A 71,005-nucleotide genomic window follows, 5' to 3' on the forward strand; every position below is an offset into this window, starting at 1 on the left:
AATAATCATAACAGCACTCAAGTATTAGCTCATTCACTCTTCTTGACTAACTAAAGGAGGTGGGTCCTGTTATTGTGCCCATTTTACAGGAATGAAATTGAGGCCTGGGAGCAGGCAGATCATAAGTAGTGGAGCCTGGATTCGAGCCCAGACAGTCTGAGTCCTTTAACCCGTTTCCCACCACCCGATCCAGCCTCCCAGAGCCCGAGACCCGTCCTTCCTGGAAGCGTGGCTTCTAGCCAGTTTTGTGACCTCAAGCACGTGAACCTCTCTCTGGGCCTCAGTTTCCTCACCTCCAAGAGAGGATCGTAGGAGCCAGTGTTGGGAGGCACTTCCAGGTGATCTAAGAGTCCAGGCCCTGGCTGGTATCTGGCCAGGGACCTGCTGGCCAGCTGGCGCCAGGTGGGCCAACACTTTCCAGGGGCTGGACCGTCAAGGCTAAGTCCCTATATATTGACAGCTGCACTATCCCCCCCGCCGCTGGGGGGAGTCTGGCCTCTAGCTATTCCCAGCGGCCCCCCCCCCCCAGAGCCCCTGAAGGAAGCTGAGGCGGCCACCCCCAGATGTCTATTCCTGTCCTTGGCCTCGTGCCGTGCTGGGGAAGCAACAGCTATTTTGGGCCCCTTTTCCCTCCTAGCATGAGCGGTGGGAAGGCGCTGGGAACATCCCAAACTGGAGGCCGCCCATCGCAGCCTCCCTCTGGATCTGGGCCACACCAGCCCTGCGGCTCTGCCGTGTTTCCAGCTCTGGTGATGTGATCGGTTCTGATCACAACCAGCACCCAGCGATAACCCAGGAGCACCGACCCGGAAGGGCTTCTGCTGGGGGCTGGCCCCGAGGGGAGCTGGGCGTTGCCCTTCGGGGAGGAACCGAGCAGCCACAGCTGGACCCCCTGCTGGGAGAAGGACACTCGGAGCTGGAAATGGGAGGAGATCACGTTAGGGCGATGCTATAACAATACCTACCACTTAGCCCTGGCCAGTGTGGGTCGGTTACTTGGGTATTGGCTGCCGATTCAATTCTGGGTCAGGCCACACTCCTGGGTGCGTGCAGGAGGCAGTTGGTCAATGTTTTCCTCTCACATCCATGTTTCTCTCTCCCTCTCCCTTCTTCTCTCTCAAAATCAATAAAAATGTATATTTTAAAAATACCTAACATTTATTGAGCACTCAGGATGAGACAGGCCCTGTTCTAAGCACTTGACACGGAGATTAGTCATTTGGGCCTCAGAGAGAGGAGACTGAGGCTCAGAGAGGGGAAGTGACTTACCCCAGGTCACACAGCTGGTGAGTGGCTGAATCAAAACTTGATCCCAGGCCGAAACCGGTTTGGCAGACTCAAGGGTCCCAGGTTCGATTCCGGTCAAGGGCATGTATGTACCTTGGTTGCGGGCACATCCCCAGTAGGGGGTGTGCAAGAGGCAGCTGATCGATGTTTCTCTCTCATCGATGTTTCTAACTCTCTATCCCTCTCTCTTCCTCTCTGTAAAAAAAAATATATTTTTTTAAAAACTTGACCCCAGGCAAGCTGGCTCCAGAGCCCATGCTTTAACCACTTTTCTCCCTCCTGACTCTCCCAGCCCAGGAGGCTAATATAAATTAGGGGCACGAACACGGGCTTGAGAGTCAGTTCCCCTTTGCCAGTCCTAGTCCTGTGGCCTGGCCGCACCACCTGGGTGAGCTCAGCTCCCTCCCCTGTAAAATGGAGATAGCAACAGTGCCCACTTCCAGGATAAAGGCAAGGATCACTAATGACATCCGTGGGGTCCGGGGCTCATAGAAAATTAACATATGCACATGGTACAATAAAACAACCCAAAGCGGGCACAGTAAGAAGAGAGTCCCGCTCCTATTTCACACCTTTAGGTCGGCTCACCCGAGGTAACCATCACCAGCACGCTTGGTATCACCTTGTGGGGGTTCCACACCCATGAAGACAGAGACGCTGCTGGACAAGGACATGGGCTGCCTGGTCCAAACCCTGGCTCTGCAGCTTCCTAGCTTGTGAAGCTGCCTTTGCTCACAAACAAATGCTGCGAGACACCCCGTTCACCTGTCATTTGGCACAAGTGCCAGAATCTCTGTGGGAGGTTCCTGGCGGAGGAATCGCTGGGTCAGACAGTAGTGCCCTTGTAATTTCAATTAATTTTTGGATGAGCACACCCTCGCGGCAGGTGAGGGGAGGGAAAAGAGGTCCCCAGAACAGTGAGGACGAGGGCGAGCTGAGATGCGATGCTCTGACTCTGAGGTCCAAGGAGGGCCATGTCTGCCCCAGCAGCTTGGAGGAGGTGGCCGCTCCCCAGGCCCGTGGCCAGGCAGACGGAGGGTTTAATTTTATCCAGATTGTCCCCATAAAGGCTTTACAGGGAATTGGTTGATGGGATTAGAGGAGCAGGAGCCCCTAATGAGCAGCGGCTGCTTAACCACATGCTGAAGCAGACACAACTTTCCTTCGCCACCACCCGCCTGGCAGCACTGCCCGGTCTGACAGGGAACCCCTGGGTGCCAAAGGCATCTCTGAATCGCACCCCAACTGGATTTGCCTTCTTTGCATATCCTTCTAGGTCCCAGACATCCCAGAGGGGTAGAGAGCAAGGGGTGAAGAGCCGGGTTTGGCGGTGAGACCAAGGTCTCTCGCAGACTGGAATTACTGTGTGACTCTGGGCACCTCATTTCCCTCTCTGAGCCTCAGAGAAGCCTGGGGCCTGCCCGCACGGAGGTGCCGTGAGGATTACATGAAGTCCAACACAGAAAGGGCTTGGTTCGGTGCCTGGCCCAGAGTCAGAGCCTAACCAACGGCAGCCCGTGGGCTGAAGGTGAAGATCAGAGGCGGCCGGTCCCGGTCCGCCCAGAAGGCTCCCCAGGCCCACCTTACGGAGCCTTTCAGCGCTGGCCCCGACCCCCTCGTAGGGTGGCTCCGGATTTCCCGTCTGAGAGGCGGCTGTGTGACTTGTGTGTCCAAGTAAGCTCTAAAGGCTTTGCCAGGACTCCTGTTCGGTTCTGTGTCCGATCCAAAAGCACACATGGAGCGTGGGAACCTCGGATGGGAAGGAGGGGAAGCGCTCAGAGGAAGCTTCCTGAGCCGCCGCCTCCCCCACTGTCCGATCTGCGCCTCCCCCCGAGAGCCCCGATGGCCGGGCTCGGGGTCACTGCGGCCTCTTCCCGCCGAGTTTTGCGCCCGCGGAGCCTCGTCCCTCCCGCACCGGTGAGATGGGGGAATGGTGGCTCGCGGCCCGGCTGGGAGAGAAGGGGGGACGGCGCACCCGCCCCGCCCGCCCCGCGTCCCGGGACCCGCCCGGACACACCCCGGTCCCCGCCCCGCGAACCTCGCCGCCGCCCTCCGGCCTCCGCGGGCGGGTCCGCGCGCCGGGCCGGTCAGTGCGCACAGCCGCGGCCTCGTCAGCAGGCGCGTGGTCGGCCCGGCCCGGTCCGAGGCGCGGGGTCCGGGACCGGAGAGCCCGCCTGCGGGGAGGAGGGACCTTCACTCCCAACAGCCTCTCCGCGCCCTCCCCGCAGGGGGCGCTTCACCCGCGATGACGCCTGAAATCTGACGTCCAGCCCCGAGGGCGGAGCATTGCTCACCGCACGGTGAGGACCCGGAGATCCACGGGCAGGAACTGACTCCCCGACCGGACGGGGCCGGGAAAGGACGGAGAGGCTTCGGACCTGCGTGGTCTCCATTGTCCGCAAAGTGGACGAGCGAACCCACGCCCAGGACCGCAGCCTGCAGATGGGAGCGAGGACCCAGGAGTCGAATTCTAACCCTGCTGCTTCCTGTGCGCGTCTGACTGAGCCCCACGTGCATCCCGTGAAGTGTGGGATTCGCTGAGTGAAGGCTGGAAGTGCCAGGGGAGCTGTCCCACCCGAGTCCGTCCTTCTCCGCGCACTGCGGGCCTCTGCCGCCCCCTGCTGGCGAGAGGCGCTTTAGCCGGTGAGGTTGTTCTTGGGCGAGGAGAGCGGAGACACCTCGGCAGGGCCACTGCTCTGCTGTCTTCTTTACTCCCCACCCCTTCCTCCCTCCGCATCCCTCCTTTAAGGTGGTGAAAAGTGAGAGATGGGGCAATGGAGGACTCATTCCACATCTTGCAAATAATCAGTTGTGAAACCTACCTCCCTTTATGGAGCTCACAGGGCCAGCCAAGTCCTGGACAGTTCTAATAGTCAGGAGTAGGGATAAAGAATAAAGACCTAACCACAAGGCTGTGCATCAAAGTGCTGGGTATAACAAGAATATCTAGAACTAATTTAAACATCCATCATGGGAATATTGACAAATTTAACAGGTACATGCAAAAAATACAATACTGTGTAGCTGAAAATATAATGTCGCCGAACATTTGACATGAAAATATAATCAAACAAGGAAAATGAGTCTTACAGGCATTATATTGAGTGAAAGGAGCCAGACACACACACACACAAACATGCTGTCAGGTATTTATCTGAAGTTCAAGAACAGGCAAAACTAAGCTATATATATAAAAGGCTAATATGGTAAGTGTCCCTCCAACCATCTGACCAGTTGCTATGATGCACACTTACCACCATGGGGCAGACACTCAACACAGGAGCTGTCGTGACCCACACTGGCCATTTACAGAGAAACGGCACCAAGGACCTGGCGCCCACAAAGCAACCCTCGGCTCCCCCCAAGTGGGACACAGGCCCTGCCGCCAGCCCAGAGCGACAGCCCACCAAATCTCAGTCAACACTGCCAAGACCCCATGGCGCAAATGCGGCCCACAGCCCAGCCCAGCCCGGAAACGGTCACTGTGGGCACTGGGTAATGATGTCACATAGCAACACCCGGCTTCCTCTCCCTAGCGACTAGCCTTCTTGGAATTTCTTCAGCCTAGGAACATGACTTTGCTTTATAGCCAGGGGCAAACATTTTACACTGTAACCTAATGTCTGTGAAGCATTTTCCCGTGCCTCATCTCATTTGATCCTCACAGAAGTCCTGGAGTAGGTAAATAGGAGACTTGGTAGAATTCTATTTTCTTTTCATTAGCCAGAAAACAGAGATTTAGGAAACTTAGAAACTTGACCCGATTGAAAAGAACTATGAAATTGTGGACCTTGAAAATGACTTCAGGTTTTCTCACTGCGCAGAATATAGTCAAACACTGCTGCAGTTAAATATTTTACCCTTTGTCCTCCCTGCATGATCTACAATAATAATCTGCTTCGTGTTGTGATTTACTGCTGTGTTGCTGACAATTACCTGAAAGAGAAGTTGGTGTGCTTCACTGGGCTGGAAAAAGTTTAGCTACATCAGAAAGCAGGTCTAATTAAGCAAGTTTATTCTATATCTATAAAAGGCTAAGCTGACTTGTGCATGCGACATACATATAAAGCTCTTGCTGGCGCCAGTCGCACGTGTGTGTTTTGATCTGTCATTGTCGATTGTGAATTTGGTTGACACTTCTATTATAGAAAAAGGGCAAATAGCGATATTAAAACATTTCTTCTAATTAATTTCCTTTCAATGTGCACAAATCCATGCACTGGGCCTCTAGTCTTTTATAATAGAAGTAAGAATAGAGGCTACTTCTGGGAAGGATTTTGACTGGGAAGGGGGCATGGGAACCTTCTTGGGCACTAGGAATGCTCCCTTAATCTGGGCGGTGGCTTCACAAGTCTACGCATGTGTAAAAATACATTGAGTTGTATATGCATTTTATGTATGTTATACCTCAATAAGACATTTTTGAGAAGATATTCAAGCAGGAAAAAAGAGTACTAAACAGTATGATCCTACTCTTAAAAAGAAAAGAAAAATGTAACAACATGGGCCAGCAGTTCTCATCTCAAACTTTTTTCATTGTCTCAGGACCCCTTTACACTCACATTATTTAGGATCCCAAAGAGCTTTTGTTTTTGTGGGCTATATCGATACTTATCATGGGTATTAAAATAGAAATATTTAACACTCAATTGCATTAGCCATCAGAGTGATAACGTCAGCATATGTCATGTAACCTCTGGAAAACTTTACTGTCCATTGTGAGAGTAAAAAAGGCAAATAACATCTTACTGTTATTATGAAAGTAATTTTGAGCTTTGAGTCTTGGAAAACCCAGGGGTCCCTAAATCTCACTTTAAGGACCGCTGGCGGGGCGGGGGGCCCGTGGGACGGGGGTGAGAGCGGGGGGGGGGGGGGGGGGAGGAGACACACCACATGATAAATTATTCTCTCTCTGTAATGGATTATAATTTATTTTTATTTGCTTCTTCGTGCTTTTCAATGGAAAATATGCCCTCAGTGGATAGAGCGTCAGCCTGGGGACTGAAGGGTCCTAAGTTTGATTCCAGTCGGGGCTGCAGGCTCAATCCTCAGTGTGGGGCGCGCAGGAGGCAACCAATCCACGATTCTCTCTCATCATTGATGTTTCTATATCTCTCTCCCTCTCCCTTCCTCTCTGAAGTCAATAAAAAAAAATTTTTAAGGAAAATATAACGACCACTGATTGGTTTTGCAAACAAAAAAACGAGACTCATTTCCGCAAGACTGTTGAAAAGCCCCAACAGTAATAACATTTGGCGGTGTGGAAAAAGCAAACCGAGCCCTAAGCTGAAAGTAAGGGTCCGATTTCCGGTGTCAGTCCCGGCCTGTACATTCAGAGCTCCACTGTCCAGCTTTGAAGAGGGAATGTGTCAGTGCACACACGACTGGGTGATAAAGGACCAGAAAGCAGACGTCCTGAGGGCCCACAGGCAGCAGCTGCATCCTGTGTGGCACTGCGCCCTGCGGCGTGGAACGTAAACACCCACCCCGGCCGCCAACCGCCCCAACGCTGCGCCCAGCACCCAGAACGTGTGAAACTCTCAGGAGTGCGCCGGCGCTCCGCAAACGCAGACGCAAACGCAGACGGAGGCGGGGCTTGAAGGAGACTGACACTGGGCTCGGCCTCTCAACATTATAGCCCCGCCTTTCTGTCCTACATCCCTCTCTGAGTGGTTGCAAGACTGCGGAGGTTAATTCCCATTGGCCAGCAACAGACACCAGCTTTGCGCGTCAGGCCGCCGGGAGCGGAAGTCGCCATGGTGCGGTTCAAACACAGGTGAGCAGCTCGGGGCTTGCCCCTCAAGGCTCTTTCCTGCCCGGTGCCCGCAGCCCTGGCCTCTGCTCACCTCCCTCTCGTCCGCCCCAGGTACCTGCTCTGCGAAGTGGTGTCCGACGACCCCCGCTGCCGCCTGAGTCTGGATGACCGAGTGCTGGGCGGCCTCGTGCGGGACACGATCGCCCGTCTGCACGGGACCTTCGGCGGGGCCGCCTGCTCCATCGGCTTCGCGGGTACGAAGGTGCTGGGGAACGGGCCGACGGCGGAACCTGGAGGGATTGGGGGCCGGAGGAGGGAGGAAGGGCACAGGCAGCCCACGGAGCTGCCAAGCCCGGTGCACCATCCACGAAGTGTTTGTTTGTTTGTAATATATTTGTTATTCATTCAGAGAGGGAGAGGGAGAAACATCCGTGTTGAGAACCGGCTGCCTGCGTCGTGCACGCCCCCTACTGGGGACTGACGTGACCTCCCGGTTCAGAGGAGGAGGCTCAACCAGGAGCCATGTGGCTGGGCCACGAAGTGGTCCTTTTTAGGCGTCTGGGACTCCCAGCTCCAGGTGTGCACAAGTCCAGAGTTAGGCGGAGAGCTAAGACAGAAGGCAGTGGAACTTTGGGCAAGAACCCCCTGTACCTGTTTACATACAGTAAATAGCGATTGCTACTGAATTTAACAGGATGACTAGAATTAAATGGAGATGTGTATAGTTCCTATTAAGTTAGGTGACTAGTTACATTAATATTACATGGGGAAAAGTCAGAATTAACCCTGCAAAGCCCTTAACAGGGCCTGTACAGAACACACAGTTGTGTGCATGTAAATGAGGAAGAAGAGGTGCCCTCCCAGCAGCCACACAAATCTAAATTCATTCCTTTACTATTTGCTCAAAATGGGATCCTGGGAAATTATATGCACACTAGGGCCCAGTGCATGAATTCATGCCCCTTGAAAGGAACTGTGGACTGTGAGGCTGCAGTGGGCACAGGGGCGGCCCTGGTTCCGTCTGCCAGCAGCTGCGCTCCCACTGCCGCCACCGCTCCCATGTGCTGACAGCGCCTGCCCCACTCACACCCACTGACAGCGTGGAGCAATTGGGGCCGCACCAGCAGCAGATGCAAGCAGGGCCAGCACCATCAGTGAGTGCCGGCGGCAGCTGCTGCCCCGATCTACCCTCAGGAGCAGGGGGAGGTGAAAAAGCCCTCAGGGGTGATCGTGTCTGGCAGCCACTGCTCGCACCTGCACCTGCTTGATGGCGCCGGCAGTTGGTGCGAGCGCTGGGCAGGACGATGGCATGCGGGAGCAAAGAATTTTCAGTAACCACCAGAGGCTCGCCCTGATGACAGCGACCAGCACCCCACCTTGGTCTGGCACCCCCGCTCACCTGCTCCACCAAACTGCCACAGACAGCACCCACCATGTTCCACATGCACCCCCTGGTGGTCAGCGCACATCAGAGGCCGGTTATTTGGTTGTTCTGTCGTTCAGTCTATATGCATATTAGGGTTTTATATATATAGATAGAAGATAGGCATAATGCTACATCAGGTGAGACTGAGCTGGCTAGAGTCTAGCCTCAGAGCCTTTCTTGAGCCAAGGGTTTGGATCTCCCACCCCCAACGTATTAACACATCAATGAATGAGAAGAACATATAAAATTCTAAATTCATCAGTTCTGAGTGGTGTACAAGGCACTGGCTATTGTCTAATCCCTCTCCCCCTTCCATAAATGACAATCTCTTTCCTTCAGGAATCGTTTTTACTCATTGATGTGTCACAAGTGCCACTGCCTTGAACAGTTGTTGGCACTTAGGAGGCTTAGTTACCCTAAGACCTTTGACCTGCTGCTGAGAATCGTTTCCCAAAATTTGTCTGCCTGCTGTAGTGCGATACCTCAATGCCTATACTGGAATAGTGCTACTTCGATGCCGAAAGGAGTTCTACCAGCTTGTGTGGTCAGCGCTTCCCTTCATCACACACTTGGAGAACAAAGGACACCGTTACCCGTGTTTTCTCAACACCTTGCACGTGGGAGGTAAGGCTGCATGGGGTATGGCTGCTTTTCAGTAGGTGTCAGGTGTTCAGTCATGTCTGGTGGGTGGGTCTTCCTATCCTGCCAAGAGCGAGATGCTTTCCCCTGGCTCTGAAAGTCTTCGAGGAAGACACCTTTCACCACAAAGCTCTTTCCTGTGCCAGGTACAATTAGAACATGCCAGAAGTTCCTGATTCAGTACAACAGGAGACAGCTGTTGATCTTGTTGCAGAACTGCACTGATGAAGGTAAGCAACACTAACCCACTGCGTACTGAGCAGTGACTGGCCTCCAGCTGTCAAAAGCCTCTCTCCCCCATGCTGCCTGCCTTCCTCCAGGGGAGCGGGAAGCCATCCAGAAGTCTGTCACAAGAAGCTGCTTACTGGAGGAGGAACCGGGTGAAGAGGAGCTTTCCGATGGTGGTGAGGAGGCTGCGGAAGCAATGGAATGAACCTCTGCAGGCTGCACGGTGCCCAAGCCTCGGGGCCCACTTGCTGGAACAGGGCATTCTGGGAGGCGCTGGATCTTCTACATTTCCAGGATCTCCTTTCTCCATCATAGAATGGATGTCACTCAAAGTCCCTGACACATCTGATAGATTTGTGGCTTTTGCCTCAACCTGCCCTTTCATCTCAGGCTGGAACACCCTCATCCCCCCAGAGTTCCTGACCCTGGATTTCTGAACGGCTTTCGGTTAACAATGACAGGTTATAGCTACACCCAGCTCACAATCATACTAGCTGATAATTTAACCTATTTATAATAAGTATGTCTAGCTGACCTGAATTGAACTTTAAAAAAAAAAGCTGCCCTGTCCAAGCAGCTCAGTTGGTTAGAGCATCGTCCCGATACGCCAAGGTTGCAGGCTCGATCTCCAGTCAGGGAACATAAAAAAATCAACCAATGAATGCATAAATAAGGGGAACAAAATCAATGTTTCTTTTTCCCCCTCTCTCTAAAAACTCAATGAATTAAAAAAATAAAACAGAAAGCTCACATTGCTTGTGCAGGTAATTTATTGCAACTGTTTGCCTTCACATTCTGTTAGACCTAGAGGTTACTTTATTAAGCAGCAAAAGAATTCACATCACTCCAATTTAGCTCAAACCAAGGCATAAGACCACTCCAGACAACAGAGGCAGCGGGCAGCCCTGCTGCTTTCAGACCTGTCATGCTCTACCTCCAGGTGTGCTGGACTCCTGCTGCTATAACTCGGGCTGCTGTCACTTGAAACAAGTCTGATTTAAAGGTTGGCAGGAGGCCCACCGTTCCTTGCCAAACAGAAGCCTGTGGAAGAGGTAAAGCCCTCCATCATACATGCAAGTGCAACCTAGGTCTGGCCCCACAGCCTGGCCATGTCAGACGAAAAACTGCAATTTGAGCTGAGTGTTCTAAATCCATTTTATTCCATCCCTCTGTTTCTTTAGAGGACTGAACAGACAGAAAAGATTCAACTACTTTTAAAAGACTCGCTGAAAGGTGCTGAAACCAGGATGCCTCGGCACATGACATCAGAGCACAACAGTGCGATTTAACACTCTGGTCTGGGCTGCTTTTCCAAGGGATGTTGAAGGGACTCATTTATTTAAGGTTGAGAAAAACTAATTACACATGGTCAAAAAGACTAACCTGTAACAAACTAAAAACCTTGGCAGGAAGAGATCTCTTATGAGTGTCAATACTTTATTTTGGTGTAAAGAGGGAAGCTGGAAAATACACTGTATTTAAAATCTTGGTTCCCCCTCATATTCTGGAAACCCCCTCCCCCCAGAACTAATCTGTTCAAACTCAGATACTTAAAAATTACAGCAGCAACACAACAGCATGGAGACAAGAACCAGATGGAGACGGCAGCCTGGCCAGTGGTGTCACTTGGTGTGGACAACTGAGGTGCTGAACAGGAGTTTCTGTTTCTGTTTTTTTCTTTTCTTTCCTCCTTTCTCTTCTAAACGGAAACAGAAAGAGAACTTAGTTTAGAATGTCACCCCGAGTCCCCCGGCCAGTTTTCATTACTGAGAGTGACAATGGCAGCTAAGAGTACAGGTTCTGGAACCTGTATTCGAATACCAGTCCTTGCATACTCTTTGTTTTTGGACAAGTCACTTGATCTCCCTGGAACTGTTTCCTCAACTGTAGCCGAGTTATACCTTCTAATATGGCTACTGGGAGAGTAAAATCAGCACAATGCCGGCACATGTAGGAAGCTCACCATAAATGTCATTCTAATCATGACTGTCAGTGGGGGTGGGCTTCGAGCCCAATTTCTGCATCGATGAGCTTCCCTTTACCAACTCAGGATTCCAGAATCTACTCTCCACTGCTGTGTTTTAGAAGCAGAAATAAAAGTTCCTCAGAACGTCGCATCCAGGCCTCAAGAATTAATCGGAGGTGGCAAAAAGGTCCTATGTGACACCAAGTGAAATGTTAGCTGACACTAGAAGGTGAGCCTAGGGCTCAGGGAATAGTGCCATCTGCCACCGGACCCAGGGGGAAGGACTACCCTGTGCTGAGCACTCCCGCTCTGCCTTTACCAGAGAGGGCATCTGGAGTAGCGGGTGTGTCCAGCTTCATGAAGGCTGCTTCGATAGCTTGGCTGAAGGAATTTTGGAAACTGGGCACAGGAACACGGTCTGAGTTATCACTCTCCCCATCACTGTCCATGGTGGCAGGAGGGACTAAGCTGTTTTCATCTAAAAAAACACAAACACCAGTGTTACAATTCTAGAAACAACTCTAGAGACATATCTTCTGAAAAGGGCAAAACCCACCTTCACCAGGAGGGCCATCCTCACCTTTCTTTGGAATAGTTTTGGGCCACACATCTGCTTTTGCTTTTCCAACTCTCAGCATCTGCCAAAGTGGGAAAGGAGGGAAAAAGAAATCTAATAATTTGCTGAATAATGAGAACACTGATTCACCCTCAACTACTCTTAGCCTCTCTCTTTGGTACATCTACGATAATATCTGAGACTAAATGTATGAGCTTCCCTCTTAAGAAAGCCTTCGTGATGATTAGAATCAATGTAACATTAGTCTGTGAGCCCCCCCTTCTCTAACAGAGATTTCCAGAAAGAACAAGCAGTGGAGTTCGGTTAAATACCCTTGGCTGCTTCCCAAGCACGGATTTACCTGGGCAAACGAAGGGAAGGGAGAGTCTTCCTCCAGGCTCCCGATGCAGAACGGAGGACTGCCCTGGCTCGCAGTGGGTGACACGGGGGTCAGCACAAAGTCTGAAAGGGAACCAGACACCGGATTATGTGAGTCAAGTTCCAAAGAGCTAGTGTCCTCTTAGCAAGAGTGAAGAGATGAACCCTGAGTCAGGTATGGATAATTACCAATCAACTCAAAAAGCAAACTCTAACCCAATTTCAACTCTGCCATATTCTCAAAAAGCCAAGAATAAGGCCTATTATTCATACCAGTGACCACTAGAGAAAAGCTTGTGTTTACAGTAACACTAAAAGGTCTGCCAGAATCTATCCCCACAGTAAAAGTCCTTTCCACATCAGCTGACTCTCAAGGACTAGGTTTGTTCTGTCATGACTTGGTTTTATAGAGATGTAAACACTATAGTAGAAGATATAACATTTAATCAGGTCAGCTTTTATGTTCCAGTCAGCAGATGTCTAAGACTTGAGAATATTCAGTTAGAATCTAAAACACACACATCAACAAATCCCAAATGAAGATGCCAGCTTCTCCCTGATACTCCCTGGGGAACAGTCTTCCCCATCCTTTGACCTTAGGTTGACCATTTCCCACAGATCAGGGCTACCTGCTGTTCCCATCACTACCGGGGGAGAAGCCTATTCACTCTCCCACTAGCAGGCCCTTCCACAGCCACCAGAGCTGTTCTATATCTAGGACCATCCAATGCTCTTGCTCAAATACCTTCAGAAGAACTAGTATGTAAAAACACAATCTTATATCACAAATAATGTGGTTGATATTCTGCTGTATTCCTTTGTACAGCAGCTCTCTTCTTAAATATGCTCTTCAGAGCATCATGGTCGTGTAGCCCTCAAGATCCAGGTTCTAATCCCAGTCCCTGCCACTAACTAAGGCCCTGCCTTAACCTTAGGCTCCTAATCAATGATAGCCATATCATCAAAAGGGTAACCAAGAGTTTTAAATATTGGACATTTTGTTTAAAATACCTGATAGAGAAATAAAATTTAAGTATCACAATATCTGCCAGGGGATGAAGATCAGAAATGATAGCTCTCTGAAATGATAGCAACTCTTTCTTACGTGTTTTATTTCCTAACAGTAATACATTCTATAAGAGGAAAAAAAATTTTTTTAAAGGCTAAAGGCCTCTTTGAACAATCTCTCAATCCTGGTCTCACTCCCTAGAGTGAAACACGATTACCTGTTTGAAACATAATCACCCCACTATTTTTCTATACACTTAGATATACAAACCCACAATAAAATGTTTTGCGTGTTTTTCTTTAAACCTACAAATGGTATCATGTTCTGTTTGTTCTAAAAGTTCCTTTTATCCTAAAGGTGTACCCATTAGCTCATGAAGAGAGCTATTTCCTTCTTCCTTAGGTGTAAAGTACGTTTCAAGGTATCAATGCTATAATTTAGCCAATTACCTACCAATAGACTTTGTAGACTATTTCCCCCACACACACCTGCTATCTATATATATAAAAGGCTAATATGCTAAGTGTCTGACTGTCCAACCAGTCGCTATGACACGCACTGACCACCAGGGGGCAGATGCTCGATGCAGAAGCTGTAGTGACCTGCACTGGCCATTTACAGAGAAGTGGCACCAGGGACCTGGCGCCAACAAAACAACACTCTGCTTTCCCCAAGTGGGACACAGGCCCTGCCTCCAGCCCAGAGCGACAGCCCACCAAATCGCAGCCAACACTGCCAAGACCCCATGGCGCAAAATGTAGCCTACAGCCCAGCCCAGCCCAGCAACCGTCGCTGTGGGCACGGTGTAATGATGTCATATATCAACACCTGGCTTCCTCTCCCTAGCGACTAGCCTCCTTGGAGTTTCTTCAGCCCAGGAACACGGCTTGCTTTACAGCCAGGTGCAAACACTTTACACTGTAACCTAATGTCTGTGAAGCATTTTCCCATGCCTCATCTCATTTGATCCTCACAGAAGTCCTGGAGTAGGTAGATAGGAGACTCAGTGGAATTCTATTTTCTTTTCATTAGCCGAAAAATGGAGATTTAGAAAGCTTAGAAACTTGACCCGACTGAAAAGTAAGAAATGGTGGACCTTGAAAATGACTTCAGGTTTTTTTTCACTGCGCAGAATATAGTCAAACACTGCTGCAGTTAATTATTTTACCCTTTGTTCTCCCTGTGTGATCTACAATAATAATCTGCTTCGTGCTGATATTTACTGCTATGCTGCTGAAAATTACCTGAAAGAGAAGTTGGTGTGCTTCACTGGGCTGGGAAAAGTTTAGCTACATCAGAAAGCAGGTCTAATTAAGCAAGTTTATTCTATATCTATAAAAGGCTAAATTGACTCGCTCATGCACGATACATATAAAGCTCTCGCTGGCGCCAATGGTACGCATGTTTCGATCTGTTACTGTTGATCATGACTTTGGTTGACACTTCTATTATAGAGAAAGGGCGACTAGCGATATTAAAATATTTCTTCTAATTAATTTCCTTTCAATGTGCACGAATTTGTGCACTGGGCCACTAGTTTATTATAAACAATGCTACAACAAGGAAATACTTGCACCTTCATTCTTTACATCCCAACTTTACTTACCTGCTTGGGAACCTGGACTTCTGCTAAGAGGAGAAATGGAGAAAGCCCCATGGCCCTCAGTGCTGGTGGGACCCAAAGCAGAATCAGAGGAGCAAGTATAGGAATTGAAGGCAGGAAACTGCTGTAGATTCTCCAGGGGAATGTGGACTTCTGGGTCTGCAAAGGAAAAGATGAGAATGGTAGACCCGTTTACAAATTTCCTCAAAAATTTTTTTAAATATATCTTTGATTTCAGAAAGTAAGGAAGGGTTAGAGAGAGATAGAAACATCAATGATGAGAATCATTGATTGGCTGCCTCCTGCATGCCCTGCCCCCTACTGGGGATCGAGCCCACAACCTGGCTTGTGCCCTGACCAGAATAGAACCATGACCTCCTGATTCATATAGGTCAATGCTCAACTACTGAACCACACCAGCCGGGCAGATTTCCTCAACAGTTGAGGACTCCCTCAGGGGAGTAGGATCCAAGCATGTCAAACTCATGGCTTGCTGGCCGCAAGTTTGACATGCTTGATAGAAGTTTCAAAACCCACAATTTTAACTCTACTTAGAGAGTCAAAGGTAAGGTCGATGATCCATTCAAAGAACACATGGGACAATTATCCCCAGCATTCAACAGATCTCTAATTCTCTCCCCCACAAGGTTATCTCACACACTATACCAAAGATGAATTTAATTTTACTCCTTACTATAGGCTATGTACTTTGACCCAAATTAACTCATTTAATTCTCAAATAAGCCTATGAAGGAGGTACTCTCATGATTCACACTTAAAAATTGAAGAGAACAAGTGGCAGAGCTGGGATAAGAACCCAAGCAGTCTGGCTCCAGGGCTTGGGCACTGAGCCTCTGGACAATGATGCACAGCTGTATTAGTCAAAGATGAGAGTTCTTGAACTTACACTTGCCCTGTTTCTTGTTCTCTTCCATCTCAATCCTACGCTCTCGACGGCGCTCCTCCCGAGCCTTCTTCTGGCGTTGACGCTTCCTCTTCTCAATGTCATCTGTGGGTTGGTCAGATTATGAGGCAGACCCAAGACAACCTGGCCATTCCCTCCTCCAATTGACTAGTACCTAAAGCCACATGAGTAGTCCCGGTTGGATTGGATGAATAGATGGAGTGTATCAGGAGGTTCTGAGACTCTTGACACCGCTCCTTAAGTCCTCCCATACTGGGTGTCTAGTAATAGGAATCCCTGAACTCCACTATAACGAGAAGCAAAGTTGGAGCACTCTTACCGGAGAATATCTCTAGGGTTTCCTTAGAGACCACAGGAGGCTGCAGAGCCAGTTCACAGATGCTGAACTCACAGGTGAGGGGCAAGTGAGAGAGATATCTATGACGCTGTCGAACATCCTACAGTGGAAAAGGGACCAACACTCAACAAAGACCAGGCCTTACTCTATAGGCAGAAAATCCCACACTAGACATCCAACAGTCTACACACACTCACAGTCAGCACTGGGGCTCATAGAATAGTGCTCAAGTAATCATTTTGAAAAGCCAAACAGAAAGTGTCAATTAAGCTACAGTAAGGTAGACTAAGTAACCAAAAACAGTTTTTTTGGTTTGTGCTGCAAATGAATAAACAGAGCCTGGCAATAAACTATCTAAAGCTGATCAGCTGTTTCTGATTTTCTGTGGTCCATGTCTCAGGGAAGAAAATAAGGAAAATAAAGAGTAACTTGTCAAAAATCTGGGAGCCACTGACAGAATTAATGATAAGTGGGTATATACATAAAGCAGATTTCCCCACTGCATGAAGGTCGGCCTAAAACAGTAAAAAATGAAGCCCATCAACTTTAATTTTGTTTGCTTTTTCTGCAAGTTTTATGCAAAGTTTATAATACCCAAACAGTCTAAGCTTATAAAAAATTTCAGATCAATACAGAAATAATTCTCAATGGGCAAATTTCACATATGTAAATTATCAGGCAGTTAACTCATAGATGTATAACCCAAAAATGCATTTTGAGTTTGTATAAACTAGCTTTTAAAGAGTCCCCCAAGGCCGAAACCGGTTTGGCTCAGTGGATAGAGCGTCGGCCTGCAGACTGAAGGGTCCCAGGTTCGATTCCGGTCAAGGGCATGTACCTTGGTTGCGGGCACAGCCCCATTGCGGGGTGTGCAGGAGGCAGGCAGCTGATCGATGTTTCTCTCTCATTGATGTTTCTAGCTCTCTATCCTCTCTCTTCCTCTCTGTAGAAAATCAATAAAATATATTTAAAAAAAAAAAAAGAGTCCTCCAAGGACTTTTCATTTTCTTGGACGTTTCTCACAAGCAATAAAAACAAAAAAAAACAAACTCATCTTGAATGAAAGTAGGAGACATCTATATTCCCAAACCACAGTTAGTAACCTGTGAAGCAGAGCACTAGTTGACTTAACAGAACCTAGCATTTAATTTTTTTTTAATATATTTTTATCGATTTCAGAGAGGAAGGAAGAGGGAAAGACAGAAACATCAATGATAAGGGAGAATCATCGATTGGCTGCCTCCTGCACGCCCCCTATGGGGATCAAGCACGCAACCCAGGCATGTGCCCTTGACTGGAATCGAACCGGGGACCCTTCAGTCCGAAGGCCGACGCTCTATCCACTAGGCCAAACCACCCAGGGCTAGCATTTAACTTTAAAAGGTAGCAAGCACCACTGACCTGGCCACATAGCTCAGTTGGTTAGAGCATCAATATGGGTTTGATCCCTGGTCAGGGCACATACAAGAATCAACCACTGGCCCTAACTGGTTTGGCTCAGTGGGTTGGGCATCGTCTCATGCACCAAAAGGTTGCAGATTCGGTTCTTTTAAGGGCACATGCCTGTGTTATAGGCTCAATCCCTGGTAGGGGGAGTGCAGGAATCAGCCAATCCATGTTTCATTATCATATCGATGTTTCTCCTTCCTCTCCTCTTAAAAAAAAATAAAAATCTTGGGGCCTCTTTCCCCTTTCCCACGTGGGAGTCTGTACTTGTTCTTCAATAAATCTCTACCTCTGTTATACCAAAAAAAAACAAAAAAAAAACAACAAGAACACTAAAAGGCCTTGAAGGTTTGTGAACTTGGGTTGAGTAGGCCCAGCTCAAAGACATTAGGTTGATGCTGCTCCCTGACCCTCCACCTCTACAGGAAGACCTTACCTCAGACATGGAGTACCCAGCGATCTCCACCACCATTGCCGAGATCTTCTCAGGGCTCTGCTCCAGGCTGCCATACTCCCGCACGAGGCAGCGCACGTTCACAGGATGCAGGAACATGTACTGCCCATCCTCCGCTGAAGACAAGTAGCTCTATCACACAATAGTCTTGGCCAGTCCTCAAGATGGGGCCCTCCTTATAGCTAGGTCTGTCTCTCCGGCCCCAAGCGGGAAGGCCAAAGAGACCCAGGGGCGATACCTTCTGCTCAATTAGGTCATCTCTCTGAAATATATCTGTTGCAACCCAGCCCTCCTCCTCAGGGCCCCTCACCTTGGTAAAAGTAGTAACAAGGAGAGCTGCTCAGGGGTGTGAAGCCTGAGGTGGGTTCCTGATGGCTGGACTCGGTACTAATGGTTCCCTCTCCAAGATTGCCATCTGCTAACTCCGAGTCATCACAAGCCTCTGGACAGCCCTTCGGGTCAGGCTCCGGTTCAGATACTGCTTCCTCTTCTTCTACCAGCGGGAGACCAAGAGGACGAGACGAGCCCAGAGAACAAACTTCGGTGGTTTCTTCATCAAAAGCAGACAGGTACTCTAGCACTCCCTGTTGGGACAAATTCTAGGTCAACAGAAAGTACACCTTGCAAAGGTAGGCATAGGAACCAAGTTCTCTGGATGTTTAACTTAGTGACACATTCACTGATGTAACTAACACTCCTGGGGAAAGAACTAATAAGCATCCAGAAAGACTCACAGTTTCTTCTTCATCCAAGAAAGTTTGGATCTCACACAGTGCCTGCCAGCTGAACAGCAGGACTTGAGGAATGGCAGCCATTTAGTCTAGAACAGGGACACACTAACCTTCCTGGGTTGAAAAATAGACTCCTTCGCCAAGGGAGCCATCAGCACCAGTTGTTCCAGAGCAGCCACAACACCAGGGACCTCCCCTCTGCTTTCAGCCAATCCTGACAGAGCCTCTTCCCGAGTCTAGATCACCAGAGAGAAGACAGGAGAAAGCTCAGTTTCCAGAAACAAACTTAAGCTTAAGGGCAAGGGCTTTCAATGGCCTCTCTCAATAGGAATAAAAGTTAAAAGGCAGCCTCGCTGGTTTGGCTCAGTGGATAGAGCATTGGACTGCAGACTGGAAGGTCCCAGGTTCGATTCCAGTAAAGAGCACATACTCGGGTTGCAGGCTTGATCCCCAGTAGGAGGCGTGCAGGAGATGGCCGATCAATGATTCTCTCTTATCATTGACATTTCTCTCTCTCTCTCTTCCTCTCTGAAATCAATAAAAGTATGTGTGTGTACATATATATAAAGGCAACAAGACCTACGCTGGCCAGGTAGCCCAGTTGGTTAGAGTGTAGTCCCAATATGCCAAGGTTGTGGGTTTGATCCCCAGTCAGGGCACACACAAGTAACCAATGAATGCATAAATAAGTGTAACAACAAATCGATGTTCCCCTCTCTCTCTAAAAAAACAAAAAAATAAAAACCCACAATAAATTAATAGCCCATGTGTGGCTCAGTGGTCAAATGTCAACCTATGTAAACCAGAAGGTCTTGATTCCAGGTCAGGGCACATGCCCGGATTGCAGGTTCGATCCCCAGTAGGGGTGCGTGCAGGAGGCAGCCGATCAATGATTCTCTCTCATCACTGATGTTTCTATCTCTCTCTTCTTCCTCTTCCTTCCTCTCTGAAGGCAATAAAAATATTTAAAAAGTTAATAAATAAAAAATCAAGCAATGAATGTATAAATAAGTGGAACAACAAATCAATGTTTCTCTCTCCCCCTTTCTCTCTCTAAAAATCACTTAAAAAAATGTTAAAGGCAACAAGACCCAATGGGAAGAGTTTAAGTACTTAAAATCCTGATCTTTAAGGGAAACAAAGCCAAAAGCACCTGGTACTCAAACAGGATGGTATTCTGCTTAGAGTCTCTGACAATGAAAACACTACACAAGAGAAACCAAGATGGCGGCATAGGTTAAACACCTAACCTACAGCCGGGCACAACAATTTCAAAAACACAACTAAAAATCAAAACGGACATCATCCAGAACCACAGGAAAGCTGGCTGACTGAAATGCCCACAATTAGAAGGAAAGAGAGGACCACAAGGAAAATCAGGGAAGCCGTAAAAGCTTGAGGTATGGAGACACGGGTGGAGACAGGAGCCCGCGCGCGTGCGGGGAAGACAGAGCCGGAGAGGAAGGGGCGGCTGACGGCCTGGCTGGCGTTCTCTGGCGGGAAGGAGATAAAAGCGCCAGATTGTGCTGAACCCCAGCTCCGACTGCACTGAACCCCAGTCCCGGGCGAAACCCTGGGAAGCCGGGCTCATGCTGGGGGAGTCTGGGCTGTGGGGCGGAGACACGGAGGAGTTGCGAGTTGCGCCAGAGCCGCGCACGGGAATGTGCGCAGAGGAGGGACTGTTGCCTGTGCCGCTGGATTGCCCTAGCGGGAGGGAGACAAGGGCTCCGGACTGTGCTGAACCCCCAGTTCCAACTGCACTGAACCCCAGTTCCGGGAAAGACCCGGGGAAGCCAGGCTCATACTGGGGAAAGCTGGGCTGTGGGGCAGAGGTGCAGAGCAGAGCACCGGAGGCGCGCAGGGGATTGTGCGCGGAGGATGGGCTGCTGACTGTGCCGCTGAGTCGCCCTGGAGGGAAGGAGACAAAAGCGCCAGACTGCGGTGAGCCCCAATTCTGACTACACGGAAACCCAGTTCTGGGCGAGAATCTGGGAATCCAGATTCATTGGGGGAGAGACTAGACTGTTTGGCAGCACGCGAAACTCCAGGGCGCTTTTCTCTCAGAGGTGTTTGCTGGGAGTACGGAGGGACACTGAGACACAGGAACCTCATAGGGCGGGGCTGACGGGAAGCCAAGGCGGTAGGCTCCGCCCTGTAACTCCGCCCCATCCAAGCTGAACACAGAGGCTTTTACAATTTTGCAAGTCTAGTTGAATGGGGCTGTCTCCCGGCATAGACACAGCTGATCCTCACAGCCAATTGGACTGGAGGTCACATCCTCCCAGTGTACCAACAGCAATCAAGGCTTAACAACACCAAGACTTTGCACTCAGCCCACAAAGGGGGGTATCAAGAGCGACCACCTAGGGAGATTGGGGAAGCTGAGCGATAGGGAGGCAGCCAAAAGGGGAAGACACCGAAACAGGTCACGAATATAAGTGATGCTGTAATTCATGCTGAGGGGCCACAGGCAGTAGCTGACCTACACTCCATTGGAGACCCAGAAACGAAGGCATCTAGTGGTCGGTGTGAGATGACAACAGATTTCAACCACTACCATAAGGGACACATTCAAGAGGCAGACGCAGTGAGCGCCAAAGCCTTGCTGCACCAAGACCCGGCAAATAAACGTGTCTCCCGCACAGCAACTCTTCCTTTATAGACACAGAGGGTCCGCACGACCAATTGGCCTGGAGGACAATTCCTCCCAGTGACACCAACAACAATCAAGACTTAACTATACAAACAAGGACCAAGATGGAGGCATAGGGCAGAAGCCTGATTGCTGCCTACCACAACAATTTTGAGACTACGACGGGAGAGCAGAGCGGACACCATCCAGAACCACCGGAGGGCTGACTGAGCAGATGCTCTACAACTAGAATGAAAGAGAGGGGTACGCGGGATGAAGCTGATGCCGGTGACCCAAAGACCACACTTTAAAAACTACGGCTCAGGCGACACAATGGCGGCCTGGATCGTGCTCGGCGCAGTTCCCCCAGCGGTCTCCGGCTGAGGGGAAGGCTTCACTCGCTGCCGAGCACGGACAGACGAGCCCCTGGGAGACATGGGGTGGGAGACTACGCGCTTGCTGACCTCCGAGTCCTTCAAGAATCTCAACGCCTCGGAAGTGGCCAGGTGCGCACGCTCGGCGACCGGCCACCGCTGCAGACCCAAGGGCCGACGCAGCCACCCCGGACCAGCCCGCCGCCGCGCACCGGGCACACCGTAGCTTCGCCGAGCCCGCCGCCCAACGAGTTCTGCGGTGGCTGCCCTGGAACTCTGAGAAAATGGCCGAAGGAATTGCTGAGAGGGAATTGACCAACAGGAATTGGGATCAAGAAGATGAAACCCCGCTGGGTCCCAGAACCGGGTGAAGCCGCGCGCCTCTGGGTCCGGGTGAGGCTGGAAACTGGGTCGGGTGAGGCTGGGCCCCGGGTCCAGGTGAGGCCATGTGCCCCTGGGTCAGGGCAAGGCCATGCGCCCCTGGGTCCGGGTGAGGCTGAATCCTGGGTCTGGGCGAGGCCGTGCGCCCCTGGATCCGGGTGAGCCTGGGTCCCGGGTCCGGGCGAGGCCCTGGGCCCCTGGATCCGGGTGAGCCTGGGCCCCGGGTCCGGGCGAGGCCCTGGGCCCCTGGATCCGGGTGAGCCTGGGCCCCGGGTCCGGGCGAGGCCCTGGGCCCCTGGATCCGGGTGAGCCTGGGCCCCGGGTCCGGGCGAGGCCCTGGGCCCCTGGATCCGGGTGAGCCTGGGCCCCGGGTCCGGGCGAGGCCCTGGGCCCCTGGATCCGGGTGAGCCTGGGCCCCGGGTCCGGGCGAGGCCCTGGGCCCCTGGATCCGGGTGAGCCTGGGCCCCGGGTCCGGGCGAGGCCCTGGGCCCCTGGATCCGGGTGAGCCTGGGCCCCGGGTCCGGGCGAGGCCCTGGGCCCCTGGATCCGGGTGAGCCTGGGCCCCGGGTCCGGGCGAGGCCCTGGGCCCCTGGATCCGGGTGAGCCTGGGCCCCGGGTCCGGGCGAGGCCCTGGGCCCCTGGATCCGGGTGAGCCTGGGCCCCGGGTCCGGGCGAGGCCCTGGGCCCCTGGATCCGGGTGAGCCTGGGCCCCGGGTCCGGGCGAGGCCCTGGGCCCCTGGATCCGGGTGAGCCTGGGCCCCGGGTCCGGGCGAGGCCCTGGGCCCCTGGATCCGGGTGAGCCTGGGCCCCGGGTCCGGGCGAGGCCCTGGGCCCCTGGATCCGGGTGAGCCTGGGCCCCGGGTCCGGGCGAGGCCCTGGGCCCCTGGATCCGGGTGAGCCTGGGCCCCGGGTCCGGGCGAGGCCCTGGGCCCCTGGATCCGGGTGAGCCTGGGCCCCGGGTCCGGGCGAGGCCCTGGGCCCCTGGATCCGGGTGAGCCTGGGCCCCGGGTCCGGGCGAGGCCCTGGGCCCCTGGATCCGGGTGAGCCTGGGCCCCGGGTCCGGGCGAGGCCCTGGGCCCCTGGATCCGGGTGAGCCTGGGCCCCGGGTCCGGGCGAGGCCCTGGGCCCCTGGATCCGGGTGAGCCTGGGCCCCGGGTCCGGGCGAGGCCCTGGGCCCCTGGATCCGGGTGAGCCTGGGTCCCGGGTCCGGGCGAGGCCCTGGGCCCCTGGATCCGGGTGAGCCTGGGTCCCGGGTCCGGGCGAGGCCCTGGGCCCCTGGATCCGGGTGAGCCTGGGTCCCGGGTCCGGGCGAGGCCCTGGGCCCCTGGATCCGGGTGAGCCTGGGTCCCGGGTCCGGGCGAGGTCGTGGGCCCCTGGATCCGGGTGAGGCCACGCGACCCTGGGTCTGGGAGAGGCCACGCGCCCCTGGGTCCGGGTGAGGCCATGCGCCCCTGGGTCCGGATGAAGCTGAATCCTGGGTCTGGGCGAGACTGTGTGCCCCTAGATCCGAGTGAGACTGGATCCCGGGTCCGGGTGAGGCCGTGGGCCCCTGGATCCGGGTGAAGCCGTGCCCCTGGATCCGGCCGAGACCAAACCAGAGGGAGTCGGACCTGCATTACCACCATTTGTCCACCATCCAGAGCTGAGGGGTCAGTGCCGACATGTACTCATAAGGAACTGGTGGACATTGATATTGGGTCTCAAAAGAACTGTTGGACCAGAAAGAAACTCACTACAGACTGATTCATTTGCCTGTCAGCATAACTATTATTGCTCGTCGCACATTCAATTCTTATAAGTATATCTCTAGTGACACATGATTTCGCTCATCTAGGGGAAATGATGAACAACATAGACTGATGAACAAGAACAGAACCAGAAACAAGGAGGCATCGATCGGACTATCGGGCCTCAGAGGGAGGATAGGGGAGGGTGGGGGGAGGGGGGAGAGATCAACCAAAGGTCTTGTGTGCATGCATATGAGCCTAACCAATGCTTAAGTTCAACAGAGGGTTGGGGCATCCATGGGGAGGGGGGTGGGATGGGAATGGGGGGATGAGGACAAATATATGACACCTTAATCAATAAAGAAATTTAAAAAAAAAAAAAAAAAAACACTACACAAAAGCTTCCTGAACAGAAATCCAAGAACACAATACTAGTATTTACAAACACTGCTGAGAGAGTCCCAGCACAGGAGGCAAGCAGGGGTTGGCCAACCGCTACCTCAGTTTAGACAGCTCTACTTCTATGTACCCTTTTCTTTACCTGAAATGAATGTAGACAAACGCTCTGTCCTGTAGAAAGTAAAAATTAAGAACATAGGATCCTGCCCAAGGAGGACTTAGAAGTCAGAGACAGAAATTCAAATACCAGATTCACCTCTTATTAGTCAGGTATCTTCAAACAAACTACCTAATCCATGATTCCATTTCTTCATCTGGGAAACAGGATAGTTGTGTCTATCATACCAGAATATGAAGCTTAAGTGAGATAACTTCTTTTTTAATCCTCACCTGAGTATATGTTTTTAATTGATTTTTAGGGAGCGAGAAAAAAAATCAATTGGTTGCCTCCCATATGCTCCCCAACCAGGGATCGAACTCACAATCTAGGTAAGTGCCCTGACCAGGAATTGAACAAGCAATCTCTGTGGTCCATGGGATGATGCTCCAACCTAACCACCAGGTCAGTGCTGAGCTAAATTTAAGTACAGTACCTACTGCATCAATCTCTCAGGGTGTAGCCCAACAACCAGTGATTCTGATGCTTGTCACAGCTTCCTGTTGCAGCCCTAGCTGGTTTGGCTCAGTGGAAAGAGCATCAGCCTGGGGACTGAAGGGTCCCAGGTTTGACTCCTTTAGGGCACTTGTCTAGGTTGCTAGCTCGAACCCCAGTAGGGGGAGTGCATAAGGCAGCCAATCAATAATTCTCTCTCATCACTGATGATTCTATATCTCCCTTCCTCTCTGAAACCAATAAAAATATATTAAAAAGAAAAAAAGAATCCCTGTTGCAGAGGATACAAGACATAGGAAATTATTTGGGTAATTTCCTTGCTGCTCCAAAATCCTCAGCAGATATTGCTAGGGCCTGCTGGATAGGTCATAATACTTTCTCCATAAGGTCCCTCAAATAAAACATCTCTAAAAATAAATCCAAGTGTTTTTCTAGAATACAAAAAGCATACCTGGTTAACTAACTAACATAGCTAACCTCAACGAATTCCAGTGTCTCAATGAGTTATAAGGTCATTATAATATGTTCCTTTCCGCTGCAGAGTGCTTAAAATCCACTTTGCCCTTCCCTTCCAGAGCAAATCAGCCTTTTTAATCATTTCCTGCTTATTATCTTAAATATGGGGCTGAAGTAGCTTACGCCTGCCATCCAGTCAGTTTCCAGGGCACATCTCACCTTGAGCTCCTGGATGGCTGCCTCAATAAAACAGGACTCGGGACTGTGCTTCTCCTCTGCCAGCTGCTGTTCCAGCGCCACTTTCTCCTCCTGGACTACCCGGTGCAGCACCTGCTCCTTAGAGGCCAGCAGCAACTTGGAATACTGGCTGTGCTGTTCATCTACAAGAGAGCCAGCAAGGTCACAAATATACAACACTCAAAGCTCACAACCATGTGGCTACACAGAAACTTTCACACACATCTGTTTTCTAAGGTGAAGTAATTTAGCATAATTTCCTAAAAATCCTATCTAATAAAGAGGGAATATGCAAATTGACTGTCACACTGTCACAAAGATGGCAGCGCCCAGTCCTCTCAGCCCCTCGGGGGGGGGGGGTTTGGCAGCCGTGCAGTGAGGCCGGACCCACCATCAGCCCCCCAGTCGCCCAGGGCCACCCCGAGGTGCAGGCAAGCCTTGGATGTCAGCTGCCCAGCCGGCTAGGGTCAGCCTGAGGCGCACGCAAGTCTCGGATGTTGGCTGCCCAGCCAATGCCCAAGGCGCAAGCAAGCCTCAGATGGTGGCTGCCCGAGGCTCAGGTTACCAGGGCCAGCCGAGGCTTGTGCTATCGGCAGTGGCAGCAGCAGAGGTGTGATGGGGGCGTCGCCTTCCCCTGATCACCAGGTCACCTGCCCCTGAGGGCCCCTGGACTGTGAGAGGGGGCCGGCCAGGCCGAGGGACCCCCTCCAGTGCATGAATTTTCATGCACTGTGTCTCTAGTAATTTAATAATGACCTTAATATAAGGTTTATAACTCTGACCTCATCATATGAGAAATCTTTCTTAAGAAACTCAAAGATGCAGTAAAAAATTTTCGTCAATTCAAAGAGAATTTTGCAGACAGTACATGGGGAAAAAAGATGCCAGACCAGAATAAAACTTTTGGTGGTACCGCTGGGTAAAGGATTATGAATGATTTATTGCCTTTACTTCTCCAAATTTTCAGTACTTTTTTTAAAAATATATTTTTATTGATTTTACAGAAAGGAATGGAGAAAGAGTTAGAAACATCAATCAGCTGCCTCCTGGACACCCCCTACTGGGGATCAAGCCCGAAACCAAAGTACATGCCCTTGTCCAAAATCAAACCCAGGACCCTTCAATCTGAGGGGTCCACTGAGCCAAACAGGTTAGGGCTTTATTTTCAGTACTTTTTAAAAAGTTTAAAACCATGTTACCTTTGAGAAACTTAAAATGCCCTATGTTTTTTCCCTTTCCATCCTAGTACCTGCCCAGAGAAAACCATTTACAAATTTGTGTATGTAGCCCTAACCAGTTTGGCTCAGTGGATAGAGCACTGACCTGCGAACTGAAGGGTCCCAGGTTCGATTCCGGTCAAGGGCATGTACTTTGGTTGTGGGCACATCCCTAGTAGGGGGTGTGCAGGAGGCAGCTGATCAATGTTTCTCTCTCATTGATGTTTCTAGTCTCTATCCCTCTCCCTTCCTCTCTGTAAAAAATCAATAAAATATATTTTAAAAATATTTTGTGTATGTATCCTTCAAATATTTTATATACATTTATATACTCACTAAAGGCCCTGTGCATGAAAATTCATGCACTGGATGGGGGCTCCCTCAACCCAGCCTGCCCCCTCTCACAGTCAGGAGCCCTCAGGGGCGGGAGGCGACCCGGCGATCAGGGGAAGGCAACGCCCCCATCACACCTCTGCTGCTGATACTGCCAGCAGCACAAGCCTCAGCCGGCCCTGGTTACCTGAGCCTCGGGCGGCGCTGGGTGGCTGGGCAGCCGCCATCCAAGGCTTGCCTGTGCCTCGCGCCAGCCCTGGGCAGCTGAGGGGCTGAGGGGACTGGAGGACTCCGGAGGCAGGGGGGCGGCCCGAGCCTTGTTGTGCACCTGCCGCCCCGGAAGGGCTGAGGGGACTGGGCACAGCCATCTTGTGGCTGTGGGTGCCGCCATCTTTGAGGGCATGACATTCAATTAGCATATTCCCTCCTCCTTATTGGCTGTGGGTGCCACCATCTTTGAGGGTGTGGCAGTCAATTAGCATATTTTCTCCTTATTTGCTGTGGGCGCTGCCATCTTTGAGGGCGGGGTAGTCAATTAACATATTCCCTCTTTTTTTTTTTTAATATTCCCTCTTTATTAGATAGGATGTTAAGCCCTGGGCAGTGTGGCTCAATTGGTTGAGCATCATCCCATGCACCAAGAAGTCACACCACTTGGATTCCCAGTCAGGGCACATGCCTGGGTTGCAGGCTCAATCCCCAGTAGGGGGCATGTGGGAGGTAGCCTATGGAGGTTTCTCTCTCTCGTTGATGTTTCTCTCCTGCACCCTTTCTCCCTCTAAAAAAAAACAAAAATCAACACATGCACACCCATATTCATAAAAAATAAATATTTCCAAAAATGATAAACTATACATTTTGTTTTACAGGTTTTCATTCAATGTCTTAAAATTTTCAAAATATTTTCCCCAAAATATTAACACAGAGATCTATCCCATTTTTACCTTCCGTATAGTGTTCCAGCGTATTATATATCCTGACAAGTTCCTTGTGGAACATTTAGGTTATTGCCAATTTGGTTACAAAATAAATCCTTTCTTTAAGAAATAATAAATTATTTCTTTATGATATTCGAGTATAAATGCTGGATTTAGGGTTGTGCATATTTTATTTATTTTTTATTTTTTTTTGAATATTTTATTATTTTTTTAATTGATTTTTTACAGAGAGGAAGGGAGAGGGATAGAGAGCTAGAAACGTCGATGAGAGAGAAACATCGACCAGCTGCCTCCTGCACACCCCCTACCGGGGATGTGCCTGCAACCAAGGTACATGCCCTTGACCGGAATCGAACTTGGGACCTTCCAGTCCGCAGGCCGACGCTCTATCCACTGAGCCAAACCGGTTTCGGCTGTGCATATTTTAAATACTACTGAATCCCTATCGCCGAAGGCTATTATTGATTTATACTTGTACCAATAATAAGAATACCCCTGCCAATAACTGGTGTTGCTAATGTCTTCTTTTTTAAAAATCACCCTAATAGGCATTTTGATTTGCATGACTCTTAGCAAAGTTAAACCTTTGTAGATATTTGGAGGTTATTCCAATACCATTTTCTGGGAAAAGTCTGGTCATATGCCCAGCACATTCTTCTACTAGGTTGTTAATCTACTTTATAGAACACCCATCTGTTCTGGATCTCAATCTCTAGCTTTAAATGTATAAATTTTCCTCTTGTCTATTTATCACCTGTTGACTTTCAGGAGTCTTTTCAGATTACAAACTGGCTACTTACTAATCTTTTCTTTTTTATTAACTTTATTTGGGTAACACTGGTTAATAACATTATATAAATTTCAGGCATCCTATCTAATAAAAGAGTAATATGCAAATTGACCATCACTCCAACACAGGATGGCTGCCCCCATGTGGACATAAGATGGCCGCCACAAGATGGCCAGCAAGGGAGGACAGTTGGGAGGGACCAGGCCTGCAAGGGAGGGCAGTTGTGGGCAATCAGGCCAGCAGGGGAGGGCAGTTGGGAGGGACCAGGCCTGCAGGGGAGGGCAGTTAGGGGTGACCAGGCCGGCAGAGGAGGGAAGTTGGGGGCAACTGGGCCTGCAGGGAAGGGCAGTTGGGGGGGAGGGGACCCAGGCCTGCAGGGGAGAGCAGTTGGGGGGGGACCAGGCCTGCAGGGGAGGGCAGTTAGGGGTGACCAGGCCTGCAGGAGAGGACAGTTAGGGGCAAACAGGCTGGCAGGGGAGCAGTTAGGCATCAATCAGGCTGGCAGAGGAGTGGTTAGGGGGTGATCAGGCTGGTAGGCAGAAGCGGTTAGGGGAAATCAGGAAGGCAGGCAGGCGAGCAGTTGGGAGCCAGCAGTCCTGGATTGTGAGAGGGATCCCAGATTGGAGAGGGTGCAGGCTGGGCTGAGGGACACACACCCCCTGTGCACGAATTTCGTGCACCGGGCCTCTAGTACATTATAATATAATTTGACATCTGTATACTTTATTGTGTGATCACCACTTGAAGTCTAGTCTGTCACCATAGTTGACCCTGTTCACCCACTTCTCCCTCCCGCATCCCTCAATCTTTTCTTTTATAGCATCTATGGTTTCAGCCTGATTCAAAAATCCATATATACCTTAAGATTTATAAAGATATTGTCCTATATTTTCTTTTAAAGGTTCTGGATATTTACATTTCGTTCTTCAATCCATTAGGAATTGATTTTATGAATGGTATGAGATAGAGATTTACTTTTATCCTTTTTTTCCCCCTTAATCCTCACCTGAGGATATTTTTCCATTGATTTGAGGGAGTGCAAAGGAGGGAGGAGAGGAGAGAAAAAAACATTGATGTGAGATTGGTTGCCTCCTACAAGCGCCCGACCAGGGCTAAGGATCAAGCCTGCAACTGAGGAACATGCTTCTGACCATGCACTGAAACCAAGACCCTCGGACCACGGGCCAATGCTCTAGCCCCTAAGCCAAACCAGCCAGGGCTACTTTTACCCTTTTTTCCATAAAAGGAGTCAACTGTTTCAATACCGTTTTATTGAGAAAGCTCTTTAGCCCAAAACTGAAATGCCATTTTAATGTTCATTTCTACAGGGAATATAACCCCTTAGACATCACACTCTATTATACTCTAATTGCCTGCCTTCCAGTCTGTCTTTTCTCTCAGACTGGGTCCCTTGATAACAGGTACCAAGAATGGCTAATCTGAATCCCCAAGACTGGGCACCGTGCCAGATACTATTCAACAAAGCCTTGCAAAATAAGAATTAAAGTACATATAACTGAACCAAACTTGAAACCAAAAGTTACGCCACTCTCTGCAAATGCCACCCTAACCTACTAGAATCCTGTGACTAATCTGGAAATGCTAGAAATTATATACCCAAAGGCTAAATTCTGGACAGCAGAAAGATATTCACTAGCCTTAAAGAATGTACCCAGATTTATTTGCCCCCAAAATTAACCGAACTCACCTCCTAGATGAATAGGATGGTCTACATTCATCCATTTGGATTTGGGCAAGGCCACCAACACACCTTTCTCCCTCTTCATCAGCTGCATCGTAATGGTATCACCAACAACATACTGACGAGACTCTGTGGCAACAACACTGTAATATGGACATTCAGATGTAGCAGGGCAAGGAGTTAGCAAACTGGGGTATAATCTAGTAAATATCTCCATCTCACCTCTTGAGATCCTTCTTATGCACAGAACTGTAACAGATGGGACATTTACTCCAGGTCTTCTCACTCAGTGAAAGATAATGCAGGATGCATGCCCAGCAGAAGATGTGTCCACAACGGGTTATCTTGGCTGCAGTGGGTGGATATAGGCATATTGGGCAAGATGGCACTTCATGGCTACAAATACGCTGAAACAAAATGCCACCACAAGTTACACAAGTCGCACTGCTTTCAGGACTGACTAGGGATTATCAAAATTAAAGCCTCTCCTCTCCCATCCCCATACATCTCTATTCAACACACCTTCATAACACTGTAACATCCTATTTAATAAAAGAGTAATATGCAAATTGACCATCACTCCAACACACAAGATGGCTGCCCCATGTGGACACAAGTTGGCCACCACAAGATGGCCAGCAGGGGAGGGCAGTTGGGAAGGACCAGGCCTGCAAGGGAGGGCAGTTGAGGGCGATCAAGCCTGCAGGGAAGGGCAGTTGGGGGGGGAGGGGGGCCCAGGCCTGCAGGAGAGGGCAGTTAGGCATCAATCAGGCTGGCAAGGGAGTGGTGAGGGGGTGATCAGGCTGGCAGGCAGAAGCGGTTAGGAGCAATCAGGAAGACAGGCCAGGTGAGTGGTTGGGAGCCAGCAGTCCTGGATTGTGAGAGGGATGTCCGGCTGTCCGTTTAGGCCCAGTAGGATCGGGCCTAAATGGGCAGCTGGACATCCCTCAAGGGGTCCCAGATTGGAGAGGGTGTAGGCTGGGCTGAGGGACACACAACCCCATGCACGAATTTCATGTACCGGGCCTCTAGTTATATAAAGAGCTAGGTGGCGTCATGACCAAATGGGCGACCAGTCACCATGAAGTGCATGGAGCACCTCTTGGTCTCTCCTCTCCCCCAGCCCCTGAGCGGGGGCTGGCGGTGGGGCGGGACTGGGGACCATTGAGCAGCGGTGGCAGGCTATTTCGCGGGGTGGCTGTGAGCTTAGCGAAGCAGTCACCCAGGCGGCAGTGAGTTTCTAGAAGCAGTCCCAGGGCGGGGTACCTCGTGGAGCAGTTGAGGGGCCGTGAGCATCGCGGAGCGTCCTGGGGCAGGGAGCTTCACGTAGCGTCACAGGGCGGCAGAGGCCATGCAACGGAGGCCAGGCTAGGCCTAGGGACCCTAACGATTTCATGCATGCTGGGCCTCTAATTTAATATAATAAAACAACTACCTAACAGGTATCTTGGGGGTTCTATAGCAAAGGGGGGAAAATGACAGAAATCAATATATGATCCCATTTATAAAAAAAAACAAAAAAAGATTTATAGGTATATGTCCATACATAAAGGCACAAAAAGGGCTTAGAAGTAGCAGTAATTTCCAACAGAAGAGTCAATGAGACTTTCATTTTATATGAATCTCTATTTTTTTAAACCAGTGCTTATAAAACAATTTTCACAGGCCTCATGTCATTCTCAGATGACTTTATGAATTTTCACAGTAATGGGAGTCCAGGCTTTGGGACCTACCATTCTGAAAGGTATTTTACATCATAAAACATAGGAGCAGTAAGGGGATACCCAGAGCTCATTTCAATAGAAAACATGTAGCAGTGGTTTGGACAGAAGTACATCTGTGCGGCTTATTCACTAGCCACAAGGCTGAGGCCTGATTTGATAGTGATTACTACAAATGGCTACCAATGAAGCAATGTCCATGTACTGAGTCTCCTCTGGGTCAGGAGGGTAACCAGAGCTCCCTCATGTTAGGTAGTAGATAGGACTGCTTTTATACCTTCAGCTCAGAGCCCTCCAACTCGCCAGTCTTGCAAGTCAGTTCCCATCAGAAAGCACAAAATGAACTCCAGGAGAAACCAGACCTGAACTCTGGGAAATGTCTACAGTAATGCCAACAGAAAAGGTATCAGCAGTGGACCCAGCCAACAGCTGCTGTGTCACCACAGACCCAGTCCCTTTCTTTAGTTCTCTCCCCCACTAACAGCTTATAAGCTAAGGTGAGCTACTTACCACTTGTTCCACAAAGTCCCAATTGACTAAGGTATCAGGATCAGCAAAATGAACTGTGTAGTCTTGGTCTTCAGACACCACAAACTGGCAGCTAGAAATAGGAAGGAAGGCAAGGAAAAGGCAGACTGTCAGAATTCACCAGCAAGCCCTCAGCAGAAATTCAGCTCCTCACTTAGAAATCAAATGCCTGCCATTAGCAGCCATGGTTTGTGAAGCACTGAACTCAGTTCTGAGCCCTGGCTCTCTGGAGGGAATCCAAAGACTCAGCAGGTAGGAGTCTAAATCCATGAGCTGTTTTTTCCTGCTTCCAAGCTCAGCCACACTGCCTATTAGCCTCCCTTGAACTAAAACTAACCCGTACCGTGACTCCATCAACCAGCAGGAAGCCAGATTTGCTCCCTCACCCCCAGAAAGCCAGGAAAATAACTAACCTTCCATGCAGTAGAAAAGGCTGTTCTCACTCAATCACCTGAGTACCTATTTATGTAAAGCACTAAATAGCGACTTCAGTCTAGGTCGGAGGTTAAAGCTTACATTAGAACACCACACAAAAAGAGAAAGGGAATCAGTATTTCAGCAAATGTATGCCAAACACTCAAACTGGTCATTCAACTCTCCCTTACGTAAAGTCTACTCCTTTACAGAAAAGCTAAATCTCAAAATACTTAGGTAAATTACCCAAGATCAAAGGCCAAAACAAGATTCAAATCTGGGTTCAATTCCAAAGCAAACATTTTTACAAAGTCATCATGATATTAACACACTATTTAATTTTAGCATTTACTTATTCACTGACTTTTAAGCACCAAGAGTATTCACTTGGAAAATGGTTTTTTTTTTAACACTAGCCAGAAGAAGAAAAAGAAAATAGGGAAAAGAAGAAACTAGAAACACCAATCAGAAAGGATATATGCACCCCTATGTTCATAGCAGCACAATTTACAATAGCTAAGATTTGGAAACAGCCTAGGTGCCCATCAGCAGATGACTGGATCAGAAAACTATGATACATCTACACAATGGAATACTATGCTGCCATAAAAAAGAAGGAATTCTTACCATTTGCAGCAACCTGGATGGAATTGGAGAACATTACGCTAAGTGAAATAAGCCAGTCAATGAAAGAAAAATACCACATGATCTCACTCATTTATGAATAATAAAGAACATTATAAACTGATGAACAAAAAGATAGATACAGAGACAGTAAAGCATCAAAAAGACTGTCAAATTACAGCAGGAAGGTTAGGGAGAGGTGGGGGAGATAAGAGATCAACCAAAGGACTCGTATGCATACATATAAGCATAACCAATGGACGCAAAACTCTGGGGGGTGAGGGCATGTATGGGGGGGGGGGGGGCAATGGTAAGATATGTACACACATAATACCTTAATAAAAAAAAAAGAAGAAGAAAAAAAGAAAGAAAAGAAGAAAAAAAGAAAAAGAACCAGATCCAAGGAGAAACCAAGATGGCAGCATAGGTAAACACCTGACATTGCTGCCTCACACAACCACTTCAAAACTACAACTAAAAGACAAAACAAACATCATCCAGAACCATGGGAAGGCTGGCTGAGTGGAAATTCTACAACTAGAAGGAAAGAGAAAAGCACACTGAGACTCAGAGGAGCTGTGGAAGTAAAGTGCAGAAGGGAGTACCCATATGATTGTCAGCTGATTTCTCAACAGAAACTATGCAGGCCAGATGGGAGTGGCAAGAAATATTCAAAGTGATGAATAGCAAGAACCTACAACCAAGATTACTCTACCCAGCCAAGCTGACATTCAGAATTGAAGGGCAGCTAAAGAGCTTCACAGATAAGAAAAAGCTAAAGTAGTTCATCACCACCAAACCAGTATTATATGAAATGCTGAAAGGTATTCTCTAAGAAGAGGAAGAAAAAGAAAAAGGTAAAGATAAAAATTATGAACAACAAATACATATCTATAAACAAGTGAATCTAAAAATCAAGTGAATAAAAAATCTGATGAACAGAATAAACTGGTGAATATAATAGAATCAGGGTAATAGAAAGGGAATGGACTGACAATTCTCGGGGGGGGAAGGGGTGTGGGGGGTTCGGGAAGGGACTGGACAAAAATCGTACACATATGGATGAGGACAGTGGGGGGAGGGGTAAGGGGAGGGAGAGGTGTGAGAACCGGGTAGAGGGGAGCTATGGGGGGGGAAAAAGAGGAACAATTGTAATAATCTGAGCAATAAAGATTTATTTTTTTTAAATAAACTCATTTGAAAATTGGAGAAAAATAAAGAACCAGATCCAATCCCTTTCTGGCTCTCCCCCACAAGTTTAAAAGAAGTTTCTTCTCAACACAACTGCCCAGAGGCTCAAATTCACTTCTCTCCTACGGGTAGCCATACTCACTTGGCCTGTAAAAACAGCTCCTTGTTAAAAGGCTTATGCCCCCACTTGTTCCTTCTTCCCCAGCTGCCATGCCCACTGCTTTCAAAGTGACCTGCCTGGCCACGTGGCTCAAAAGTGAAATTCAGCAAGTGGTTCAGGTTGATTTTCTTTGGACCAGAGAACTGGGCAGGGCTAAACTCTGCCCGTTGAGCCTCTGCTACCTAGAGAGAATGAAATGAATCAGAGTATTTTTATTAGAATGATACCAATTTACAGCAGAAACCAGCACAACCCCTCTTTCTATGACTTAAACCAGTGGTCGGCAAACTCATTAGTCAACAGAGCCAAATATCAACAGTACAACGATTGAAATTTCTTTTGAGAGCCAAATTTTTTAAACTTACACTTCTTCTAACGCCACTTCTTCAAAATAGACTCGCCCAGGCCGTGGTATTTTGTGGAAGAGCCACACTCAAAGGGCCAAAGAGCCGCATGTGACTCGTGAGCCACAGTTTGCCGACTACGGACTTAAACAAAACATGGGCTTAAAGTACACAATCTTTCTAGGAGGTGGTAATGCAAAAGTCTACCCAAGATTTAGATAGAAGTGGAGGGGAAAAAAGAGCCTTTAACATGCAATTACTTAGACTGTTTAGTCTGTCCTGCTAAGTGGCAATTAACCATTAAATGACAAAATGAACTCCTCTAGTTATCTTGAAGCACAAAGATTACTGGATTAATCTTTTGAAAGTCCATAGGACTCCTACACCTTCACTCTTGTTATTACTTGTTCTCTAGTTTGTTTCTGGCAAAATCAAAGTCTGTGGAACTACACTCTGGAAGGGCTAGCAGGCAGCTGTTAATTGCCAGAGGCTTCAGGATCCTGCCAGAGACCTCCTACCTAAGACACACACTGCTATTTATGGTTAATTAAAACTGACAGAATTAACCCTAGCTGCCTTGGCTCAGTGGGTAGAGCGTCGGCCTGCGGACTGAAGGGTCCCAGGTTCGATCTGGTCAATGGCACATGCCTGGGGTGTGGGCTCGATCCCTAGCGTGGGACGTGCAGGATGCAGCCGATCAATGATTCTCTCATCATTGATGTTTCTCTCTCTCTCTCTCTCTCCCTCTCCCTTCCTCTCTGAAATCAATAAAAAATAAATTTTAAAAAACTGACAGAAAGGGTAGGCAGACTAGCTCTGTCTAGAAATAAACCCAATCAGCAGACTCAGAAATAGTTTAGATAGGGGCAAGAAGCAACATAAGAAATACCACTGCACACAAAGATGGAAGAAATCTGCTCTAAGTCAGCTAGTTCATTTTCTCCCCATTTAATGTCATAAGTAGTTTACCATGTCACTATTACTGTGCATCACTTTAAAGGGCTATATGTCATTATATAAAGGGCTATATAATCCCCTAGTGTAGGACACAGATTGCACATAGCTTTTCCACCGTGAAACACAATAATGCAATAAACACACTTATGGATAAACCTTCATGCACAAATATTTGGGTACCTGCAATTATTTATTTTGAATGTATAGTAGGAATTACTGAGTCAAAGAAAATACAAACTTAAGGTTTTTGCTGCTTAATCAAATTTGGAGATTAGTTATCAGCATTTGCACATATAATAAAGAATCTGAAGAGTATAAAAGGGCAAAAGATACCTTCTACTTCAGAGGCATTCTCTGCATATATTCTATGTATACAGAATCATAATATATGACCTTTATGATTAAACTAGAGGCCCGGTGCACAAAATTCGTGCACGGGGTGGAAAGGTGTCCCTCAGCCCAGCCTGCACCCTCTCTAATCTGGAATCCCTCTCACAATCCAGGACTGTTGGCTCCCAACCGCTCGCCTGCCTGCCTGCTTGCCCCTAACCGCTTCTGCCTGCAAGCCTGATCACCCCCTAACCACTCCCCTGCCAGCCTGATCGACGCCTAACTGCTCCCCTGCCGGCCCGATTGCCCCTAACTGCCCTCCCTTGCAGCCTGGTCGCCCTTAACTGCCCTCCCCCTACCAGTCTGGTTGCCCACAACTGCCCTCCCCTGCAGGCCTGGTCGCCCCTAACTGCCCTCCCCTGCTGGCCTGGTCGCACCCAACTGCCCTCCCCTGCAGGTCTGGTCCCCCCCAAGTGCCCTCCCCTGCAGGCCTGGTCCCTCTCAACTGCCCCCCCCCCCCCGTTGCAGGCCTGATTCCCCCCCAATTGCCCTCCCCTGCTGGCCCAGTCACCCCTAACTGCCCACCCTTGCCAGCTTCGTCGCCCCCAACTGCCCTCCTGTGCAGGCCTGGTTGCCCTTAACTGTCCTCCCCTACTGGCCCGGTCACCCCTAACTTCCCTCCCTTGTCAGTCTGGTCGCCCTGGTCATCCCCAACTGCCCTCCCCTGCAGGCCTGGGTTCCCCCCAACTGTCCTCCCCTGTAGGCCTGGTCCCCCCCCCCCCCGCCAACTCGTCTCCCCTGCGGGCCTGAGCCCCCCCCCCAACTGCCCTCCCCTGCTGGCCCGGTCACCCCTAACTGCCCTCCCCTGCTGGCCTGATCGTCCACAACTGCCCTCCCCTGCCGGCCCTCATGTGGCGGCCCTCTTGTGTGTTGGAGTGATGGTCAACTTGCATATTACCTCTTTATTATATAGGATTATATAGGACACAGCGACATACCATTTGTTAGACATTGTTTATGTAACTCACCGCAGGAAGCCCAAGATTTCCATCATCCCATCTCTCATCCCTTAGATTCGCATTTCCATAGGGCTCTGCTAACTGCTAACCAGGTTTTCTACCTCCAATACCCAAATTCAAAATTTCCTATATCTCAACCTCGTATCTTCACCTTGTTATCCTAACTGGCCCACTGTCCCTCTCCCCAATATAGCCCATCATAATTCCTAATTATCCTTCCAACATGCTGACTTCTCAGTTCCTTAACCTCTTCCTCTCCTCCAATCAGCTTGCCCTCTACCCCTCCCATGGGCATACTATCTAGGGCTGTGCTACCCTGGATGTGGCTGCTGAATACTTCAAATGTGATCAGTGCCATGCCAAATTGTGAAATAGCATTTTAGACATATTGGGTATTTAAATAGCATTTCTTTACTTTTGTAATGTGGCAACTAGAAAATTTAAATTACACATGTGGCTTGCATTTTATCGACAGCACTGCTCTACCGTCTAGATCATGCTGGTATAAACTACCAGCCACTTCGATCCTACATCCAACCAGTAACTCATTCCTGTCCCAGCCTGTTCCATTTAGTCCTAACTCCAACAATTCTTCACCCCCACTGGCATCTTCAAGCCAGTGATCCAACCCCCAAAAACCTTCTTTCCTTATTTGCCTTAGATCCTATGGTCCAGTGCCTCCTTCTCATCAGTTGTACTCACCCAGCAAAAACCTTCTCCGGATTAACCCAACTCTCCGCCTATTCCACACCAGCACCAGAGCAGTGAAAGTAAACATGGCTACAGCACACAACCACATCACACTGACCAGCCTCACTAAAGTAAATGCTTATGCTGCCTGGCAGTCATACTACAATTAAACTTCTGTACTCCATTAATTCCCCCAGTCACCCAAACAATTCTATTCCTATGGCTTCCAAACCTGCTCTCCCGGCTCACCTTATGTATTTCACGCAGACAATAAGAACAATCAGAAAAGAACTCCTGCACCTCCTACCAGAACTCTGCCTTCCTCTCTTTACTGCGGATGAACTGGCGAAGCTCCTATCTAAGCCAATTCCTCTGTCTGTGCACCAGATCCCAACTCCTCCGGAACTCAAGGACCCTGTTCCAGCAGTGCTCCCCTCCCCTTCCTGTGCATCAAATTTTCCCTCCCTCTCACCAGAACAATACTATTAGCAGAGATATGCTTTAATTTCTCCAACCTTAAAGTATCTCTTGACCTCACATTCCCCTCAAGCTACTGCCTTACCTCTCTGCTCCCTTCAGAGCAAAGCCACCAGAAAATACTGTCTGAACCTGCAATGTCTTCTTCCCATCTCCCATTCTCCCTAAATCAGGTTCTTGTCCTCACCATGCCACCAAAGCAGCTCAAGGCCAAAACCTACCTTCACATTTTCAAATCTAATGGTCAATGTTCAGATTACTCAGCCTATCAGATCACAGAACAAAACTGATCACTTTCTACTAATGGCTTTCAATTCTCTTCCTCCCTTTTTGCTGATTCCTTATCCTTCTGACTTAGGGCTCAGTCCTTGAATCATTCTTTTTGTTTTTTTGCAACATTCACTTCCTTTTACCTTACTTCTCTTCTAAAACCCCACAATAGCTTCCCATTTCTCTGAACAAAAGCCAAAGTCCTCAAGGGCCTATATAGTCTGACCCCTCTCTCTCATTATTTGGCTTCATTTCCAACTTCTCCACCCATGGTAACTACTTGCTTTACCTCACACACACCAAAAACAATACCACCTCTGCTCCCTTGCACTAGTTATTACTTCTGACTAAGACACTCTTCCTCAAATTGTATGGTGTGCTCCCTTGCTTCATTCAGGGCTCTAATCAAAATTCACCTCCTCAGAGCAGCTTTCTTCACGCACCTTCTAAAACTGTATTCCTTGTTACTCTCTATCCCTTTACCTCTCGTCTACTTTTACTTTTTAAGTAGAGGCCCAGTGCACGAAATTCATGCACTGGTAGGGTCCCTAGCGGCTGTGTACTCTCTTCCCTTCCCCTGGCCACCAGCCAGCGCTGGGACCCCCCGTCCATTCTCCCGGCCGGCCCGCCCCCTGGTCGAACTCCTGGAAGAACTCTGGTCAAGGGGACAATTTGCATACTACGCTTTTATTATATAGGATTCAATAAGCACTTACTATAAGATTTACTATACAATGGTGTATTTAATGTCTCCCAAACTAGAATATAAGCTCCTGAAAGACAATGTTCTACTCAATGTTGTATTCCAGACTCCTATATGGTATGTGGTGCACAGCAGGCAAGGAGTAAATTTCTGTGAATAAATGAACTCTTCCGTGAGTGCATCCATTAAATTTGTCCTATTCTATAATGGCTGCATTGCATGGAACATTCAAACAGCAAGGTAATTTATTTAACCAGTCCCTTGGTGATGACATTTGTTTCCTAAATGTTGCAACTATACAAAATGCTGCAGTGAATTCCCTTCTACATAAGTCTTTATGCCCTTACAGAAGGATAAATAGGAAACGCCTAAAATCAGAGTACCTATGACTAAAAATATGGAATTTTCCATTTTGCTAGACACTACAGGGCAAATATCATTAATTAATTAATGTCATTTCATCACCTAAAGAGAACCTATAATTCAAGAGTGATAATAAAATGACTGTACAAATTAAGGTGCCCCAAATCTGCTATAATTTCTCACATTTCATGATTATGAAATATTCTTCCTTTAAGGAAATTTTCATAATCTTCAAGGGGAAAAGGAGGTAAAATTCCAAATCTAGTTAATCCTCAACTACTCAAGACTGCTTTGTTTATTTACAATTCCACCTCTTGCTCTACACCCCTGCCCAACTACTTAGAAACTGGAGGGGAGGGCGAAGAATCAGACCTCATGCTTATTCTCTAGAAAAACATTTTGGAAATCCCATACCTCATCTCGTCTTCCACCATTAAAAGAAGAGCTAAAGAGTTTGCTGCTGCCGCCGCCCTTTTGAGGAGGCATCTTATTAAAAGTTTTGCTTTTCTGTGAATTGGAGCGACGGGACTGGTTGCTAAAATTTTCATTTTTGGGGCAGTAAGGTTCACGTTTTCGATTATAACGCTTGGATCCACTTGAGTTCTTTCCATCTAAAAGCAAGAGACACAAAAGGATTAGTTGAGAAATTAGATATATACTTGGCCAATTACTCTTCACCTCCCAATAAAATTGTGTTTAAACGAAGATAAATGGGGACTCTGTCTATGAAACAGTCACTGTCTCATTACTTCACTGATGAACTCTTTTATATATATACACCAAAGGCCCGATGCACGAAATCTGTGCAAGAGTAGGCCTTCCTTCCCCCAGTTGCCAGCACCAGCTTCCCTCTGGCACCCAGGACCTGGGCTTTCCTCTTGAACCCAGGACTGGGCTTCACTCCAGCTGCCAGCAGGCACCCAGGACCTGGGCTTTCCTCGCAGCCCTGGCTTCATCCAGAAGGACGTCTGGCCTAATTAGCATATTACGCTTTTATTATTATAGACTAGAGGCCCAATGCACGGATTCGTGCACAGGTGGGGTCCCTCAGCCTGGCCTGTGGGGAATGGGCCAAAACCAGCTCTCTGACATCCCCTGAGGGATCCCGGATTGCAAGAGGGTGGTTCTCGGGTGATGCACCCCAGAATTGGGCTCCCTCCTCTCTGGTTCCAGGTGCATCACTCAAGAACCGCAGCTGCCAAGTCACCGCAGCTCGGCAGCTCCTGTGTTGAGTGTCTGCCCCCTGTTGCTCATTGCACGTCATAGCTACCGGTTGGATGGTTGCTTAGGCTTTTATATATAGAGACTAGGGGCCCAGTGCACGAAATTCGTGCACTGGGGTGTGGGGTCCCTCAGCCCAACCTGCCCCCTCTCACATACTGGGAGCCGTCAGGGGATGTCCTACTGACAGCTTAGCGGGCCTAAGCCGCAGTCTGGCCTCCAGGCTGATCAGGGGAAGGCACCAGCCCCATCACCTCGCTGCTGCAGCCACTGCCAGTCACCACAGCCACCAAGGTGTTTTCATCAACATGGACTCCAGTCCCTTCACCAAGAAAAAATGACAACTTTCTTTAGGCATTTTCAAGATGTGTCTTTCATAGGATATGCTTTTCTTTCTTTCTTTCTTTCTTTCTTTCTTTCTTTCTTTCTTTCTTTCTTTCTTTTTTTTATCCTCACCTGAGGATATGTTTCCATTTATTTTTAGATAATGTGGAAGAGAAAGGGAAAGACAGAGCAACATCAAAGTGAGAGGAACACTTTGATTGGTTGCCTCCTGCATGAGCCCTGATCTGGGCCCTGGCCAGGGAGGAGCCTGTAACCTAGGTACATGCCCTTGATCAGAATCAAACCCAGACACTGCTGTCAGCAGGCCGAGGCATTATCCACCGAGTCAAACCGGCTAGGGCAGGATATGACATTTCTTAGCCTTCCAGCAGCGGACCTTCGTTTTTTTTCTCCAGAAGTGTGGTGGAAAACCCTAGATCACCTTTTTGGATTCTTATTACCCAAGTTACTAAGAATATTACCAGTGGCATACAGGAAGCTTAGCCAATGGGCAGTCAGAAAAGGTGTTTCTTCTATAGTTCACACCGATCGCGGGCTGGGCCCTGCCCAGGCCTAAAGCCTCTGGCTGAAGCTTTAGGCCTGGGCAGGGGCTCTCCAGCTCCTTCTGATCGCCGGCTCCACCCCTGCCCAGGCCAGCCCAGGCAGAAAGCCTCTAGGGCAGGAGCAGAGCCCCAGCTCCCTGCTATCGATCGCAGGAGCTGGGGGCTTTCGGCCTGGGACAGGAGCTGCGATTGATTGCAGGGGGTCCGCTCCTGCCCAGGCCTTACCTCACAGTGACCTGGATGTTCCTGGGACACAGGCATTGGGCGCCTATGTATGCAATTTAACCGCCATCTTTTTAGGGTTAATTTGCATAGTCACTCTGATTGGCTATGGGCGTGGCGAAGGTACAGTCAATTTACATGTTTGTCTATTATTAGGTAAGATAGTAGCCAGGCTACTTTAAACTTTTTAAAAAATATATTTTGATTTTTTACAGAGAGGAAGAGAGAGGGCTAGAGAGTTAGAAACATCAATGAGAGAGAAACATCGATCAGCTGCTTCCTACTGGAGATGTGCCCACAACCAAGGTACATGCCCTTGACAAGAATCGAACCAGGGACCTTTCAGTCCACAGGCCGACACTCTATCCACTGAGCACACCGGTTAGGGCTACTTTAAACTCTTAAAAAAACACACACAAAAAGTTAAATGGGCCCTTCCATGAGCTCCAAGAATTATGGATTTGGACCAGAGCATTAGTGCTTTGGGTAAGACATCACATAGTAAGGTGTTTTTTTAATGATGAAACTTAAAATGTCCCTCCCTCAGGATGAATATGATATACCGTAGATCAAACCACAGAGGGTCTCCCTTTACAGAGCTAACGAATGCTCTTGTAAAAGTCCATTCAGGCCGGGCTGGTGTGGCTTAGTGGTTGAGCATTGACCCATGAACCAGGAGATGACCATTTGATTACCCATCAGGACACATGCCTGGGTTTTGAGCTCGATCCCCAATAGTGGGCATGTAGGAGGCAACTGATCAATGACTCTCTTTCATCATTGATGCTTCTATCTCTCACCCTCTCCCTTCCTCTCTCTGAACAAAACCATTTTTTTTAAGTACATTCAGACAAACTGATAAGTAATAGCCTATCTATATTAGAGAAAAGTACTTTATCTGGAGGGAGGATAGAAGATATTTTCTCCTTAAATTACTACAACATTGCTAGATTCTATACTACAATAGCTTGGCCTAGCTATCCCCTAGCAGATATATTCATGAGGCATAAAAGCAAAACAATATATATGTTCTAGAGGTCAAACTGAGCATCTATTAAATTGACAAAAGAGGTTGAAATCGAAGAGCATATTAGATCAGCATGAGTTATACCCTTTTACAAAATATTTATAGCTTTTTTTCTCCAATTATAAGAATAATGTTCAATTTTGAAATCCAAAAGAATAATTTACATTTGCCAGTACTCACAGAATGCTAACCTATAAACAGTGTTTAATTTCCTTTTACTCTCCATTTTATCCACATGCCACACATCTTCCACAAAATGACAGATATACAAGATATGCTGTCTTCTACCTATTACTCCATAAGCATGTTCATGCTTCCATACTCTTCAAAGCATGATGAATGGCTACATTATTGTGTACCATTTATTTATAGGATATAACCAATCCCCCACTGCTGAATATTTAGGTGGGTTCTCATTTTTTTGCTAGTGTAATATAGTATTGGGAGCCACTTTATACAGAGGCCTGGGTGTATGATTATTTCAAATTCTCAAAGTGGAATGAGCAGATCAAGTATAATCATTAAAGCCTTTTTACACATTCACAATTTGATTTCTAGAACCATTATAACAATTTACTTATATTCTAACGATACTGTAAGAATGTCTAATTCACTATATTCTTGATAATACTGGGTTGAATAAACTTTGTTAAACTGAACGGTCAAAATAACTTGTTTTAAATTTGAATTTCTCTGATTAGCAACACTTTTTCAGTCTGTTGACCATTTGCAGTTTGTGTAAAGAGCTTGTTTGTATTCTTTGCCCCATTTTTTTCTACTGGGGAGCTGAACTGCATAGGTTATTTTGTCCCAAATTAACAAAGAACCCTCACCAGATATATTTAACATGTGCTGAAGTTTACCAACTTTGAAAAAAAAGGGGGGGGAGGGGGCAAAATATAACCTATCTAGACAACCATTAACAACTAAATAACTAAAGGTGATAGAGGTCTCCAAATTAGTCTTTGGACGCAAAAAGACTAATTTATTAACATTCTTGTCCTTTTGCTCATTCCATGTTGTCTTATTTCAACATGGAAATCTGACCAAATCAAGTCTGCACGGTAATTTCATAACTTTAAAAGCAAAAACTTAAGAATGGACGTTAAGGGCCTTTTAATGAAGAAATCCATTAGGCTTACTCTCAAACTAGAAGGGAGTGGTGATTTACAAAGTCAAGAAGATTCTGCATGAGCCTCAGAAACTATAAAGTTTTCCCCAAAAAATATATAGCTTAATCCTGTTTATGTTTAAAATACGTAAATAATAGAAATGTGTCTGGAAAGGCAACACAGCAGGCTGTTAATGACAGTTATCTTTGGAAAACGGAACTATCCACTTTTACCAGTTCATAGGAATCATCCAGATGAACTTTTAAGGGATTCCTGTGCCCAGACCTCACCCTCTAAGAGTCTGACTTCAGTATACAGAATTATTGTTCTGTATACTTATTATTTGGGTAATTTTAAAAACTATTAAGTACCTAGGAAAAAGTATTTCTAGACAAGATAATCAAATTATTTTACAGCAGACTAAATAAATACAAGGTGAGCCCTAACCGGTTTGGCTCAGTGGATAGAGCATCGGCCTGAGGACTGAAGGGTCCCAGGTTCGATTCCGGTCAAGGGCATGTACCTTGGTTTCGGGCACATCCCCAGTAGGGGGTGTGCAGGAGGCAGCTGATGGATGTTTCTCTCTCATCGATGTTTCTAACTCACTATCCCTCTCCCTTCCTCTCTGTAAAAAAAAAATCAATAAAATATATTTAAAAAAATTTTTTAATAAATAAATAAATACAAGGTGAACCATATCTTCAGAGAAAAGGAAACCACACTCCAAATTTTGATAGCAATCACCTCACACTCTGTCAATAACATGGGCTAAATGAAGGGTATGCCATCCTCTCTAAACCTAACCAAACTACAACTTAGAAGATAAGCTAATAGTCATGTGAGGGCCAAAATGCAAACAGAAAGCGATGCCAGGCTAGGTTCACTCTTACCAGACACCTTTAAATCTCAGGGAAAATAACCAGAGTTTAATCTGAAGTTAGAATTTTGCATTCATTGGTTTATTCTTGTATGTGCCCTGACCAGGGGATCCAATGCTCAAACTTGGCATATCAGATGACACTCTAACCAACTAAACTACTCAGCCAGGGCTGAAGTTAGAATTACTGAAACACTTTTACCAACTTCTTCAGTTAGCAACCATTACTGACAAACAAGGCATCAGTGGTAACAATGATTTGAAAGTGAGGCTTCAGATCTCATACAAATTTTGCCTTGCCTTTAACCCATGCAGTTAAGTTTATAAGACCAGTGCCCCGGTGCACAGATTCGTGCACATTGGAAGGAAATTAATTAGAAGGTGTCTGGCCGGGCAGGACTGGGTGAGAAGAGCCAGACACGCCCTGGAGCCAACCTCCCACAGTCCCTCCCCGGCCGGCCACACCTGGGGAGGTGCCGCAGCTCAAAGGTTGCCTGTGGAGTGAGTGGGGTCCCTCCGGCAGATGGAGTCCCTCAGCCTGGCCTGTGGACCCGGCTCTCCAACATCCCCTGAGGGGTCCCAGATTGTGAGAAGGTGGTTCCTGGGTGACACACCCCGGAATTCGGCTCCCTCCTCTCTGGTTCCAGGTGCGTCACCCGAGAACTGCCACTGCCAAGTCACCACACCTCGGCAGCTCCTGCGTTGAGCATCTGCCCCCTGATGGTCAGTGCGCATCATAGCTACTGGCCGGATGGTCGCTTAGCCTTTTATACATATAGACTGCAAAAACATAGAAAATTCAGAGGGATATAGAACTCCAGCTAACATTACCATGAGAACAAATAAGATCTTCTGAAGAGGAGAAAACACTAGTATTCCCCAAGCCTCATTACCCAAGACTATTTCAGATGATCCTATATTTGACCCTAATGCTTTCTAGACAAGCAGTTTGCATAGATGCAGGCAAAGCCAGGTTCTATATTTTGAGGGCTCAAGAAAGTAAGCTGGAACTCAGCAAGAGGTTGTTTTCATTTTAGTCACTCATTACCACACTGGCAAGGAAACAGTTTCATAATGCTCGCAGAACTGCTCTCTGAAGGAAAGAGAAGTGCTATTTCTAAAACAGATTACAACAACTAACCACATATGGATTTATGATTTTAGTTGCTAAAATCAACTCCTTCATCTTCTCTCCCACTTACCTAAAGGTCTGAAGTCAGACATCTAAAGTGAGAAGTTTTCTCTTATCTCTCTACTCCCAGGCAACAGGCAGCTAAAGATTGAAGGTACAGTCAGGCCAGGGACCCAGAGATAAAATTCAGAGTACTGTTTGTGAAATGTTTTATATACAACTTGCCAGGATGCCTGGGACACAGGGATAAAATTCAGAGTACTGTTTGTGAAATGTTTTATAATACAACTTGCCAGGATATGCATGTGAATAACCTAGGGGTAAAATCTGTCATCCTCTCTCTTATAGGAGATAGCAATAAGATGATCTGATTTAAATTTTGGAAAGCAGACAAAAATGTTAAGTTCCTGGGAGAAACATATTCTCTGTTGAAAATTTTAAATTTCAAATCGGAGGTTCTAAATCCTGGCTGCGCCAACAACATCACTTTCAGAGACTTTTGAAGCTATGGATGTCAGGGCCCAAGGGCCCAACCAGACTAAAGTATCACTAGGGAAGGGCCTCACACATCCCTGTGTCTATAAAAGGTCTTCAGGAAATTCTAATGCATAGCCAGAGCTGAGAACTAACTGCCAAAAACTACTGTCAGACATATTCCAAAAGGGCCAAGACCACTAAATAAATGGCTTAAATCCAGAAATCAGGATCCCAGAATCAACAAGAGATTTGAGAATTTATTCCAGTGTCTTAGTTATTCCACATTTCCCTAATAGAAAATTCTCTACCAAGTAACAGTAAGCATATCTCAGTCTCTTTCCCCCATTCCAAAATAATGGCCATAAATTTTCCGTTAAATAATTTGGCATCAACAACATTTTTAGCTCTAGTGCTGACAAGTGGCACAGACTAGAGGTCAGATCAGCCAGGAAGTTTCTGCTGCTGATTCATGCTGTAAACACAAGCAAGTTGCTTAGCCATCGTCCAGAGTGGTTGACAAGCACTTCCGGAGAGGCAATATGTGGCTTTACTACAGAATCAACTGACAACAAATTGAATCCAGCTCAAATTACTAATTTTGACTGAAAGGAGAGAGGTAGTATCAGGAATGGTATATGTACCAGTAAGTTGCCTGCTTGCTAAGTGAATTTATACAAATTGTATTTATAAATATTACCTAGGACTTCTTAAGAATTCCCTTGGACAAATCACTCTAACCCCTCTAAGCCTCGGTTTTCTTGTCTGCAAAATAGGGCGAATCCTCTACCCTCCCTCCTCACAGGGTCATGAGGATTAAGAGAAAACTTCTGGCCCGGTTGGTGTGGCTCAGTGGTTAAGCACTGACCTATGAACCAAGTCACGGTAGTTTGATTCCCAGTCAGGGCACATGGCAGGGGTTGTGGCTCGATCCCCAATGTGGGGGCATGCAAGAGGCAGCCAATCGATGATGCTCTCTCATCATTAATCTCTCTCTTTCTCTCTCACCCCCCCTTCCTCTCTCAAAAATCGATAAAAATATATTTTAAAAAGGAGAAAACTGTGAAATGCCTACCACAGTGCTTGGCACACGGTTGCTATTATTATTTGAAGGCTTATTATTAATAAATCTAAATCATTCCAGTCAAGAGTACCCACTAAACAAAGCCATATACACCAAGGACTCCAGCCAACAGGCCCAGAAATTCTTATAACTTCTCTGGCTGGTGTTTTATTGAAGGCTTCAAGTCACCTCAATTTTCAAAGCCATTGAAACCTCCAGGTCCATTTGCAACTCAGAGGCATTCTTCAAGGCAGATTAACCACTAGTAACCTGGCTTCCGTTACTGGAATAAGAGGAAGAGTGCAGGACAGTGCTTCCTATCACCAACCTCAAAATAACTGCTTCATAATGCCTGACCTTCCCTTAACCTCCGCTGCAGTACTATTCCTTGCCCAGGGAGATGGGGCAAGAGCCCGGTTCCGGGCTAGGGTCCACTGTTTGCCCATAAACTGCCTAGCCTCTCTTTACTTTGCTTTTTCTAAATGACTTTCCCCAACCTCTGGGATTCCTTGGATATTCACCATTAAACATTCTTAGAACTGCATCTTAATCCTACCAGAACACAGCTGTTGGAATATAGCCAAGAAAGGGAATGTTATGTAAAATATTTGAAGCAATTAGCCAACACAAAGAAACTGTGGTATGCCACTCCAACCAGAAAGATCAAATAAATCTCGGTGGCCAGTTTACCTGTTTCCTGTGTGCATGAAGGACAAACTTAAGCCAGCCCCAGGAACAAAGACTCAAGTATATTAATCATGTAGCTTGGAAGCAAATGCCCATTTATGACACACGTTTTAGGGAATAGAAATCAGAGGTTATTTCTTCACATGAGGTAGGGAAAGGAGAAAGGAAAATAAAATATTTATAAATTGACAAACATTTTATTTTTAATATTTTGATTTTTTACAGAGAGGAAGGGAGAGGGATAGAGAGTTAGAAACATCGATGAGAGAGAAGCATCAATCAACTGCCTCCTGCACACTCCCTACTGGGTATATGCCCGCAACCAAGCTACATGCCCTTGACCGAAATCGAACTTGGGACCCTTCAGTCCCCAAGCCGACGCTCTATCCAGTGAGCCAAACCGGCCAGGGTGACAAACTTATTTTTTTTTAATATATTTTATTGATTTTTTTACAGAGAGGAAGGGAGAGGGATGAAGAGTTAGAAACATCGATGAGAGAGAAACATCGATCAGCTGCCTCCTGCACACTCCCTACTGGGTATATGCCCGCAACCAAGCTACATGCCCTTGACCGGAATTGAACCTGGGACCCTATATTTGGCTCTATCCACTGAGCCAAACCGGTTAGGGCGACAAACTTATTTTTTATTATTTTTTTAAATATATTTTTATTGATCCCAGAGAGGAAGGGAGAGGGAGAGAGAGAGAGAAACATCAATGATGAGATAGAATCAATGATTGGCCGCCTTCTGCCTACCCCCCACTGGGGATCGAGCCCGCAACCCAGGCACGTGCCCCCGACCGGAATCAAACCCGGGACCCCTCAGTCCGCAGGCCCACGCTCTATCCACTGAGCCAAACCAGCTAGGCGACAAACTTATTTTTTAATACATTTTTATTGATTTCAGAGAGGAAGGGAGAGGGAGAGGGAGAGACAGAAACATTAATGATGAGAGACAATCATTTATCAGCTGCCTCCTGCATGCCCCACATTGGGGATTGAGCCCACAACCCGGGTATATGCCCTGAGCAGGAATTGAACCTGTGACTTACTGGTTCATACGTCGAAGCTCAACCAGAGCCACAGTGGCTGTGCTAGAAATTAAAAAACTCTTTAAAAAAATAAGGCAATTTATGTCTTTTCAACTTACCCTTCCTGTTCTTCAACTCAGCACTCTGAAACTCAAGAGGTTCTTTCAACTATTTCCAGCACCATCAAGTACATCAAAAGTCAAGTCAGCTTTTCTGAAATTTGTGTATGGAATTATGCTGAATTGGAGGCTACCTTTTGTTCCAGCAACCATCCAGAAGTCACTGTAGAAAAGGTCCTAAATGCCATCTGTTGTGGCAGCACTGGTCTTAGCTTAAGGTTCTGAAGGCAGCATATGCTACTTTCAACCTTAAAAATTTATTCCTAAATGCAGGCAATGTGGGTTATGGATGAAGAACTGTGTATTTAGCTACAAATCTTCCTTTTTGCTAAAGGAAAATACATAGCAGTAGTCTGAAAAGTAGGCACTGGTAAAGGCAACTATAGCCAAGCTTTCAACACTTTAAACAAAAACTAATGATACCAGAGGGCACACTTGTGTATTTCATATAACCTACGAAAGTCTTTTACATGAGTTTTTACTTTCTTTCTCAGAAGCTTTCAAGTAGGAAGATAAACAATGCCCTGGCTGGTTTGGCTCAGTGGATAGAGTGTCGGCCTGCCGACTAAAGGGTCCTGGGTTCGATTCCGGTCAAGGGCACATGCCTGGGTTTCGGGCTAGATCCCCAGTGGTGGGCTTGCAGAAGGCAGCCAATCAATGATTCTCTCTCATCACTGATGTTTCTCTCTCCCTCCCTCTCCCTACCCCTCTGAAATCAATAAAAATATTTTTTTTAAAAGAAGATGAACAAGTATTTTAAGAGTGCTTCATAGTATTTTTTTAAAAAAAAGAAAGAAATCACTTTAGTAAAAATGAACCCAACAATTAATATTTATTCTATACAAGTATGAAAAGTTGCTGACAAATATTTGCTTTGGTCGCACTGCAACAGAATTCTATATGATCCTGGGGCCTAATCGGCATTAGTCCTACTAATCAACATATTCAAAGTCAGAAACAATATGAGTAAAATGCCTTAAAATACCTCAGTTTAACTGTTTTATTTTGTTTGGATTGTTGCAAACTTTCACCTACTGCCTCACTAAAGAATAAACATTAAGGCATTTATTACTGCTGTCTCACTTATGTTAATAGCTTGAAAAGGAGCCCCTGAAAAATTAGTTGAGAATTCAGATAGCTAGAGAATCAAAATCTTTAACTTTATATCTGGGAATAGTGTGCAAAAGTAAAGTTATCACCTACACTGAGAAATATTCCGACCACTCTAAACCAGTTCCCAACACTGGCCAGAACTGGCTACCCTCTTATCTCTAAAGAGATCTGTGATAAAGCTATACAGGTGCAAAACCCCAGTATTAATCTACGTAATACTGCCTGACGTGGCCTGAGAGTCTCTCTAACCCTGATTAGATATTTAAAGCATATTCATTATCTTGTCAACTGGATTCCACCGGAGTTCCCTAAGCAGTCCTAGAAGCCCTCAGAACCCCAAGTAAGCAAGTTTACTATATCCAGCAGGTAAACTCAACAAGTCAGCCTTACAGTTGTTTTTTCTTTCAGAGTCAGCCTTACAGTTTTTTAAAAAGTTGTAAACAACTGCACTCAAAATGTTTCCCTCTCTGACACATTTCCCCACTGAAAACATCTTCCTATCACTAATATAATCACAATACAAAAGAGCAGAGATTACAACTCCAGACCTGCCAACTCCTACCTAAACTCTGGCCTCTCAACTTTTTCCTTCTTCAGATGAAAATTCCACTTGTTGGACTGGTTAGTGACTGGAGTCTCCACAACAGAGGTAAAAGCCTAGCCCAGTACCTGCTACCTGGTAAGCTCTAGATAAATGGTAGCTATTATCATCACCATGGTCATAATTTAACATGAGAGGCATGACTGCAGAAATGACAAAATCTTCCCTGTAAAAGAACACAACTAGAGCCTTACAAAGGGAAACAGGCATGATGTGTATTTGATGCATAACAGCTGCCACGTACTTTCCTAAACCCTTGCTTCATTGGTTTTCTAAGTTAATTCATTTAATAATTCTCATCATCTCCATCCTTACCGGTAAGGAAAGTCAGACACTCACTCAAGGTCTAGCAAACCTAAAAAGACAGAACCGGGAGCCGGTGCTCTGAAACACTGCTCCACACAAAACAGAGCCTTCCACGGACGAGTCCTCCTCCGCAGAGAGGGGTGGCTCTGGAGCCAGGTTATTCAACCTAAGATTTGAGTTTGAAAAGTCTTTGGGCCCCACCTTCTCCTGTTTAAATTTGAACACTATCCAAAGCTAATTCAACATTAAAGACTAGAACAACTTCGTGTTTTTAAGAGCGTGAACTGATGAGTCAGACAACTAGGTATGAAGGCCTGCTGTGAGGCACATACTGGCGAGGCGACCTTAGCTTTCCTGACCTCAGTTTCCTCATCTGCAAAATGGGAGTAAGAACAGCACCTACTTCACGAGCTGTTACGAGTCTTTAATGACAGAATTCGCGTAAAGCACGCGGTTCTGGGCTCATTAAGAGTTCACGGGAAGTGAAGTGGGGGGCGGTGGGATTTAGGGAGCACAGAAAGCGGAGCTTGTCCCTGGGTGTGACCCGGCTGACCAGAGAGCCAGGACCCGACCCGCGCCCCCCGCCAGCGTAGCCCGCGCTCACCGCTCTTGGGTTTAGACTCGCCGGCCGGCCCCGCGGACGCGGAGCGGGGCGGCTGTTGCCCTTTGCTGCTGCCCGAAGAGGCGGAGCCGCTGGGGCCGCTGTTCTTGTCCATGTCGGAGGCGGTGGCGGCGGCGCTGGGGGAGCTCTGCGGCATCAACGGGGGCCTCGGCGGCGGCGGCGGTCGGAGCGGAGCGGGCGCGGCAGGGACCCAGGCTCATGGCGTTCGGGGCCGGCGGGGGTCGGCGGCGGCAGCGGTTCTCGGCCTTCATGGCGACATTTTTCCCTGTTTCCTTACTCGGCTTCTCAAACTGGGAGGAGAAGCGGCGGGCGGGGCTGTGGAGCCCGGCGGCGGCAGTGACCGAGACGGCGGAGGAGGCCGGGGCTCGGAGGTCCGGGCCGGGCCTGGCGGGGCGGAGGCTGCGGGGAACAGGGAGGCGAGGGAGGGTGCGCAAGCCCCGCCGGCCGGCCGGATACGCTCTCCCGCCGCGGGGCAGGGGAGAGGGCTGGCTGTCTTGGTGTCGGGGACCGGTGTCTCCGACACAGCGACCGACACTCGCCCCTGGGCCGAGGCCGAGCTGCTCCTGGAATGGCGACGAGTCGCCAAACAGCATCTCGAAGAACCCGGATGGAGTATATATATAGTGGAGATGTGGCATGGTGCACTCTGGGAAATGCAGTTTTCAGCCTTCATCCGGGTTCAATGATGTCCACCTCCGCTCACACAGTTGAGAGCATACAGGATGATGGAATTTGTAGTCCAGTTTTTAGTATTAGCACGCTAATAATGTTGCATTACTAGTATATAATAATAATATACACTACTACTTAAAACCCACCCAAACATTGGAATACCTGTGTAATTCCTTTACTGATTTATTAATTTATACTTATACTAGAATTAATATCAATTTATTCATGGCTTATCCTAGCTCTTAGTAATAACCATAATAGCAACAATAATGGCAAAATCTTACATTTAATATAACTTTACAGCACTTCCTCATGTAAACTTTATTTCATTGTTAATAAGTCATTTATTAATGTAATTCATTGTTAACATTTCATTTCATTAATAATAGTTGTCATTCAGTGCAATGCTGTGCCGTTTATATAGATTATCACACTCCTCACAATAACTCAAATTTAAAGACGAGGGAATGGGTTAAAAAAGCTTAGATCAATGCCCGGCCCATGTTGCCCAGTGGTTGAAAGTTGACCTATGAACCAGAAGGTCATGATTTGGTTCCTGGTCAAGGCACATGCCCGGGATTTCTGGCTTGATCCCCAGAGTGGGTGTGCAGAAGGGAGCAGATCAATCATTCTCTCTCATCATTGATGTTTCTATCTGTCTTCCCCTCTCCTTTCCTCTCTGAAATCAACAAAAATATATTTAAATATAAAAAATAGTTTAGTGGCCCTAACTGGTTTGGCTCAGTGGATAGAGCGTCGGCCTGCGGACTGAAGGGTCCCAGGTTCGATTCTGGTCAAGGGCATGTACCTTGGTTGCGGACACATCCCCAGTAGGGGGTGTGCAGGAGGCAGATGATCGATGTTTCTAACTATCTATCCCTCTCCCTTCCTCTCTGTAAAAAATCAATAAAACATATTTTAAAAAATAGTTTAGTGGGAAGCATGTTGTCTTTATTGCTCAGAGTTGCCTATGTTAACTTGAAAAGGCCTACAAAAATAAGCAAAAGCATCCCATCCCAGGAGTTCCACAAGAATCCTGGTGAAACTGGATGGCAGCCAGCTCATAAAAATTCATTTGGATAAAGTACTACAGAACAATATGGAAGACGAGATCGAAACTTTTTCTGGTGTCTGTAAGAAGCTCACAGACAAGGATGTTAATTTTGAATTCCCAGAGTTCCAGTTGGAAACAAAAATGACTAAATACAATATCATTCACATGAAGAAAAGAAAAGAAAAAAGAAACTACAATGGAAGATTGTGATAAGGCCTATAATAAAGTTAACACCAAATGCTGACCAGGGCAGAAGCTCCAAGGAGAAAAGTACAAACAGTTGAGAGGAATAAAAGAGGACTTCCCAGAGGTGGTGTCACTTGAGCTGAGCATAGAAGGTTGAGTGCAATTTCAGCAGTCAAATATGAACAAATAAATAGGTAGGCAAAATCCTCGGATTCCTGTAATTGGGCCTTTTTTGGCTTCTTATTAACCATCACATTATATAAAACATTAATGAGTATATATAAGCCAATCAGTTTCTTAAAATTATCAGTTTTAACTGGGACAAATAAAAGTAGATACTAATCTTATGTATTTTTAATATTTTTGATTTCAGAGAGGAAGGGAGAGGGAGAGAGAGAATCACTGACTGGACGTCTCCTGCACGCCCCCTACTGGGGATTGAGCCTATAACCCAGGCATCTGCCCTTGACTGGAATCAAACCTGGAACCTTTCAAGTTCGAAGGCCGATGCTCTATCCACTAAGCCAAACCGGTCAGTGCTAATCTTATATTTTTAAATTTCCTTAATATGCCCTCCACCAGTCCTTATCTTGGTTCACCTTTTCCACTTTTTTTTTGCCCCCACAGATTATATTGAAATGAGAGAATACCTACATAATGTTGGTCTGGAAACTTAATTTGATATTTAGAAGAAACATCCTCAAATCCTGAGGTCCATTCTCATGCATGACTACATTTGGAAGATATACTAAGATTCCTTGATGAATTTTTATATTTCCTTTAACAAAGATATGAGAACTCTGATTACATGGATGAATCATTCCATCTATCACACATAAAGATAAAAGAGAAGGGACGAGAAATCCCAGTGCAGTTCTTCCAAAACAAAGTGGTAGGTGTCCATCTGTCAGGCTACATACATTATAACAGAAAAAAATTTCTCATTTCCAAAATAGTTTCGTAGGGTCCTTGTGAAATATTTGCAGGAAACATGCACTTAAAAAGAGAATCAAACCGCCCCCATCTTCTTTTGGGCAAGATGGACTCTACCCTTTCCATAAAAAGAAAAGAATGGGAAAATCTGGGTTTGAAGTGAAATACCTATGCTATGCCAGCTGGAGCTAGAAACTGTGGCCCAGCAGGAGAGGAAGTGTGAATGGTGATTTGTTCTGACTTGCTAAATAGATACCAGAGCTATCATTCCCATTTCTTTCCAATGTTTACTTTTCAGCGTAGTCTAGCATATGTATCCCAGGAATGGTCTGTGAATTCCTTGCCTCAGAACCACGTGAAAAGTTTGGTCAAGTAAAGATTCCCAAAACCCATATCAGATTGCCTGATTCAGAATCTCTATAATTGGGGGCCTGGTGATCTGCATTTTAAAGCTCAAACCAGGTGATCCTTATGCATGCCAAAGTTTGCGAGAATTGACCTGTAATCTTAGCCTTTTGCCACACTGTACCTCAGTTCCCCCTCTTCTTCACCAGAAAACAAGAGTTACTGGGTATCTTGCGAGTTGGTACTGGTAAGAGGTTGGCAAGATTCAGAGACGTGGGGCCGCTGAGAGGTGATCGGGGGTCTCCCTAAGGTCCGCTTATTCCTGGTGACTTGTGTTCCATTTGGGAAGAGAAAGAAAGGACCTCGGGGACTCAGTGACTAAGTAGACCCCGGATTCCAGAGATCATGCAATAACTCCTTAATTTCAGGATTCCGGACGCGTTCGACTAATTATGTCTCTGGCCGGCCGCCGTCAGCCGTCTGGTGACGCAACGTGACGTATCGTCTGGCTGCTGTCAGCCGACTGTCAAGATGGCGGCCCCCAGCAGTTGCGCTCTATGGGGCTACTGCGGCCGGGGCTGGTCGCGGGTGCTGCGGGGCTGCCGGCTCCCCGGGCTTCGTCGCTCCTGGCCAGGGAGTCCGCTGGGTGCGCGGCTCTTGTCCCAAGAGAAACGGGCAGCGGAAACGCACTTCGGGTTTGAGACCGTGTCGGAGGAGGAGAAGGGGGACAAAGGTGAAAGGGGCGAGAGGGCGGATGGAGGGGAAGGGCCGTCGGCGGTCCAGTTTCTTCGGCCCGGCTAAGGGTTGATTTAACGTCGTGCTGTGTTAGCTCCGGTGCTGTGGCCCCGAGCCTGGCTCTGCAGAGCTTCAGCGCCTCCTCTTTTTAAAGCGGAGCCATTATCGGAAAAGCCCATCAAGTTAGCGTTTACAATGTGCCAGGCACCGTGCAGACATTTCCGGTTTTCATTTCGACTTCTTGGTGGTGGGTATTGTTTCCCCCATGTTACACATGAGGACACTGAGACTTAAAGGTTAATCAAGAACTTGTCTAGTTTAACATAGGAAGTGGTGGAACCATTATTCCAATTCAGTTTGGTCTGACTACAGAGCCACGTTCCTAACCTCTTGATAATAGAACTTTTTTTTTTATAGAAAAGAAAAAGGAAAGTATCTTCTCTGTACCTCAGCTTCCAAATTTGCCAAGTAGGAATAATAGCAACATTTTTCTTAGAGTTCTTGTGAGAATTAGATTACTTGACACAATATTATTTTGAACAATGCCTGACACTGCTTAATTGTTCAATAAATATTAGATATTACTGAGCAGTTTCTTAGCACGGTGACACAGGCATGGGAAAGGAAAAGAGCAGTTTTTAAACTCCTGCTAACCATGTATAATGGCTGTGGTATTTTGCCCATTTTACTGATGGATAAGGTCAGGCTCCCAGAGTTCCTTCACTTAGCCTATGGTCACCCTGGAAACAAAAAAAGGAGTTTACAATGCAACTTACCACCCTCTGAAAGACTGCTACAGTGTATTACCTCTCACCTCAACCTTTCTAAGTGTTTGGGTGTACTGTAACTCTTTGAATATTGGATTTAAATTTTTTTCACTGTGAATCCCCAGAAAGCTAGGACAGTGGCTCATTCATGTTTATATCCTCAGTGCCTGATGAGCATTAGGAGTTTTATAACTGCTTGTGGAGGGAAATAAGTGGAGCCAAGTTAAACAATAGTAAACATTTATTGAGAGCCTAAAACCTCTTAAGGTACTTTGCATTAATTCTTATAAATACAACCCAGCGGTTTTATAGATGAAGAAACTGTTGAAACAGAGGTAGTAAGTCACTTGCCCGAGATTCCCTAGTAAGCTGCAGAGCTGGCATTTTAATCAGGTGGGTTGCTTCCAAAATGTTAATAATATCTAACCTCTGTATTTTGCCTTATAATATATAAACATTTCACACAGTGAGAAGCAGGAAGAGGAATTACCCACTGAGCTAAATACAGCTTCCAGATTTGAGACCGAAGATAGAAATACAGGCAGGATGGTAAAAATGACTGTGCAAGCTGAAATCATGCACAGTGATCTTAATAATCAATGGGGGGGGGGAATTATAATTATTACATGGACTTTAAAAATTATTGAACATCCAAAACTCTGTGTCAGTTTTAAATGTATAGGGAAATTGAAAGACAGTAAAGTTAATATTTCTTTAGCATAATTTATATATAATTATGTTAGGCTTAATTTTTAATTCAATTAATATAATTAGAACTAGAGGCCCGGTGCATGAATTCATGCACAGGTGCGGTCCAGCCAGGCCCGGCAGGCGGGGGGTGGGGAAGGGGGCCCCACCCCCTGGTCGAACTCTCAGGGTCGAGGGGATAATTTGCATATTAGCCTTTTATTATATAGGGTGTTTAAATTTAAGTTTAAATTCTTTAATTAAAATTCTAATAAGAAATTAGAAACATTGAGAATTAAGTGCCGGGGCTCCTCACACGGGCACCACCTTGCCGGGGCTGACCAGCCGCCCCTGAACAGGGATGAACAGATTACTCCATTTCACTGTGAAAGAGGGCTGAGGGGTTTTCTGGCTCAAGGGACCAAGCAGTCTTGATTGCCTGCCTCCTTAGGCTTTTATTGGACAAGCAGTTTGAGATAAAGTTTATCTTTTAGACACAATCAGCAGGGTCAGTAATCTTGGGAGGACACATGTGTTTGTAGTGTCTTTTAAGCAAGGGCATCCAGGGATTAAGCATAAGCATTCCAGTAAACACCCAGGGGTCTGCACATGCACAGACTTGTTTGGAAAGGTCAAGGAATCATTAGGGGCGCGCCTTCAACACTCCCCTAAGTGAGACTTCCGATAAACAGGGCAGGCGGCCTTCCACACACTCCCCTTTTCTCAGAATGTCCTCCTTACAACTTTCCAACCAAGTCTCGTGTGCTCCCCAACCATTAAGTGGTTTTATTCCTTTGTAAAAAATTTACCAATATTTTGAACAGTGTTTGCTGTCTTCTCAGCATTTAATTTACAGTAGGAGTGAGCATCTTCTCTATGCCTTGGCAAATTGCCATACTCCTTCCTAAGTTCCAATCAGTTTCTAACATTTTACCCTTTCACTTTCTTTTTTTTTTTTTTAACTTTTCAAACCCTCTTTAATACTAAGAAGTATTATACAATGATGAATTAGAGATTGGGAAAATTAAACAGTTTTGCATGCTTATTACCCATTTGAATTTTTCTTCTTTGATTTTTATGCAACTCATTTGCTCATTTTTATTTTTTTATTATTATTATTTTTTAATTTCTTTATTGATTAAGGTATCACATAATTGTCCTCATCCCCCCATTCCCATCCCACACCCCTCCCCACACATGCCCCCACCCCCCTATTGTCCTTAACCGCTGGTTAGGCTCATATGCTTGCACCCAAGTCCTTTGGTTGATCTCCCCTTTACCCCCACCCTCCCCTCCCCTCCCTCTGAGGCCCGACAGTCTGATCCATGCCTCCTTGTTTCTGGGTCGGTTCTTGTTACCCTTTCACTTTCAATGTCATGAATTATCTCCAAGAATTCCTTTAATGTGAACTTTTTTGCTGGCATTGTTTCCTCTGGGGCATCTTCAACGTTTTCATCACAACCACATCCTCATTTATGACAGTAAGTTCATCTTACAAAGATCTGACTGCATCTAGAGTCTCTTGAATGACAGCACTGTCAACATTCCACGGTCAGCCGTTTCTCCTACAACCCCATCTATTTAAATTTCACCATTTTCACTTTTTGTTCTTTGCTGCACTTTCATTTTTGTTGGCCAATTTCCTCTTAATTATCCAGTTTTGTAAAATGCCACATGTTTTCAACAGAGATAAGGAGGTAACACAACCACGTGCTCTGCTGTCTGTGTGTGAACTGAACAACTGATGTATAGTGACCTACCACTTACAAACTATGAAAGAAGTTACATGGCTGGTTACTGTTATTTATGTAGCAATTTGTGGACTGAAGAAGTACTAGAGTTTACACTTTACGCAGTTACAGTTAGTATGCCATTGCATTTTAACAATGTTATTGGGGGACTGGTATTGTTTAACTAAACCATGGTAACTGAAATTCATGCATTTTAGAACCATGCAAAGCTAGGGGTGGTTATACACAGTGGTTTGAGCCTGTGTTCCTCAACTCCTCAAAAGATATTCAGAAGGAAAAAGCACCCTGGCCAGTTTTGCTCAGTGGATAGAGCATCGGCCTGAGACTGAAGGGTCCCAGGTTCAATTCGAGTCAAGGGCACGTACCTTGATTACAGGTTCCCTGCCCCTGGTTTGGGTGTGTGCAGGAGGCAACCAGTTAATGTGTCTCTCTCACCTCGCTGTTTCTCTCTATCCTTCTCGCTCCCTTCCACTTTCTCTAATAATCAATGGAAAATTATCCTCAGGTTAGGATTACCAAAAAAAAAATCAAACTTGGAGATCCCAGGGTTGAGAATGGGCATTCAAGATTGAGTTGAGGAGGAATTCTGTGGTCGCTGATTCAGCAGAGGACAGTTCTGTTTTGGATCTATGTGGCACATTTCATCCGAAAAACTCAAAGCATCTCCCCTTCACTGCCTAGTTCAGCCTTATGGCAGGGAGGTGGGGAGGGACTGGCACTGGTTTTCTCATCTTATGGGCAGAGAAACTGAGGTGCAAAGGAGTTAAATGGAGCCTGTGTCTTAAAGAAACTCTTCCCAGCTAGCCCAGATTCCACGTTCGGCTTGATGCTGTGGAGATGATTCACGAGGACCCTCTGCAATGTAACTTAACCCTGATTCACATCTTGCCATCCACCTGCCCCCCAAATTGTACCTGAGGTTTTTCTCGGTGATACAGGCTGAGATGACTGGAGGCTTTCGCATCCATTAGCCATGTGTCTTTCTAACGGATTTTGTTGTCTCTTATTATAATAACCATTAGAAAAAATTCCACCATCACCCCTATCCTCTAAGAAACAGACATATAGTTAGTACCACGTATGTGTATGGCATGATTACAAAGTAATGGTCAAAAAGATAACTAAGACAGTAGAAAAGAGGTTGATTTTTTATATGAAGTACTATAAACCTTTTTAAGAAGAGGTAATGTTAAGCATTATGGCTTAGGATCACCCTGGAAAGACAGGCAGTTTCAGGGCGGGGGGGGGGGGGGGCCGAAGCTTCCTTCTCTTTCATTTAGGACTTTTCCAAGTTAATCTTGTCAGTAGCACAATTATGTTGTATTTCTCCCACGTCAGTTTATCAGGTGTTTGAAAGTGTGGCCAAGAAGTATGACGTGATGAATGACATGATGAGTCTTGGTATCCATCGTGTTTGGAAGGACGTGCTGCTCTGGAGAATGCACCCGTTTCCTGGGACCCAGCTCCTCGATGTTGCTGGAGGCACAGGTAATGTCCGTGTTCGTCTCCTCAGGTTCCACCGAGCACCTTTACACGGATCAGGGTCTCTTGTTGGAATGAGCTGCCTCACCTGTCATTAGCCTGAAGATGGTAGTTGAAAATCAACATGCTTCTAAGAAAGGTTTACTCTTTTTTTTTTTTAACTGAATGTCAATCAAAAGCACAGAATGTCAGCTTTGTGCCTGTCACTTTTCTAAAATGCACAGATTGCAAAGTGAAAAGGCCAGTTTTTCACTCCAGTGACATTTTACCCTCTAAATGACTTTTACCACCTTTAGCATCTTTCTCAGGTTGGGGAGGGTGCCTTTTATCATATTATATAAGCTTTCTAGGCAGCTTCTCCTGCTTAATCCATTGTCACGCCAGATATCAACAGCGCATTTGTATATGCATGCTCCTTTGGTGCACTCTAGACATTCGGGGAAAGTATCATGGGTTTCTAAAATGCCTCATGGTGATATCATTACATGGCTAATGTACATGTTAAATGTACATTACAATGTATAATATAATGCAATAGTGTTATTGTACCAACAGAAAATGTATAATAAATTATCCTCTCTAATAAAATGGTAATATGCAAATTAACCATCACTCCGCTACATAAGCCAAGCCACGCCCACCAGCCAATCAGGGCGAGTATGCAAATTAACCCCAATCCAAGATGGCTACAGCCACAGAGAGCAAGGTTTCCTAGGTAACAGAGCAAGCCAAGCTTTCCATAGCAGTTGCAGGCCTAAGCCTCCACTCAAGCTACAAAGTTTCAATTATAGAAGGTAAACAAATTCAAACAAATGGCGGCAGAATGGAGCTTGAGAGAGCAGGCCAGGGTTGCTGGCGGCAACAGGGGAAGCAAAGCTTTCCGCACACCCTGGCCGGGCTCACCCGCTTAAGGTACCAAGTTTCAATTGTAGAAGGTAAATTAACTGCCACAGAAATGGCTGCCACCCCAGAAATGGCTGCCGCCCCAGGCTACAAAGTTTCAATTGTAGAAGGAAAATAAATTCCAGATACCAGGGCCTCCCCTTGGGTTGCCAGGGGGCGTGGCCGGCCCGCAAACCACCACAGGCCCCTCGCTCAGGCCGCCCCACACCCCAAGGGAACCCCCACCCTTATCTGTGACACCCTTCAGGGCAAACCAGCTGGCCCCCACCCGTGCACCAGGCCTCTATTCTATCTAATAAAAGAGTAATATACAGATTGATCATCACTGCAATACACAATATAGCTGCCCCCATGTGGTCAAAGATCCTGCCCCCATTTGGACACAAGATGGCCAGCAGGAGAGGGCAGTTGGGAGGCACCCGGCCTGCAAGGGAGGGCAGTTGAGAGGGACCAGGCTTGCAAGGGAGGGCAGTTGGAGGTGATCAACCCTGCAGGAGAGGGCAGTTAGGGGTGACCAGGCTGGCAGAGGAGGGAAGTTGGGGGCAAACAGGCTGGCAGGGGAGCAGTTAAGCATCAACCAGGCTGGCAGCGGAGTGGTTAGGGGGTGATCAGGCTGGCAGGCAGAAGCGGTTAGGGGCAATCAGGAAGGCAGGCAGGCAAGCAGTTGGGAGCCAGCAGTCCTGGATTGTGAGCGGGATGTCCAACTGCCCGTTTAGGCCCGATCCCACTAGGATCGGGCCTAAACGGGCAGTCGGACATCCCTCCAGGAGTCCCAGATTGGAGAGGGTACAGGCTGGGCTGAGGGACAACCCCCCGCCGTGCACGAATTTCGTGCACCGGGCTTCTAGTAATAGAATTATCTCCATGTTTGAAACAAATGGGGCTTTGTTGACATGATCCTCTCCCCAAATGAATCTTAGAAGGCAGGAAAAAAATCCTGCTCAGTGGAGGACAGACAATTTAGCAGAATCTATCAAAGTATAACATGTTTATAGTAGGGTCCCACAATTACAATTCTAGATATGGAATCTAAAAAAAAATGGCACGAAGATAAAGTACAGAAGGGGTTTAGTCGGAGCTGCCTACATCTCCAGTGTATCATGACCAGTAGCATCACTTCATGCTGACAACTGCCCATTTAGAAAATGTAATTCAAAGGTACTCCCATATATTTAAAAAGACATTTGAAGAAGATATAGCTAGCCCTAGCCAGTTTGGATCGATGGATAGAGCATCAGCCCAAGGACTGAAGGCATCCAATCAATGTGTCTCTCTCATATCGAGGTTTCTCTCTCTGTCTCCCCACTCCCTTCCACTCTCTAAAAATCAATGGAAAAATATCCTTGGGTGAGGATTAACGAAAACAAACAACCAAGACATAACTATAAATATGCTCACTGCATCATTTTTTGTAATATTAAAAAAAAATTAGAAATAACCAATTTATCCCTCAATAAAGCAACTGCTTTAGCCCTAGCTGGTTTGGCTCAGTGGATAGAGCGTCAGTCTGCAGACTAAAGGGTCCCAGGTTCGATTCTGGTCAAGGGCACATGCCTGGGTTGCAGGTTTGATCCCCAGTGGGGGGTGTGCAGGAGGCAGCCTATCAATGATTCTCTCTCATCATTGATGTTTTTCTCCCTCCCTCTCCCTTCCTCTCTGAAATCTATAAAAATATTTTTAAATATATTTTATTGATTTTTTACAGAGAGGAAGGGAGAGAGAGAGTCAGAAACATTGAATAGAGAGAAACATTGATCAGCTGCCTCCTGCACAACGCCTACTGGGGATGTGCCCGCAACCAAGGTACATGCCCCCGACCGGAATCGAACCCGGGACCCTTCAGTCCGCAGGCCGATGCTCTATCCACTGAGCCAAACCGGTTTCGGCTATAAAAATATTTTTTTAAAAAAAAGAAAATGTGATTTCAGAAAGCACTCGCTTTGCAGGAACAGTATTTACCTGGTCACCTTATTTAAACACTTTGATTTTTAGCTTTTAGACTCAAACCACCAACATAGCACAGAAGGCTTAATTATAGCTGTAAAACAAATAAAATGTTACCAGTCTTGACAGAGTAAATGTACATAGGATGGAAGGTTGAAGGGAGTCAAGAGATACTATCTGTAGTTGACGGAATAAGAAATCAACTATTGATTAGTTTATTATGCTAGGTTACCCAGGTATTATGAGGAACTATGAAAAGTGATATGGATATATTGAGTAGAGGCAAGCAGAGAAGGGGGAACAGGATATCATTATAAATTTGGTAAGGAAAGAAATAGCTGTAACTTAGAAGAAACAGCTAAAAGAGTTGGGAAAGATGGTCTCTGGAGAACTGACCTGGGAGAGAGATGTGGTGGTGGGACAGGGAGTTATTGCTTGTAACTATGTTATTTCCATAAAAATTATTAGAAAAAGACTAGAAGGCTGCACACTAAACTCTGTATACTTGTAATGTCTGGAGAAGGTATGGACAGAGAATGCAATGTTCATGTTTTATTCTAAAAATTGAGATAGTGACCAAACCAGAGGGAGTCGGACCTGCATTACCACCATTTGTCCACCATCCAGAACTGTAATGTCAGTGCTGACATGTACACATAAGGAACTGTTGGACATTGAAATTGGGTCTCAAAAGAACTGTTGGCCCAGAAAGAAACTCACTACAGACCGATTCATTTGCCTGTCACCATAGCCATTATTGCTTGTCTCATTTTCGGTTCTTATAAGTGTATTTCTAATAGCACATGATCTCACTCATCTAGGGGAAATGATGAACAACATAGACTGATGAACAAGAACAGACTCAGAAACAAGGAGGCACGGATCAGACTGTCGGGCCTCAGAGGGAGGGTAGGGAAGGGTGGGGGTAAAGGGGAGAGATCAACCAAAGGACTTGTGTGCAAGCATATGAGCCTAACCAGCGGTTAAGGACAACAGGGGGGTGGGGGCATTGTGGGGAGGGGTGTGGGATGGGAATGGGGGGATGAGGACAAATATGTGATACCTTAATCAATAAAGAAATTTAAAAAAATAATAATAATAAATAAAATAAAATAAAAATTGAGATAGTGAGTCTTTTATAGTAAGAATATATCCATACATTATTTATGCAATTTTTAAATAAAGTTTTCTAAAGAATATTAGAAGTTAAAAAATAGCAGTTACTGTGGAGATGAGCACAAACATCATTTCGTACACTCCTCCACTCCTGCACCTTGTTGTCCCTTTGGAGTTAGTCAGTGCTGGGCTTTGGTTTTATGTTTCCTTCTCTCCTCCCTGTCACCCTCCTTCCCACAGGTGACATTGCATTCCGGTTCCTTAATTATGTTCAGGCACAGCATCGGAGAAAGCAGAAGCAGCAGTTAAGGACCCAGCAAAATTTATCCTGGGAAGAAATTGCCCAAAAGTACCAGAATGAAGAGGATTCCTTGAACGGTTCCCACGTCATGGTCTGTGACATCAACAAGGAGATGCTGAAGATTGGAAAGAAGAAAGCCTATGCCCAAGGATACAAAACTGGCAAGTCCTACAGAAAGTGCACAGAGGAAATGCTTATTCTGTATAATAATCCTATATAATGAAAGGGTAATATGCAAATTGACCAAATGGCTGAACAACCGGTTGCTGTGATGCGCACTGACCACCAGGGGGCAGATGCTCAACGCAGGAGCTGCCCTCTGGTGGTCAGTGCACTCCTACAGGGGAGGGCTGCTCAGCCACAAGCTGGGCTAACAGCTGGTGAGTGCAGCAGCTATGGCAGCACTAAGCCATCAGTCAGACATCCCCCAAGGGCTTCTGGACTGCTAAAGGGCGCAGGCCAGGCTGCGGGACCCCTTCTCATGAATGTCATGCACCGGGCCTCTAGTATGTTTATAAAATAAGATGGAATGGGGGAAATGTTGAAGTGCTTTATTTTCCTGCTTTAGAAAATGTATAGCTAGGTAGAAGTTGAAGATAATTTGTGGGGGTGGATCCAGTTTGTGCAGTTTTATGCACATTATTTCAGCAGCCTAGAGAGTTAGATTATCAGCCCTCTGTGACAAGGGAGCTGACTGAAGCCCAAAAGAGTTGCATATCTTACCCAAGAAACACAACTTAAATGGCAGATCTCCCATTGGAGCTGAGCCTTCTGATCTCAGCTCCTGGACCCTGAGACAGAAATTTTGCTTTCAATTCCTAGCACCTCCCCATAACCCCAAATGTCCTATTCTTGAGCCTCTCCACTTCCCTGTTAGTACTAGGATGGTTTGATTGATGTGGAAGTCGAGAAGGTGCACTGCCCTTAAAAAAGGGACTTTGCCTTCAGCCACGGGAGTGTAGTAGCTGACAGCCTCCAGCTCTTAGCACCTGCAGGCTCCGCCTCGGCTTGCCAGCCAGGCAGCACCAGCTGATGGCTGAGCACTGGGAGGCTGCGAGGGCCGGGACAGTTCCGAGGCTGGACTCTTAACAGGCAGGCTTTGTTCCAGGGCCCCTGTCGGCAGGCTGAGGCTTTGGGTCTAACAGGTTTCCCATCCAGTCTTGCTTCCTCTTCCTTTGATCTCTTTTATCTTTCCCAGGTGCCTCCCCCCAAAGAAACAAAAAAACCTTTTCACTTCATCTCAGCATCAGTTTCTCAGAAGGCCCAACTGATACAATGAGGAAGCACCTGTAAACAGTACAGCGGGTCCTAAAATAAAATTTTTTAAAATATATTTTTATTGATTTCAGAGAGGAAGGGCGAGGGAGGGAGAGAGAGAAACATCCATAATGAGAGAGAATCACTGATAGGCTGCCTCCTGCACGCCCCCCACTGGGGATCAAGCCCAAAACCTAGGCATGTGCCTTCACCAGGAATCGACCTGTGACCTCCTGGTTTATAGGTTGATGCTCAACCACTGAGCTATGCTGGCTGGGCTAGAATAAAAATTTTTTTTTTTGGGTTCAATGTTTTTTGTTATAACAATGATGAGAGAAAAAAAGTTTGATTCCTGGCCAGGGCCACCGTCCGTGTGGAGTTGGCATGTTCTCCCCATGTCTGTGTGTTTTCTCCAGGTACTCCAATTTCCTCCCACATCCCAGAGCTGTGCGCTGAGGTGAACTGGCCTGTAATAAACTGTCCCAATCTGAGTGAGTGAGGGCGTGTGCCCTGTGATGGAAGGGTGTCCTGCCCAGGGTCAGGTTCACCTTTCTACCGGAGCTCCCCGGACAGGCTCCTGCCACTTGTGATCCGGAACTGGAATAATTAAGTTGGAAAATCATTATCTGATTTGTTTCTATTAATCTTTCTTAAATTTATCTATAGCTCACATTTATTTCATTGTTCAATATTAAAATGGTTTTGAGTCTTTCTGTAGAAGTTGGGTGATGTGTTTGTGGCCAGAAGATGCCGTAAGGACTTAACTCTCATCAGTTAGCCTCTGGTCAGATTGGTTTTCGCTACCCATCGCTTCACTTGAAGTCGTAGTTTCCAAGAACCTTTCGGCGATGTTAGTGAGCACTGACCGTACTCCCAAGCCACAGTACTCTGCAGCAGCTAGGAGACGCTTAGCAATTTGTAGCCTCGCTTAAAGATGCACACTTTAGAAGCATTTATGTCAGTCTGTTCAGAAAAAAAAAAAGATGTACATTTTACATTTGGCTTTCTGTTTGTTTTGATATTTTGAAGTACTATTTTCCCCACAATTTTTTCAAGTAGAAGTAGTGATCCTGCAGCTGCACCGTGTTTACCGAGTTTTCCAGAGCTGCTGCTCTGCCCTCTCCCATGCTGGAAGCAGGCAGGCAGCCACTGTGAGAGGCAGGGTGTGCAACAAAGCCAAGTCCCTCAGGCCATCAGCACTTCGCTCCTTCCCACCCCACACGGAGGGCCTGTGGTTGTTTTAGCTCAGTTCTTGCTCCTCCTCCCCCCTCAGAACAGCTGCCTACACCAGGGCAGCCCCCTGGCCCCCAAGATGAAGGGCTCTTTTGTGAACCATCCACACTGACCAGGAGGCAGACAGCCCCCAGTGTTTTCAGACAAAGGCACTATGTTTCCTTACTCCTACTGGGAAACATGTTTCCTTTCTCTCTGGGACTCAGCCACACAGAATGGCAAACAAAGACAGAAATGATAAGTAATGTTCCATTTCTGGAACCATCTCTTCTGTAACATAGCTTGCCCTTCAGGCTCTCCTAGCTGCCAAGACTAATCGACCTGCATAGGAAGCATTAAATGCTGGATAGTACAATTGTCTTATTGTTGTTGTTAATCCTCAACTGAGGATATTTTTCCCATTAATTTTTTTAGAGAGAATGGAAGGAAGGGGGAGAGATAGAGAGAGAGAAACATCAATGTGAGAAAGATGTATCGATTGGTTGCCTCCCACACGTACCCCAACTGGGCTGGGGATCGAGCCTGCAACTAAGGTTCATGCGCCTGACCAGAATCGAACCCGAGAACCTTCAGTTCTCAGGCCAAAACTCTACTTACTGAGCCAAACCAACTAGGGCCAGAAAGGCTTTTTTTTTTTTTTTTTAATATACATTTTTATTGATTTTTTACAGAGAGGAAGGAAGAGGGATAGAGAGTTAGAAATATCGATCAGCTAGCCTCCTGCACACCCCCTACTGGGGATGTGCCCGCAACCAAGGTACATGCCCTTGACTGGAATCGAACCTGGGACCCTTCCGTCTGCAGGCCGATGCTCTATCCACTGAACCAAACCAACTAGGGCCAGAAAGGCTATTTTCATTTGCCTTCCTCTATAGAGCGTTCCTTTTATGTCATATATTATGTCTAATTCACTGCATATTGAATAATGTTCATGCTGAATCAGGATCCTTAGAGGACATAGCCTCTCTGCTATTGGGGTCCCGTAGGTAATTTCTGAATTCATGACTAGACTTAGGGACTAGACACTTTGATTCTCTAAGACTCTGATAGAATCAATATAACAATGCTAACTTCTGTTCTTAGAGTACTTCCAGTGACCCTCTGAGGTAGGTATTATTGTTAACTCCATTTTATAGATGAGGAAACTGAGGCAGAGTAGTTTTTTCAAGATCATACAGCTAATAAATGGTGAAGCTTGCCCAGCCAATGTGGCTCAGTGATTGAGCATCAAACCTATGAACCAAGTCACGGTTTAATTCCTGGGCAGGGCACATGCCTGGGTTTCAGGCTTGATCCCCAGTAGGGGGCGTGCAGGAGGCAGCTGATAAATGATTGTCTCTCATCATTGATGATTCTGTCTCTCCCTCTCTCTTCCTCTCTGAAATCAATAAAAAGATATTTAAATAAGTGGTGAAGCTGGAATTAGAACCCAGGCAGTCTAACCCCAGGATCTGGGCTCCTAACCACAGTACACTATACAAAACACTTAGCCAAGTAAAAACTGCTTGACGGTATCAGGTTTCACTTAGGGTCTTGGGCGAAGGACTTTCCCTAAACTTCAAGGACACCAGCTTCAACTTCTCAGGATTAGAGGTCACCCATGAAGACAGTGGCCAGGAATCCAAGGGAGAAGTCAGGTGTGTGATGTTTTCTGACACCAAATGTGATGTTTGCCCATCACCAAACGGTTCCCCAATTCTTCCACACCAAGTAGGTGTCTGACAGTTCAGTTCAATTCTGACACGTAACTACCAAGAGTTAGCATCAGATTCAACATGTTTAAGGGCTCAGCCTCACAAAACTGCCCCCACTTCAGAAGCCAGCCACAAATGGGGTGTCCAGGCTGTCCAGCTTCTGCCTGGAGGGTTCCCAAGCCCTCCTCCTCAGGTTTGGCAATTCCCTGGGTGCAGGAGAGACAGCTACCAGACTAAGACGAAAACTCATTTTCTCTTTCAGGACTTGCTTGGGTATTGGGAGATGCTGAAGAACTGCCCTTTGATGAAGACAAGTTTGATGTCTACACCATTGCCTTTGGGATCCGGAATGTCACACACATTGACCGGGTACGAATGGCTGCATCGCAGGATATTAGTTCTGGTGTGGCTCCACAGTGAATGAAGAAGGATGGAGACATTCTTTTCTGGGTTCGGATCTTGAGTGGAATGACTGTTTCAGAGTCGGGGGCCTCCATCCTTTAAGTTGCCAATATTCCTACTCTCAAAATCGATAAGGACCAAAGAGAGCAGATCCCATAGAAGCCTTTTTGCTTGGGTTGGTATTTCTTTCTTTGAGACTGTCAGTCTTGCTCTGAGGTTTCATCTGTTTCCTCTCACTTGTGAAGCCATCTGACCCTGAGAGTTTGCAGAAGCTTAGCGGCATTTCTGAGGTTGACGCAGAAAAAAGCACTCAAACACTATTTTGGCAGAAGGTAGCTAGTAGATTCATGGTTCCTCTATAGAAAGAAGGGAATGTTCGGAGAGAAGGGAATGTAAAATTGCTTAATCTGATGCAACTCTTTATTTCTACTTCAGCATTTGAAGACAATGCACAAGGCATCAGTTTCGCTTCAGTGATATGGGCTCCAGTTACCTGATTCCTCTGCTTTGGCTGGGACACCCTTTATGGTGGTCGTTAGCTTTTTGGCTTGGTTTTTGTGACCTGTGTCTGGAGTCAGTTTCTTATTTCTTTTCATTAAGAAGTAGAATAGTCCTAGCTGGTTTGGCTCAGTAGATAGTCAGCCTGCGGACTAAAGGGTCCCAGGTTCCATTCTAGTCAAGGGCACATGCCAAGGGTTGTGGTCTCGATCCCCAGTA

General features: G+C 46.8%; 3 protein-coding genes across 3 annotated transcripts in view; 2 read left to right on the plus strand and 1 right to left on the minus strand.

Annotated features, from left to right (window-relative positions):
• The first annotated feature begins 7,021 nt into the window (after nt 1-7,021).
• POP5 (POP5 homolog, ribonuclease P/MRP subunit) lies at nt 7,022-10,053 on the plus strand. The gene is made up of 5 exons (XM_079762862.1): nt 7,022-7,063; nt 7,154-7,296; nt 8,943-9,092; nt 9,254-9,337; nt 9,428-10,053. The coding sequence occupies exons 1-5, from the start codon at nt 7,044-7,046 to the stop codon at nt 9,538-9,540; spliced, it is 510 nt and encodes a 169-aa protein (XP_079618988.1). The 5' UTR covers nt 7,022-7,043; the 3' UTR covers nt 9,541-10,053.
• Nucleotides 10,054-10,854: 801 nt separating this feature from the next.
• Nucleotides 10,855-53,105, minus strand: RNF10 (ring finger protein 10). Its single transcript, XM_079762849.1, has 17 exons — nt 52,809-53,105; nt 40,745-40,941; nt 35,160-35,359; nt 32,771-32,861; nt 30,762-30,946; nt 30,546-30,682; nt 25,542-25,702; nt 18,851-18,976; nt 18,320-18,593; nt 17,992-18,125; nt 16,092-16,209; nt 15,755-15,856; nt 14,851-15,006; nt 12,219-12,319; nt 11,882-11,939; nt 11,621-11,779; nt 10,855-11,034 (listed from the first exon to the last, which is right to left on the minus strand). The coding sequence occupies exons 1-17, from the start codon at nt 52,960-52,962 to the stop codon at nt 10,958-10,960; spliced, it is 2,430 nt and encodes an 809-aa protein (XP_079618975.1). The 5' UTR covers nt 52,963-53,105; the 3' UTR covers nt 10,855-10,957.
• A 3,435-nt stretch (nt 53,106-56,540) lies between these two features.
• Nucleotides 56,541-71,005, plus strand: part of COQ5 (coenzyme Q5, methyltransferase) — an 18,140-nt gene continuing 3,675 nt past the window's right edge. The window contains exons 1-4 of the mRNA XM_079762858.1: nt 56,541-56,749; nt 61,295-61,444; nt 65,642-65,863; nt 70,149-70,255. Coding sequence (XP_079618984.1) covers nt 56,548-56,749; nt 61,295-61,444; nt 65,642-65,863; nt 70,149-70,255 — 681 coding nt within the window. The 5' untranslated portion in view covers nt 56,541-56,547. The remainder of the gene's footprint in view (nt 56,750-61,294; nt 61,445-65,641; nt 65,864-70,148; nt 70,256-71,005) is intronic.

Source organism: Cnephaeus nilssonii (assembly GCF_951640355.1).
Source record: "Cnephaeus nilssonii genome assembly, chromosome: 22".
In the NCBI taxonomy this organism is placed as follows: Eukaryota; Metazoa; Chordata; class Mammalia; order Chiroptera; family Vespertilionidae; genus Cnephaeus; species Cnephaeus nilssonii.

What these genes read in the sequence shown, in the direction of transcription:
- POP5 (XM_079762862.1), top strand. Translation starts at nt 7,044, where the DNA reads ATGGTGCGGTTCAAACACAG. An exon ending in ATGGTGCGGTTCAAACACAG is followed by an intron (nt 7,064 to 7,153) that starts GTGAGCAGCTCG and finishes CGTCCGCCCCAG; the next exon opens with GTACCTGCTCTGCGAAGTGG. An exon ending in GCAGAACTGCACTGATGAAG is followed by an intron (nt 9,338 to 9,427) that starts GTAAGCAACACT and finishes GCCTTCCTCCAG; the next exon opens with GGGAGCGGGAAGCCATCCAG.
- RNF10 (XM_079762849.1), bottom strand. Translation starts at nt 52,962, where the DNA reads ATGCCGCAGAGCTCCCCCAGCGCCGCCGCCACCGCCTCCGACATGGAC. An exon ending in CCATCCTATTCATCTAGGAG is followed by an intron (nt 25,703 to 30,545) that starts GTGAGTTCGGTT and finishes GCTCTCTTGTAG; the next exon opens with ATGAACAGCACAGCCAGTAT. An exon ending in AACCCTAGAGATATTCTCCG is followed by an intron (nt 15,857 to 16,091) that starts GTAAGAGTGCTC and finishes ACCAACCCACAG; the next exon opens with ATGACATTGAGAAGAGGAAG.